We start from the raw sequence: 71,642 nt of genomic DNA on the forward strand, positions 1-71,642 counted from the left end.
CCATAACCGGGCATTCTCAACAGGAGAGATCCCCAACACCGCAACTGTATGCGGAAATAATGCAACAGTGCATTAACAAACAGTACTGCGTTTTTATCGAAAAAAAATCACATTGCAACTACACGGCCGCCTGCAAAACTTTGCGGCCAAAACAGGCATCAGCCGATGCACTGACGTCAACCTTGTAGAACTTGGTAAATGCATGGACAGACGACCAGGTTGCCGCCTTACACACCTGAGTGACCGACGCTTGGTGTCGGAAGGCCCAAGAAGTTCCGATTGCCCTCGTAGAGTGGCCCGTGACCAGAAAGGGGGCACCTGCCCCATCAAGGCGTAGGCTTGTACTACAATCTGTCTGATCCACCTAGAAATGGTGGCCGACGAGACCGCCATACCCTTCTTTGGACCAGACACAGAAACAAACAGCGAGTCTGACTTTCGAAAGGGAGCTGTGGCAGACAAATACACCTTTAGACGCCCTAACCACGTCAAGAGTGTGAAGGGCCACCTCTTTGGGGTGCTTCGGCTTAGGACATAATCATGATAATACAATGTCCTCATTGATATGAAAAGCAGAGACCACCTTCGGTAGAAAGGACGGTTGCGGACGCAACACCACCTTATCCCTGTGGATGACCAGATAAGGCGACTTTCAGGACAAGACCGCCAATTCTGAAACCCTCCTGGCCAATGTAATGGCCACAAGGAAAACCACTTCTTGTGAAAGGGTCAACAAGGGAACCTCCCTGATATTCTCAAACGGCGGCTTTTGAAGCACCGACAATACCAGGTTCAAATCCCACGTAGGTAACAGTGGACGCACTGGAGGGACTACATGTCGCACCCCTAAACAAAAGTACTCACTAAGGAATGAGACGGCAGGGGTCGCTGAAAAAAAAAAAAAAAAAGACAGCCATAGCTGAAATTTGCCCCTTAGGCCGCGTACACACGGGCGGACTGTTCGCCCAACCTTGTCCGCTGAACAGTGTTTGGGCGGACAGTCCGCTCGTGTGTGGGCTTTCAGCGGACAGTTTTAGCGGACAGTTGGACGGACAAAGTCTTTCGGAAATTCCGAAAAACTGTCCGCTGAAACTGTGTTTGAGCGAACAGTCCGCCCGTGTGTGGGCTTGTCCGCTGTACTTTCGAAATGAGCGGACTGTTCCCGCTCGGAAAGTCCGCCCATTTCGAGCGCGTGTACAGGTAGGCGGGGCCCGCAAAGGAGACGTCGCGGGCTCCGCCGCCTGGAATGGGCTTAAAGGGGAACCCCAACGCCGAAAAAAATCGGCGTGGGGGTTCCCCCCAAGTCCACACCAGACCCTTGTCCGAGCACGCTACCCGGCCGGCCAGGAAAGGGGGGCGAGCGAGCGAGCGCGCCCCCCCTCCTGAGCCGTACCAGGCCGCGTGCCCTCAACATGGGGGGTGCCTTGGGGAAGGGGGGGCCGCGCGGCCCCCCCACCCCAAAGCACCTTGTCCCCATGTTGATGAGGACAAGGGCCTCTTCCCGACAACCCTGGCCGTTGGTTGTCGGGGTCTGCGGGCGGGGGGCTTATCGGAATCCGGGAGCCCCCTTTAAGAAGGGGGCCCCCGGATACCGGCCCCCCACCCTATGTGAATGAGTATGGGGTACAATGTACCCCTACCCATTCACCTGTGAACTAAAGTACAATAAAAAAACACAACACAGAGAAAAAATATTTTATTGCACAGCTCCGGGGGTCTTCTCGCCGGACTCCTCCGCTATGTGTGTGTAGCTCTTTTGCTAGCGGAGGAGTCCGGCTTTCTTCCTCCCCGCCGCCGGCCTCTTCTCCCGACTTCGGGGGTCTTGTCCCCCTCTTCGGTTCTTCTGCCGGGCCACCGCGCCTGGTCCGGTGGCCCGGTCTTCTGTCGCCGTCTTCCGTTCTTCTGTCGCCGCCTTCGGTTCTTCTGCCGGGCCACCGCGCCTTCTTGTAGCTCTTTTACAGGCGGTGGCCCGGTCTTCTGTCGCCGCCGCCGCCGCCGCCGCCGCCGCCTTCCGTTCTTGTTCTTCTTCTTGTTCTTCTTCTTCTTCTCCTGGAGATGTTGACTCGACGATCTCTCCGGCCGGAATGCCAGAGCCGCGCTGTGCGGTCACTTATATAGTGACAATGGGGCGGTGTCACATGGTATATGTCACATGGGTTGGTCACATGGGTTGATGTCACATGGGGACTATGACATCGTAAGGGGGCGGGGTCACCATGTGACCAACCCATGTGACATATACCATGTGACACCGCCCCATTGTCACTATATAAGTGACCGCACAGCGCGGCTCTGGCATTCCGGCCGGAGAGATCGTCGAGTCAACATCTCCAGGAGAAGAAGAAGAAGAACAAGAACGGAAGGCGGCGGCGGCGACGACAGCGGCGACAGAAGACCGGGCCACCGCCTGTAAAAGAGCTACAAGAAGGCGCGGTGGCCCGGCAGAAGAACCGAAGGCGGCGACAGAAGAACGGAAGACGGCGACAGAAGACCGGGCCACCGGACCAGGCGCGGTGGCCCGGCAGAAGAACCGAAGAGGGGGACAAGACCCCCGAAGTCGGGAGAAGAGGCCGGCGGCGGGGAGGAAGAAAGCCGGACTCCTCCGCTAGCAAAAGAGCTACACACACATAGCGGAGGAGTCCGGCGAGAAGACCCCCGGAGCTGTGCAATAAAATATTTTTTCTCTGTGTTGTGTTTTTTATTGTACTTTAGTTCACAGGTGAATGGGTAGGGGTACATTGTACCCCATACTCATTCACATAGGGTGGGGGGCCGGTATCCGGGGGCCCCCTTCTTAAAGGGGGCTCCCGGATTCCGATAAGCCCCCCGCCCGCAGACCCCGACAACCAACGGCCAGGGTTGTCGGGAAGAGGCCCTTGTCCTCATCAACATGGGGACAAGGTGCTTTGGGGTGGGGGGGGCCGCGCGGCCCCCCCTTCCCCAAGGCACCCCCCATGTTGAGGGCACGCGGCCTGGTACGGCTCAGGAGGGGGGGCGCGCTCGCTCGCTCGCCCCCCTTTCCTGGCCGGCCGGGTAGCGTGCTCGGACAAGGGTCTGGTGTGGACTTGGGGGGAACCCCCACGCCGATTTTTTTCGGCGTTGGGGTTCCCCTTTAAGCCCATTCCAGGCGGCGGAGCCCGCGACGTCTCCTTCGCGGGCCCCGCCTACCTGTACACGCGCTCGAAATGGGCGGATTTGCCTCCGCCTTACGTGGGCGAGTCCGTTCATTTCAAAAGTTGAGCGAACTGTTTGCCCAACCTTGTTCGTCAAACAGTCCGCTCGTGTGTGGGCAAGTCCGCTCATGCAAATTTTGAGCGGACTGTTTGATGAAACTGTTTGCCGAACAAGGTTGGGCGAACAGTCCGCCCGTGTGTACGCGGCCTTAATGGTGCTCAACGCCAACTTCTGGTCTACACCTTGCTGAAGAAACAGCAGGATTCTGGATATAGAAAAGGAGCGCGGATGCCACCCTTTCTCCTCACACATGGAGATATAGGCCTTCCAGGTACGATGGTATATCTTCCGAGATTTCCGCGCCCTCAACATCGTTGGAATCACTTAGTCCAACAGACCCCGGTTCCTCAACACCTGGCTCTCAATAGTCATGGCGTTAAAGCCAGCGATGGTAAAGCAGATTGGGCCTATAGATAGAAGGTCCCCTCGCAGCGGCAGTGGCCAGGGAGCGTCTGCCACCAGACGCACCAGGTCTGTGTACCAGGGCCGCTGAGGCCAATCTGGGGCCACCAGGATTACTGGGATCCCCTTGGCGCAGCAGACGTGGCAACAGTTCTAGCGGAGGGAAGGCGTAGATCAGCTGGTACTGATCCCACGGATCTCTTGTCCTGGACACAAATCTCGGCACCTTCCGATTGAGGCGGGAGGCCAATAGATCCACATTTGGTGTGCCCCATTTCAGACACAACAGCCTGCATATCTCCGGATGCAATGCCCATTCCCCTGGGTCCAGCATCTGTAGACTCAGATAGTCTGCCTGCCAATTTTCCACCCCCGGGATGTAAATGGCCGACAGGGCCGGAATGTGTCACTCTGCCCACCACAGTATGTGAGTGACATCCCGAGCAGCGGCTGAGCTTCTTGTTCCCCCTTGGTGATTTATGTATGCCACAGCCGTGGCGTTGTCTGACTGAATCCTGGTCAGATGCCCTTGAAGACACATCGACCATGAATGGAGACACAGCCTGATCGCTCTCAATTTGAGCATATTGATCGGCAACTCAGAGCTCTCCCCAGAGGACGGGGGCTGGGGCCTATTACGTGCACCTTTTCTTCCACGCACCGCCTCTATTTTAGCAACAAAAGAGTTAAGGACCGTAGTCAGGGTGTCCATGGGCACAGCGATATCCGCAGGTGACCCGGTTGCAATAGCCTGGATTTCGGGACCCAAAAGGGGCCGATACGTCAGCAGAGGGATCCACTGGCTCCTGGATCTGCAGGGTATCATGCACAGCTGTGATAAGTGCTCCAAAAAGCGATTTGTCACGCCCGGACCCAGACGGAATCATCCTCACTGTCCGAACGGTCCTGGTCAGCCACATCTGATAGGTCAGAGCAGGGGTCACCAGCCGCAGCAGGACCTGAGTCTGCATCAGAGCTCTCCCCAGAGGACAGGGGGGGGGGGGGGCAGGGGCCTCTTACCTGCACCTTTCCTTCCAGGTGCCGCCTCTATCTTAGCAAATTAGGAGTCAAGCACCGCCGTCAGGGTGTCCATGCGCACCGTGCTAACCGCAGGTGACCCGGTTGCTATAGCCTGGATTTCGGGGGAAGAAACACCAGTTTCTGAAGCCATGCTGACCCTAGCCTGTCTTAGGACAGTGAAGGTCCTACCCTCCTGCTGCTGCCGCCGCGTGGGGGGGTACTTAGCGCTATACTCACCAACCTGGGGCGTTCTGTGAATGCCACTAGCAGTGCCTGTAGTCCCTAGGAGGTTCCCAGTTGCAGAGAGGAGAAAACTGTGTCAGCAGCAGCTGCTATAAACAGCGGTGAAACATTCTGCAGAGCTAGCTTCAGTGCTCAGCAAAGAGCCATCCAGCGTCTTGTACACACAGTGGACACAGGAAACAGCAAGTGAGAGCACATGTAATGCTGCCACAAGAGAACAGCGGTGAAAAAAGCGCTCAGGCTTCAAAAAATGGCCGCCAATGCAACCAATAGATCTTAAAGAAGATGGCTGCTGAACCTCACCAGGGGAATACAGGCTTTCCCACATCCAGGATGGCCACCGGACAGCTCCATGCGGTGACAGAACAAAAAATAGAAAAGTGCTGCCTGCCTACAGCCAGAGCAACCTCCACAAACACTTTTGGGAACCCCCAGACCGGGACCAGGACCAACGCCAGCCACACAGAGGCCCCACAGGTGAGAAAACAGCGAACCCACACAACACCCCGCCTGCAGCCACCCCCCTCAGAGGGGGGAAGGAGGGGTGATAGGGACTTGGGAGAGAAGATAGGGAGGTGAGGTGGCACCCGAATCGACCCCCCAGGGAATGCCCAGCCACTCACCCCACCGAGGCAGGGAGAGCCGTACTTACCAGTCCTGAAGAGCTGGGAGACATTCCATCACAGACCTACTCCTGCGCAGTTACAGGGTAGCTGTTGGCCCGGTATACTATGATCCAGACAGCAGTAGCCCGGTCATATGTATACCCCGGAGCATTGAAGCTCACGACCACCTCTGGAGCTGAGGCATGTCGTGGCCTCCCGAGCCTTAGCTGCGGCCTGCTCACGCTCAATGGCCAGACTGGGGAGACTAGAAGGATATCATTAACCACTTGAGATCCGCGCTATAGCCAAATGACGGCTACAGTGCGGATCTCCTTTTCCGGGACGACGTCAATAGACGTAGTCCCGTGTACGAGCGGCCTGCGCGCTCTGTGATCGGCGAGTCCATGAGACTCGCCTGATCACCGATCCGTGCAAGGGGTCGATCCCGACCCCTTATCACGTGATCAGCTGTCAGCCAATGACAGCTGATCATGTGATATAACGGAGTCGGTAATCGGCTATTATTCCTCCTCGCGCTGACAGCGCGAGGAGAAAAAAAAAAGCCGATCACCGGCGGCCGTGATCGGGACATTAGTCCCGATCACGGCCAGCCCTGCTAGTGCCCACCTGCCCCTTGCAGTGCCACATTTAATAAAAGTAAGTGCCCCCCGTCAGTGCCACCCAGCAGTGCCCATAGTGCCACCCAGCAGTGCCCACAATCTGCCTCAAAGGTGCTGCACCCCAGTGCCACATATCCGTGCCCATCAGTGTCATCTACCAGTGCCCAGCAGTGCCGCCCATCAGTGCCCAGCAGTGCCACCTATCAGAGCCACCTATCAGTGCCACCTATCAGTGCCCATCAGTCCCATCTATCAGTGGTACCTATCAGTGCCCATCCGTGCCACCTTATCTGTGCCCATCTTTGCCCATCAGTGCCACCTTATCTGTGCCCATCAGTGCCGCCTTAACTATGCCTATCAGTGCCCACCAGTGCAGCCTATCAGTGCCCACCAATGCAGCCTATCAGTGCCCACCAATGCAGCCCATCAGTGCCGCCTATCAGTGCCGCCTAATCAGCGCACTTCAATGAAGGAGAAAAATGACCCATTTGCAAAATTTTATAACAAACTATTAAAACATGATTTTTTTTTTTTTTGCATCTTTTTTTTGTTTGTTTAGCAAAAAATAAAACTCAGAGCTGTAACTAAATACCACCAAAAGAAAGCTCTATTTGTGGGAAAAAAATTATAAAAATTTCATTTGGGTACAGTGTTGTATGCCCGCGCAATTGTCATTCAAAGTGCATCAGCGCTGAAAGCTGAAAATTGGTCTGGGACTGAGGGGGGTTTAAGTGCACAGTAAGCAAGTGGTTAAAGCGGGAGTCCGCCGGGACTCCGTGTTTTTTTTTTTTTTTTTAAAAGCCAGCAGCTACAAATACTGCAGCTGCTGACTTTTAAAATAGTGACACTTACCTGTCCAGCGCGCCCGCGATGTCGGCACCCGAAGCCGATCTCTCGATCGTCTCTCGGGTGCTGCCACCGCCATCTTGGGTATGGGAATCAGGAAGTGGAGCCTTTCGGCTTCATTTCCCGGTTGCCTACTGCGCATTCGCGAGCCGCGCTGCGCAATGAGGATGGACCCGCTGCCTCTGGGATCTGTGTGTTTCCCAGCAGGCAGCGGGGGACTTTCGGAAAGGGACGTAATCTACGCCCCTTTCCGCAGAGCTCTATCCAGGAAGTGGGTGCAGATACCTGTGCAGAGGATTCCAATCAGCGGAAGGTCCACTTTAGGGTGGACCCCCGCTTTAACCAGCCTGTCACCTAGCTGGCAGTTGATAGAAGATCCCAGGATCTTTCATCTTGCACAAAAAACATTAAACCTGCAGCAAAAACATGGACCGAGAGGCCCGCGGGGTTTCCTAGCTCATTCTCCTTACTAGGCAAAATAAAAACTGAAGCTGCTGGGAGCAGTGAGGAGGGTTGATAGCACAGGGTCTGCCCCCCTAGGGTGGGATTAAAAGTTCTGTGTATGTGTAACAATTTTGCCTAGTTCTCCTAATGGCAGGCTATACAACCCATTTAGTTACAGAGAGGAGCTGTGTCGGTCGGTGAATATAAGAGAAATAAGCAATGCTAAAGCAAAAAAACGCTATTACAAAAATGTAAAAAAAAAAAAAAAAAACACCAGTAGCTTTGCAGTGAGTCTTTTAAAATTATTTTAACGTCCAGCATACATGGAGCCTTAGGGAAGCCAGCAGCTATGATCTACCCATATTAATCGGCAGCAAACATCAGGATTTCGGCCAGCAACAGAGGATATGGTACTTGACCAAACGTAAGGGAGAGCTCCCCTAGAGCTTCAGTGCCCACGAAGTTGTCATTTATTTTTCCAATGCTACTTAGGAATTCTTTTAACCACTCCTGTCCCATAAGGATTTACCCCCTAATGACTAGACCATTTTTTTGCAATATGGCACTGCGTCATTTTACTGGCAATTGCAGTCATGTGACGCTGTACACAAACAAAATCGATGTCCTTCCCCCCCACAAATACCTTTCTTTTGGTGGTATTTGATCATCTCTGGGATTTTAAATTTTTGCACTATAAATAAAAAAAAGGCTGACAATTGTGAAAAAAATAAATCACAATTTTTTTTTTTAACCACTTAATAACCGCCCTATAGCCGAATGACGGCTACAGGGCGGTTTCTTAACTCTAGGAGGCCATCATATGACGTCCTCCCAGAATTCCGCTCTCACGCGCCCCCTGGGGCGCGCACTCGAGAGCATCCGTGACCGCCGGGTCTCATAGCGGCCGTTTACCACGTGATCGCTCCGTCAAATGACGGAGTGATCACTTGTAAACAAACCGGCGTCATGTTATGACGCCGGTTCCTCCCTCCCCCTCTCTGTACCAATCGGAACAGCGGAGGGGGAAGAGATCGGTGTCAGGAGCGATGTGGGCTGCATCTGCAGTGCCCACATCGCTGCTCACTGAAAATTAACCCCTCAATTCCCTGCAAATACTCTGCAATACACTGCCATTACTCTGCAATACCCTGCCATTACTCTGCAATACCCTGCATTACTCTGCAATACCCTGCATTACTCTGCAATACCCTGCATTACTCTGCAATACCCTGCATTACTCTGCAATACTCTGCAATACTCTGCAATACCCTGCAATACTCTGCAACACCCGTCAATACCCTGCAACGCTCTGCAACACCCGTCAATACCCTGCAATGCTCTGCAACACCCACCAATACCCTGCAACACTCTGCAATGCTCTGCAACACCCTCCAATATCCTGCAATGCTCTGCAACGCAATACTCTGCAACGCCATACTCTGAGATACCCAGCCATAGTCGGTGATACCCTGCAATACCCAGCCATAGACACCCCCCCCTCCCGCCGCCCTCCGGTGCTTCTACCGACTCGCCAATACGATCAAATCCAGAATCTTTTTTTTTTTTCAGGCTTCCCAGCTTAGAGGTGAGATGCGGGGTCTTATTGACCCCATATCTCACTGTAAAGAGGACCTGTCATGGCATATTCCTATTACAAGGGATGTTTACATTCCTTGTAATAGGAGTAAAAGTGATCAAAAAATTTATTTTTTGGGAAAAAAATGTCAAACTAAAATAAATAAAGTAAAATGAACAATAAATTATTTTTTTTTTTTTAAAGCGCCCCTGTCCCCATGTGCTCGCATGCAGAAGCGAACGCATACATAAGTCCCACCCACATATGAAAACGGTGTTCAAACCACACATGTGAGGTATCGCTGCGAACGTTAGAGCGAGAGCAATAATTCTAGCCCTAGACCTCCTCTGTAACTCAAAACATATAACCAGTAAAAAGGAAAAAAAAATCGTCGCCTATGGGGATTTTTAAGTAGCGACATTTGGCGCCATTCCACGAGCCTGTGCAATTTTGAAGAGTGACATGTTAGGTATTGATTTACTCGGTGTAACTTCATCTTTCACATTATGCAAAAATTGGGCTAACGATACCGTGTTTTTTGTTTTTTTTAAGCACAAAACAGTTTTTTTCCAAAAAAAAGCATTCGAAAAATTGCTGCGCAAATACCTTGCGAGATAAAAAGTTGCAAAGACCACCATTGTATTCTCCAGGGTGTTTGCTAAAAAAACATATATAATGTTTTGGGATTCAATGTAATTTTCTAGCAAATAAATGATGATTTTTACATGTAGGAGAGAAATGTCAGAATTGTCCTGGGTGCTCCAGAACGCCTGATGGCGCTCCATGCATGTTGGGCCTCTGTATGTGGCCACACTGTGTAAAAGTCTCACACATGTGGTATCACCATACTCGGGAGTAATAGCAGAATGTGTTTGGGGTGTAATTTGTGGTATGCATATGCTGTGTGTGAGAAATAAACTGATAATATGACAATTTTGTGAAAAAAAAAAAAAGTAAAAAAAATCTTGATTTTGCAAAGAACTGTGGGAAAAAATGACAACTTCAAAAAACTCATCATGCCTCTTACTAAATACCTTGGAATGTCTTCTTTCCAAAAAAGGGTCATTTGGGGGGTATTTGTACTTTTCTGGCATGTTAGGGTCTCAAGAATTGAAATAGGCCGTCAGTACTTCAGGTGTGATCAATTTTCAGATATTGGCACCATAGCTTGTGGACTCTATAACTTTCACAAAGACCAAATAATATCCACCAATTTGTACTTATTTTTACCAAAGATATGTAGTGGTATAAATTTTGGCCAAAATTTATGAAGAAAAAATTACTAATACATTTTATAACAGAAATGAAGAAAAATTCATTTTTTTACAGAATTTTCTGTATTTTTTCTTTTATAGCACAAAAAATAAAAAACCCAGCGGTGATTAAATACCACCAAAAGAAAGCTCCATTTGTGTGAAAAAAGGACAAAAATTTCATATAGGTCCAGTGTTGCATGACTGAGTAATTGTCATTCAAAATGTGAGAGCACCGAAAGCTGAAAATTGGTCTGGTTATTAAGGGTGTTTAAGTGTCCAGTGGTCAAGTGGTTAATAAACAAATTTCTTTATAAGTTGTTAGGCCAATATGTATTCTATGGCATTTTTATCATAATTTTTATTTTTTTACTAGTGGTGATCAGTGATTTTTAGCTGGACTGCAACATTGCAGCGGACACTTTTTTGGGACAGTGACATCAGGCCTCATGCACACTGGACATTTTTACAACTGCTGTTTTTGCCTTCAGATGTTTTTTTTTTCTTCTAGTCAAACTCCCCATCATGTTATCCTATGTGTCCATGCACACATAGGCTAACAGCCAAAAAACAGCCCCACCCAAAAACTGCTGAAAAAAACCCCCCAAACTAGTGGGTTCTGAAAGGAGTTTTTCAGCTGTAAAAAATCCACACACTGCAAAAGCTACTGGCATTTTTATAACATTATTTGAACATCCAGTGTGCAGGAGGCCCGACAGCGATCAGAGCTAAAAAAAAAAAAAAAAAAAAAAGCCACTGATCACTGTATAAATGGCACGGAAGGGGTTAACACTATGGGGGGGGGGGGGGGGGGATCAAGGAGCTGTGTTCATCTGTGTAGGAGTGTGCTGATGGAGTAGAGATCGCTGTTCCTGATCACTAGGAACAGACAATCTCCCTCTACTCCTGTCAGAACAGGGTTGTTTGAACGGGAATCTGCCCACGTAAACAGACTCTGAGGAGCGGTCGTGCCAGGGACCAACTTACAGCTGCAGTGATTCGTGCAGCGGAGCCAACCTGCCTATACTGCAGCAGCTGGTCGGCAATCGGTTAGGCTGGATTCACACCTATGCATTTTTAGTGCTTTTTGCACAACAGAACGTGTTCCATAGGAAACCATGTTGAATGGACTGTAGTACAAATCTGGAAAATGCATAGTTGTGAATCCAGCCTTAAAAAGTGTTGCTGCACTGGAGCTGGTATCCAGACAGTGGCCCCTTAGGCAGTTCCTTTTACTCCCTTCGCCCCCCTTTCAGACTGGGGCGGGAGCCGCGCTCTTTTAACCTCCACTAGCGGCGCTTTGCCGGCGGTATAGCCACGCTGCCCCATTGATTTCAATGAGTAGGAGCGGTGAATACACCGCTCCTAAGATGCTGCTAGCAGGACTTTTTCACCGTCCTGCTAGCGCACCGCTCCAGTGTGAAAGCCCTCCTGCTTTCACACTGAAGTGAAAGGGGACGTTTTTTCCAGGCGCTGTAGCACCTGAAAAATAGGATTTTTGTACTCACCATAAAATCCTTTTCTCTGTAATTCACCGACCGACACAGCTCCTCTCTGTAACTAAATGGGTTTGTTAGCCTGCCACTAGGAGAACTAGGCAAAATTGTAACACAATACACCGAATTGTCAGTACCGTCCAGGGGGACGGACCCTGTGCTAACAAACCTCCCTGCTGCCCCAGCAGTCTCAGTACGTCAACAAGCAGTATAACGCAAAGGAAAAGGAGGGGTGGGTGCTGTGTCGGTCGGTGAATTACAGAGAAAAGGATTTTACGGTGAGTACAAAAATCCTATTTTCTCTTATATTCACAACAGTGCATTAACAAACAGTACTGCGTTTTTATCGAAAAACCAGGAAAACAAATCACATTGCAACTACACGGCCGCCTGCAAAACTTTGCGGCCAAAACAGGCATCAGCCGATGCACTGACGTCAACCTTGTAGAACTTGGTAAATGCATGGACAGACGACCAGGTTGCCGCCTTACACACCTGAGTGACCGACGCTTGGTGTCGGAAGGCCCAAGAAGTTCCGATTGCCCTCGTAGAGTGGCCCGTGACCGGAAAGGGGGCACCTGCCCCTTCAAGGCGTAGGCTTGTACTACAATCTGTCTGATCCACCTAGAAATGGTGGCCGACGAGACCGCCATACCCTTCTTTGGACCAGACACCGAAACAAACAGCGAGTCTGACTTTCGAAAGGGAGCTGTGGCAGACAAATACACCTTTAGACGCCCTAACCACATCAAGAGTGTGAAGGGCCACCTCTTTGGGGTGCTTCGGCTTAGGACATAATCATGATAATACAATGTCCTCATTGATATGAAAAGCAGAGACCACCTTCGGTAGAAAGGACGGTTGCGGACGCAACACCACCTTATCCCTGTGGATGACCAGATAAGGCGACTTTCAGGACAAGACCGCCAATTCCGAAACCCTCCTGGCCGATGTAATGTAAAACCACTTTTTGTGAAAGGGTCAACAAGGGAACCTCCCTGATATTCTCAAATGGCGGCTTTTGAAGCACCGACAATACCAGGTTCAAATCCCACGTAGGTAACAGTGGACGCACTGGAGGGACTACATGTCGCACCCCTGAACAAAAGTACTCACTAAGGAATGAGACGGCAGGGGTCGCTGAAAAAAAAAAAAAAAAAAAAAAAGACAGCCATAGCTGAAATTTGCCCCTTAATGGTGCTCAACGCAAACTTCTGGTCTACACCTTGCTGAAGAAACATCAGGATTCTGGATATAGAAAAGGAGCGCGGATGCCACCCTTTCTCCTCACACATGGAGATATAGGCCTTCCCGGTACGATGGTATATCTTCCGAGATTTCCGCGCCCAACATCGTTGGAATCACTAAGTCCAACAGACCCCGGTTCCTCAACACCTGGCTCTCAATAGTCATGGCGTTAAAGCCAGCGACGGTAAAGCAGATTGGGCCTATAGATAGAAGGTCCCCTCGCAGCGGCAGTCGCCAGGGAGCGTCTGCCACCAGACGCACCAGGTCTGTGTACCAGGGCCGCTGAGGGCAATCTGGGGCCACCAGAATTACTGGGATCCCCTTGGCGCAGCAGACGTGGCAACAGTTTTAGCGGAGGGAAGGCGTAGATCAGCTGGTACTGATCCCACGGATCTCTTGTCCTGGACACGAATCTCGGCACCTTCCGATTGAGGCGGGAGGCCAATAGATCCACATCTGGTGTGCCCCATTTCAGACACAACAGCCTGCATATCTCCGGATGCAATGCCCATTCCCCTGGGTCCAGCATCTGTAGACTCAGATAGTCTGCCTGCCAATTTTCCACCCCCGGGATGTAAATGGCCGACAGGGCCGGAATGTGTCACTCTGCCCACCAAAGTATGTGAGCGACATCCCGAGCAGCGGCTGAGCTTCTTGTTCCCCCTTGGTGATTTATGTATGCCACAGCCGTAGCGTTGTCTGACTGAATCCTGGTCAGATGCCCTTGAAGACACATCGACCATGAATGGAGACACAGCCTGATCGCTCTCAATTTGAGCATATTGATCGGCAACTCGGATACTTCTGTCGACCAGAGGCCCTGTGCCGACTGAACCACCATTAGTCCACCCCAGCCGGATAGACTGGCGTCCGTAGTGATCACCGTCCACTTCAGAGGAAGGAATGATTTTCCGGACTGAATCACCGGGGACCTCAACCACCAGATGAGAGTCCCTGACTGGCTGGCTCACCTGGATCTGCCGATCCAGGGACAACGTAGATTTGTCCCATTTTGTCAAAATCTCCTTCTGCAGTACTGTTCTGTGGAACTGGGCATAAGGTACTGCCTCGAAGGGGGCTACCATGAGCCCCAGTACTCGCATTCAAAAGCAGAGCGACAACCCCTTGCCGCTCATCAGTAGTTTGACCGCAGATCTGAGTCTGCAATTTGTCTGAAGGGAGAAAAACCCTTGCTTCCCAGGAGCCCAATAGTAAACCTAGGTACTCCAGATTCTGGGTCGGTACAACTACCGACTTCTTTAGGTTCAACAGCCACCCAAATTCTCCCAGAGTCTGCATGGTGATCGCCACATCCTCCTCTAATCCTGAGGTGGAAGATGCCCTCAGGAGGAGATCGTCCAGGTAACCCACGATTGGGATCCCATGTTATCGCAGCAACGCCAATAATGGAGCCAGTACCTTGGTAAAGACTCAGGGGGCTGATGCCAGGCCAAAAGGAAGTGCCACACATTGGTAGTGGGCTTCCCCGACTGCCAAACGCAGAATTTTTTGATGCCGAAGGCATATGGGTATGTGCAAGTAGGCATCCTGAATGTCCAAGGACGCCAGGGAGTCCCCTTGATGGAGTGCCACAACTACTGAGCGAACTGATTCCATTCTCAACCTCTGCACTTTTACAGTGATTGAGGGCTTTTAAGTCCAAGATCGGACGTACCCCTTCCTTCTTTGGAACCACAAACAGATTTGAGTAGAACCCCTGGAAGCGTTCCAATTCCGGAACTGGTACAATCACCCCCTGATTCAGCAAGTCCCTTACCGCCCCTAACAGGGCCTCCCAGCGAACCGGGGACACGGGTATGCTGGAGGGGAAGAATCTGTTTGGCGGCCAAGAGAGAAACTCTATCTTGTAGCCCATGGAAATCAGATCGCAGACCCATTGGATGGATAACCAGGAGGTCCACCGGGCTGCAAACTCCCGAAGACGACTCCCCCACCCGGGACATGGGTGGGGGCAAACCTTCATGCGGTAGCACTTTTGTTCGCAGGTTTGTTAGCCTTGCGGTTCCAGGGACGCTTTTGACCGTCCGTGGATGTCCTGTTGGGCTGGGAATGTTTTGTCGAAGCACCCGGTTGGATGAAAAAGCCGCTTGTGAGTGAAAAAATAGGGCCCTTGCCTGCGGCATGGCTCCTTAGCCTTCCTGGCCTGTGGGAGTAGTGTACTCTTAGCACCCGTGGCATTTTTGATAATGTCATCCAACGAAGCTCCGGTCGATAAGGAAGGGAAGATCCGTCAGGGCTTTCTTGGATGCCTGGTCAGCAGACCAGCATTTTAGCCAAATCAGGCACCTCAGAATCACAGCTGACACTGAAGCCCTGGATAACAGAGGGAGAGTATCCAGGGCCGCATCACAAACGTACTTAAGGCCTTGCACCAGTTGGTCTGCTAGTTCCACACAGAGAGGGGAGGCCTGTTGCTCTCCCAATTCGCGGTGCAAAAGCTTTGCCCACTCAGTCAGTGTCTGCGACACCAGTGCAGATGCCAGTACTGGTCGCATGGCTGACCCCACAACCATAAACAAGGAACGAGCCACCGCTTCGGCCTTCCTATCCGTGGGATCCTTGAATGCAAGAGTCCCCTCAACCGGGATCGTGGTTACTTTATTTAACCTAGATACTGGGGGGTCCACGACTGGAGGAGCCGACCATTTCTTGAGAAGGCTTTCCTCAAAGGGGTAACGCACCGCCATGTTTTTGGGGACCGAAAAGGTCCGTTGCGGGCAACCCCATTCCCTGTAGATGAACTTCACAAAATAAGCCAAATACGGGAACACCTTAGGTGAACGTGCTGGCTTGCGGGACCCAAAAGGGACCGATACATCAGCAGAGGGATCCGCTGGCTCCTGGATCTTCAGGGTATCACGCAGAGCTGTGATAAGTGCTCCAGCAAGCGCTTTGTCGCGCCCGGACCCGGAGTCATCCTCGCTGTCCTAATGGTCCTGGTCAGCCTCGTCTAATAGGTCAGAGCAGGGGTCACCAGCCGCAGCAGGGCCCGAGTCTGCATCAGAGCTCTCCCCAGAGGACGGGGGCAGGGGCCTATTACGTGCACCTTTCCTTCCACGCACCGCCTCTATTTTAGCAACAAAAGAGTTAAGGACCGTAGTCAGGGTGTCCATGGGCACAGCGATATCCGCAGGTGACCCGGTTGCAATAGCCTGGATTTCGGGGGAAGAAACACCAGTTTCTGAAGCCATGCTGACCCTACCCTGTCTGCCACCTGCAAGGGGACTTAGGACAGTGAAGGTCCCTCCCTCCTGTTGCCGCCGCCTGGGGGGTCCCTAGTGCCAGACTCACCACCCTGGGGGGTTCCGTGATGGTTACTAGCTGTGCCTGTAGTCCCCAGGAGGTTACCCACGTGAAGAGTGAAGAAACTGTAGGCCGCAGCTGTAGAAAATAGTGGTGAAACGATCTGCAGAGCTTGCACCAGCGTTCAGGAAAAGGCCATCCAGCGTCCTGTATACACAGTGGACACAGAAAACAGCATGTGAGAGCACATGTTATGCTGTCAGAAGAGAACTGCGGTGAAAAGCGATCGGGCTTCAAAAAAAATGGCCGCCAATGCCAATAGGAAAATCCCATAGAACATGGCACCTGAGGCTCACAAGGGGAACCTGCTCCGTCCTCAGTCAAAATGGGCGCCGGACAGCACCATGCAGTGACAAGAAAAATCATAGAACATCGCTGCCTTCAACCAGCAAGAATACCTCCACAGACACCTTTTGGGACCCCCCACACCGGGACCAGGACCATCACTAGCCGTACAGACCCCCTACAGGTGAGAGACCCAGCGAACCCCATACACACACCGCCCGCAGCACATGCAGCCCCCCCTCGAGGGGGGGGAGATAGGGACGTGGGAGAGGAGGTGAGGTGGCCCCCAAATTGACCTCCCAGGGAATGCCCCACTGCTCAGCCCCCGAAGGAGGGAGAGCCATACTTACCAGTCCTGAAGATCTGGGAGACATTCCGTCACAGACCCACTACTGCGCAGCTACAGGGTGGCTGCTGGCCCGGTATACTGTGATCCAGACATCAGTAGCCCGGTCATATGTATACCCTGGAGCATTGAAGCTCACCGACCACCTCTGGAGCTGAGGTATGTCGTGGCCTGCCGAGCCTTATCTGCGACCTGCACATGCTCGATGGTTGGACTGGGGGGACTACAAGGATAACTTAACCAGCCTGTCACCCAGCCTGCAGTTGATAGAAGATCCCAGGAACTTTCATCTTGCGCAAAAGCATAAAAAAAAAAAATGGACCAAAGGGCCCGCAGGGTTCCTAGGTCATTCTCCTTCACTAGGCAAAATAAAACTGAGACTGCAGGGAGGGTTGTTAGCACAGGGTCCGCCCCCCTGGGCTGTACTGACAGTTCTGTGTATTGTTACATTTTTACCTAGTTCTCCTAGTGGCAGGCTAACGAACCCATTTAGTTACAGAGAGGAGCTGTGTCGGCCGGTGAATATAAGAGAAACCGCCTCGGTGTGAAAGGGGCCTTTGTCCTACAGGGAGAGGGCACAAGGGAAGTCACACACCCAAAACCAAACCTTGGTTATTTGTACCGGTGATGTTATTACTTATGACTGCTAAAACATTTTTTTTTTAAATCACAGACCCTAGGGCAGGCATGTCCAAAGTGTGTTCCAGTTTAATACAGCACCCCTGGTGATTTGGAAGTGGAGTGGGTGGGACAAGTGCCAAATTTCATACAGGAGAATCTCCTGTTTACTTGGCAGCTTCTGTAATAGGAAGTCCCACCTCCTAGGCTGCCATATGACAACTGTTCTAAGCCCATTATAGGAGGCTGGAATTTCTCCTGTATGTAATCTGTCAGTGCTTGAGAATACTTGTTGGGCAGTGTATAAGTGCTCAGACAAAAACGCACTTAAACCAAATTGTAATGGTCCAAAGAATGTCAGGCAAAATGATCTGCCCTCACACATGTTCACTTCATCAAATCTGGCCCTCTTTGAAAATTTGACACCCCTGCCCTAGGGAATAAAATGTATGTGCAAAGACGGATCTTGCAACAATTGTAAAAAAATAAAAATTTGGGGGGGGGGACCCACACACCTTAAGCACCAGGCCTATCTTTCAAACTTGTTTACAAGTTAAAATCAGGTGGGTTGTTTGGTAGAAATAATACATATAAAATTTGAAAGTTTTATTTTTAGACACCCTAGAAAATAAAATGGCAGTCGTTGCAATACTATGTCACACCGTATTTGCAGAGCAGTCTTACAAATTTTTTGGGGATTGAATTAAACATTTAAAAGTTGCCCAATTTTATTATATTGTGAAAGATGTTGTTACGCTGAATAAATGGATACCATGTCATGCGTCAAAATTGCACCTGCTCATGGAGTGGCGACAAACACTTAAAAATCTCCATAGGCAATGTTAAAATATTTCTACAGGTTACCAATTTGTTCGTTGGAGTGAGCAAGAAATATAGCAAAAATGTCACTATCGTGGAGATCCCACACTTTTAGTTTGAACACTGTTTACCTATATGGGCATAAATTGCATATGCTTTCGCTTATGGGCATAAGCACAGCCTTGTAATAAAAGTGGTCCAATTTTTTTTTTTTTAAAGGAATGTAAACATCCCTTGTAATGGAAAAGGGGGGGGGGGGGGATTGGAGCATGACAGGACCTCTATAATGAGAGATCTGGGGGCCAGAAAGACCTCACATTTACACTTGACTTTTTTTTTAAGAAAAAAAATTCAAAAGTCCCTGTAAGGCCATTGGGTGCAAGTGACGCTTGACATTGCTTCCGTCAGTCGAGTGGGCACCTTCATTCCCTTGCTTGACTTAGTACCTCCAAGGGGAAAGGATCAGATAGTCTCGGTTGCTACTGACTGCAGCAGCAAGCCAGGGAGATGACCACCAAGAGATCTTGTGGCAAATCCGCTGCAGAGACCTCTCATCTAAAAGCAGACAGACTGCCCTCTTGGAAAATAATGGAGTTATGGTAGCTGCCATAACAATGGTATTCAATGTAAACGTACCAATGTTTAACAGCAGGTGGTCCCGGATGTTAAATATAAGATAACTAAATTTTTTTGGGAGTGAAGGACTTATGCTGAGTAAATACCCAACATGCCACATTTTTAAAAATTATGCATGCTCATGGAATTGCAATAAGTTACAGTTCTTTAACAACCGGCCCATAACCGAATGACGGCTACAGGGCGGTTGTTTAACTCTGAGAGGCCGTCATATGACGTCCCCCCAGAATTCCACTCTTGCGCACTCGAGAGCATCTGTGACCGCCGGGTCCATCACGGTAAATGGCTGCTCACCACGTGATCGCTCTGTCATTTGACAGAGCAATCAGTTGTAAACAAACCGGTGTCTTGTTATGACATCGCTTCCTCCCTCCCTGTACCGATTGGTACAGCGGAGGGGGAAGAAATCAGTGTCAGCAGTGCTGCTCACCGAAAATTAACCCTACCAATACTCTGCCTTTTTTTATTTCAGGCTTCCCAGCCTAGGAGAGATGTGGGGTCTTATTGAACCCATATCTCACTGTAAAGAGGACCTTTCATGCCATATTCCTATTACAAGGGATGTTTACATTCCTTGTAATAGGAATAAAAGTGATCAAAAAAATTATTTTAGGGAAAAAAATGTCAAACTAGAATGAAAAAAAAAAAAAATGAAAGCGCCCATGTCTCCATGCGCAAGTAGAAGCGAACACATACGTAAGTCACGCCCACATATAAAAACTGTTCAAACCACACGCGAGTTATCACTGTGAACGTTAGAGCGAGAGAAATAAATTTTGGCCTTGACCTCCTCTAACTCAAAAATCCCCACAGGCGACACTTTAAATTTTAATGGTTACATGTTTTAACCCCTTAAGGACCTCCACATGTAGATATACGTCAGCAGAATGGCATGTACAGGCACAAGCACGTACCCGTACGTGCTTGCCTTCCAGCGGGTGGAGGCTCTGATCGGACCCCCTCCAGCTGGCTGCAGCGGTCCGTTTCACTTCAGGAGCGATCCAGGATGAGGGGATGGCCGTTGGGTTTCTGGCCATCCCCTGTCGCTCGCTCCTGGCGAATGAGAAGCTTCCCCTGCCTGTGTAGTGTAAACACAGGCAGGGAGGAAGTGATGTCACTCTCCTCGGGCAGTCTTTTTGACCGGACTGCGAGGAGAGGACATAGTAAGTGCACCAATCACTACACTGACCCATAGGTACACATAGGAACAAATCGCCCCCCTCCCAGTCATTGCAGTGATCATTTATTTACTGATCACTGCATTTAGTGTCAGTTGTGACAGTATAGTGTCAGGGCAGTTAGTGTTAGGTCCAGAGTAGCCCCCCCATAAAGGTTTAACCCCGATTACCCCTAGAGTTAACCCTTTCACCCCCTTTTGCCAGTGTCACTAAGCAATCATTTTTCTGATCACTGCATTAGTGTCACTGGTGCCGCTAGGTAGCTAGTTACTTTTTTAGGTTCATCGCCAGGTTTTTATAGCATTAGGTACCCCCATATACAACCTAATAAAGGTTTTAACCCCCTGATTGCCCCTAGAGTTAACCCTTTCACCAGCGATCACCGTTTAAGTGTCACTGGTGACGCTGGATAGCCAGTTAGTTATTTAGGTTCCCCGTCAGGTTTTCATATAGCGTCAGGGACCCCCATATACTACCTAATAAAGATTTTAATCCCGATTGCCCCTAGTTAACCCTTTCACCAGTGATCACAGTGTTACGGGTGACTGGTTAGTTTGGTTTTTATAGCATCAGGGCACCCACCATTTATTACCCAATAAAGGTTTAACCCCCTGATCCAAAAGGCATCGTTAGCGGGATCAGCCCAGATACCTGCTAGCACCTGCGTTTTGCCCCTTCGCCCAGCCCACCCAAGTCCAGTATCGATCAGTCACTTACAAAACACATAACTGCAGCGTACGCAGTCAGGCCTGATCCCTGCGATTGCTAACATATTCCATGGACTCAACATGCCTCTCAGTAAATAGCTTGGGGTGTCTACTTTCCAAAATGAGGTCATTTGGGGGGGGTTTGTGCTATTTTGGCATTTTATGGCCTTCGAAACCGATAGGTAGCAAGGAGTGAAATCAAAAATTTGCACCCTTAGAAATCCTGAAGGCAGTGATTGGTTTTCAGGGTGCTGTACGCAGCTAGGCTCCCAAAAAGTCCCACATGTGGTATCCCCGTACTCAGAAGCAGCAGAAAATATTTTGGGATGCAATTCCACATATAACTACGGCATGTGTGAGCAATATATCATTTAGTTTTTTGTGTCATTATTCAATCACTTGGGACAAAAAAATAAAATAAAAATCAATAGGCTCAACATGCCCCTCAGCAATTTCCTTGGGGTGTCTACTTTGCAAAAAAAAAAAAAAGGGGTCATGAGGGCATTTTAGCACCTCAAGAAAGGAGATAGGCAGTCATAAATTAAAAGCTGTGTAAATTAAAGAAAATGTACTCATTTGTAGACGCTATAACTTTTGCGCAAACCAATAAATATATGCTTTACTCTTTTTTTTATTTAAGACATGTGGCTGAATACATTTTGGCCTAAATGCATGACTAAAATTTAGTTTGATTTTTCTTATAACAAAAAGTAGAAAATAGCTTTTTTTTAATTCAGTCTTTCCTTTTATGTTGTAAAAAATAAAAATCAGAGGCAATCAAACAACATCAAAAGAAAGCTCTATTTGTGGGAAGAAAAAGGACGCAAATTTTGTTTGGGTACAACATTGCATGACCGCGCAATTACCAGTTAAAGCAGTGCGAAATTGTAAAAAGACCTTTGGTCCTTAAGCCCCGGACCAATTGTCAGCCCAAGTGGTTAACTAGTGACTTGGCGCCATGCCACAAGCGTGTGCAATTTTGAAGCGTGACATGTTATTTACTTGGCGTAACTTCATCTTTCACATTATGCAAAGACATTGGGCCAACTACTGTTTTTTTAGCACAACATTTTTCCAAAAAAGCGTTTGAAAATTTGCTGCGCAAATACTGTGCATGATAAAAAAAAAGTTGCAACGATCACCATTGTAATCTCTAGGACAGGGGTCTCAAACTAGCGGCCCTCCAGCTGTTGCAAAACTACAAGTCCCATGAGGCATTGCAAGGCTGACAGTTACAAGCATGACTCCCACAGACAAAGGCATGATGGGACTTGTAGTTTCACAAGAGCTGGAGGGCCACCAGTTTGAGACCCCTGCTCTAGGGTCTTTGCTTAAAAAAAAAAAAACAACGTTTTGGGGTTCCATGTAATTTTCTAGCAAATGATGATTTTTTACATGTAGGAGAGAAATGTCAGAATTGCCTGGGTGCTCCAGAACGCCTGATGGTGCTCCCTGCATGTTGGGCCTCTGTATGTGGCCATGCTGTGTAAAAGTCTCACATGTGGTATAGCCATACTCTGGAGAAATAGCTGAATGTGTTTTTGGGTGTAATTTGTGGTATGCATATGCTGTGTGTGAGAACATTAAAAAATTTTATGGGGAAAACAAACACTTGATTTTGCAAATTGTAGGAAAAAGACAATTTCAAAAAAACTCATGCCTCTTACTAAATACCTTGGAATGTCATGTCTTTCCAAAAAAGGAAATTTGTACTTTTATGGCATGTTAGGGTCTCAAGAAATGATAGGCCATCAGTACTTCAGGTGTTATTAATTTTAAGATATTGGCACCCTAGCGTGTGGACTCTGGTAAATTACAAATGTATATTTGGTCTTTGTGATAAGATATGTAGTTTAAATTTTGGCCAAAATTTAAGAAAAGATTACTAACCTGCTAAATTCAACAAGAAAAATTTTACAGCATTTTTGGTCTTATAGCACAAAAAAAATAAACCCAGCGGTGATTAAATACCACCAAAAGAAAGCTCTATGTGTGAAAAAAAAAAAAAAAAAAAAAAAAAAAAAAAAAGACAAAACTCATTCAAAATGTGCGCACCAAAAGCTGAAAATTGGTCTGGTTAAGGTTGTTTAAGTGCCCAGTGATTAAATATCTATTGGGGACCAAATTAGCAGGCTGCCTGTTAAGATTTAGAGGTCTTCATGTGTGGTGCAAATGACATTTATATGTGACCGACACCAGCTAACAGTAAAGTCGTTTCAGCTGTGCACTAGACCCAAAGCAGATGAACTGAAAGCCACCATCAAGGCAACCTGGGATTTCATACAACCTTAGTAGTGCCATGGGCTGATCACCTCCATGCCACACTAACTTTCTGTGATATTAAATTGTGTTCACTAGCTGCAAGTCCTAAACAAAATATTACTTTATTGTATACATTCAAAAATTGTATGTTTTAAGTAGATGCATTATAGAAGATGCACTTGTATGTGTATTTTGGTCTTGAAGGTTAGGGCCAGTTCACACTGCAGGCGAGGCGAGACCGACTTGCCTCGCCGCGACCTCAGCGGCAACTTGCAGATGACTTCTGTATAGAAGTCAATGCAAGTCGCCCCGAGGTCACCCAGAAGTAGTTCAGGAACCTTTTTTCTGAGTCGGAGCGACTCGAGTCGCTCCTCTCAGAACGGTTCCATTGTACAGAACGGGGGCGACTTGTCACACTGCGGCGAGGCGCGTCGCATCGCCTGCAGTGTGAACCGGCTCTTAATATTTAAGCAGTTGTCATTTTACCTTTTTAACAAGCCAGCCCAAAGTTGAGAATTTAATGCATTCAGCCCTGCACATAATTCAGAGTATCATTGAGAGAGATTAGCAAAAGCTGACACACTGGGTCAAATGGCCCACATTAGGGCTTCCAGCGCACTCACCAAAATATCACTGATCTGGATCTTTGACATTTCAGTACATATGTGCCTAAAGCACTAACAAAAAGCACACACAAGTGATGTATTCAATTTTTTTATTGTAATAAAAAAACTCTTCTTTCCACACCTAGAAAAAAAAAAAAAAAAAAAAAAAAAAAAAAAGTTAGGCCAGCATCTAATTTACATGTTAAATTTTCATCTTTCGTTAAGTTCCTCCAATGCAGATTAAAGTCAGTTTTTTTTAAGAATATCTAAAAATCCCACTTCATATGTTGTGGTTTACTAGTCATTGGTTGGCTGCATTCGTTTTGAACCCTTTTTTGCCCAAAACTTGCCTACCAAGAGTGGCTACATCCCAATATTGTTCTCCAAGAAAGGAAAGTTTAAGACCACTGCCTGTGCGTCAGTCATTCAGCATCATAGCCAAATCATTTTTGGCTACAGAACCCCCTTGCTCAAGGCATTCAGTCCAGCCAAACTGGGAACACAGTGGTTGTAAACCCTTGACCATTTTTACATCCAAAAAGTGTTTAAGGAGATATCCCCTGTATTTGCATGCCGTTGCTTCAGTTAGCGTGGGAGCTGCTGTAACGGCAGTCTAATGCATGGGAGTGACATCACAGCCCACGATACCCAGAACTCATGCCAGAAGTGATGTCACCAACTGGAGTGGTTGAGGACCACTGTGGGGGCTTTGATCCAAGCAATACATAAGCCAGTATGCTATGCATACTAGCTCATGACTTTGTCTTGCAGGTTTTTGGGGTTTACAACCACTTTAAGACAGCAGCACAAGTTGAGACCCCCCCTCCCCCCATTACTATGGGTTTTTCTGTAGTTGAAAACAAATTCCAGTGTTTCACATAATTTGATCCAACCAATTAGCAGTCAGGTGATCACTCGGCTCTGTGAGGGCCCGTTCACATGATTAGAAATTGTGAGCAAAAATTGGATTCCAAATCACACTGCAATGCTGGCAAAATGAAAAATGACACTTGACCATGCGTGCTGCAATGTCGCCTAAATGCAGTGCAGCTTTGCTGCAATAAATCATGCTGCAGCTTACTTTTGAGCAACAAGCTAGCCGTTTGCTGCAATTACCAAGGCATAACCACACTGAGACCCCTTTCACACCACACATAGCATGGGTGGTAAAACGCTGCTATTTTTAGCGGCATTTTACCGCCGGATTTGTGTTGCATTTCAGCCCCTAGCGGGGTGCTTTTACCCCCACTAGCAGCCAAGAAAGGGTTAAACCCGCTGGCAATACACCACAATAGCGGCGTTTTGCTAGAGGTATTACAGCGCTGCCCCATTGATTTCAATGGGGAGCAGTGGAGGAGCGATAAACACACCACTTTAAAGAAGATGCTGGCAGGAATTTTCAGACGTCCTGCCAGCACACCGCTGTAGTGTGAAAGCCTGAGGGCTTTCACACTACAGACGATGGTGCAGTTTTTAGGGTGGATTGCAGGCATGCTTTCTAATGCTATAGTGCCTGCAAAACGCCCTGGTGTGAAAGGGGTGTTAGTTGTCATTGAATTGCACCAGAGTGCCAATTTTATTCAACACATTTGAAATGCCCACAAATTGCTAGATGTGAAGGGAGCCTAAAAAGCTGGCGTTTGAATGTGACTTGGGGTTGGTAAAATGTTCTCCATGCTGCAAGATCTGTATGACACTGCAGTTTTCAAAGAGGGGGTGTGAACAAAACTGCCTATATAGTAGCATGACAAAGCCAACTTACCTATGATTCTATTTATAGAAGTCCCACAATACTGTACAAACAGCAATCCATCAGCACCAGAAAGCTTAGCTGTTATGGTCATCCTGAAACAAGGAGAACACAAGTTTAAAATGGATGCCACTTTGTTTAAAAATGAGATGTCTAAGGGTGGGGCTTTTTAAGTCTGGTTTGCAGCTGTAAGGCATTTGTTTTATTTGAAGTAAAGCCCCAGGTAAACTGAAAATTGCCAATACATTAACTCTCACCTGCCAAAAGCAATTATACAAGCGGACTTTATAGATTACACACCTTATGACAATCCAAAGCCAGGAAGATCACCACCCCACTGAGGCAGAGGTGACATGGGAAGCTGCATTACTAACCCAACGGTCACCTACCTGGCTTTGCAGCGTGGCATACTGTGCAAGTCACGATAGCTTGGAATAAGTGGCAGGCAAAAGCATTATAAATCCTTTGGCAGGTAGAACATTAACATATGTAGCTTGCGTGGGGACATGGGGAAAAGCAACTACATGGAGTACTGGTAGCACCTGAAAATACCCAGCAGGTTGTGGACAGATTCTGGGGAAATGCTATAGAACCAGACTGCTGAATAACCAAAGAATGCTTGCCAATTATATTGTATGAGCACACCAGTACCAAGATCAGTGAGCAATCTAACTTTATCAGGCACAACATGAGCTTGGAGGAAAAGGGATGTGGACATGAGCAAAAGAGTTACCTCAAACTACCGCACTAATTCCGAAAATGAACTAGCCATGAGCAGCTTTCGTCAGGCTCCACAGGATGCACAACACTGGACTTCTCCAAGGAAAATGCAGCTTCTGTACTTAGAGGATTCTCAGAAGGTAACAGTATTGTACTAACATTGCTTTCACTAGCTACAGTTAGGAATCTATGCTGTTTTATATATGGCACAACTATACTATATTGCAGACTTACAACAGAAGCTAAGTATTGAGTGCAGGCTAGCCAGTTGGACAAGACAAGTGGCATAACTTGGCAGACCCAATCTCATGTCAGCTGAATTAGAAATAGGGGCTGCCATTTATGATCTACTTTATAGGCTCAGAGTTCACATGTGGTGCAGAAAAAATGAGCGTTTCTGGCATTTCACTCTGTATGCAATCTGCCCACTGGCATCAATGTTGACACTGCAAAATGCATTGCAACTGAAAGTTAGATTACATTGGTGGAACACCCATACAACCCAATTTAGGTGCATCAAACACAATAGTCCCAAAGTGCACTGCAAATAATCCCATGATTTGAATAGGAAGGCAGTGAGATTTCCATTTGAATCACATTTGGTGTCCCACAAGACAAAATGTGAACCCAGCCTACAATTGCCATCTGCTTCATCAAGTTGATCCAGTTTCAACACTTGAAGTCATGAAATTCAAAGTATGAAAATTAAGGCTTGTCTGCACTGGTTTAATGTTAATTCTAAATAGAATTTAATTATTGATGATCAGCAACTAGCATCTTCAGACGTAAGAAATGGCAGCCTACATATCCCTTTCAACACAGGATTTAAGGTGCTGTAAACTTTCTGCAGAAAAACCCAATTCACAAAAATAAAAAAAAAAAGTGTACATGTTTACTGTAGGCATGCAAAATGCCAAACCTATTCCACATGTCTATGGTGGAGTGTGGGAAAGTATTAGATCCATCAAGTTTTTGTTGCCGTTAAGATTTACTCACTTCCAGAGGTCGTTACAGGAAGTATTATGTAATGTCTAAAACCTGACCGAATTTAAATCTTGCCCACTACCAAAAGTGTCCCAAACCTGTATCAGCTTCACAAGTTTCCTATTTAAAGGGGCTGTCACAAAAGCAGACTGCCATGGGTCTGATGCTTTGCAGACACTGCAATTTGCCATTAAGAGCAGTCAACAGGATTAGCTTAATTTCTCTTATAGGTATACATTAACCCATTACTTTAAAATGGGTGAAAATTTGTTCATCTTTGGTAATGATAGAAAAAAAAAAAAAACAATTTTCACTGGGCAACCAGCATGTATGTTGGTCTGTTCAAGGTTTTGTGATACCTTGTGACTAGCAGGATCTTTGTTTACACATACAACTGCTCAAGGGAGGGGACACTTGCAAATCTGTTTAGGATACTATTCAGCCTGCAGAAGCAGTCAAGTGCAGGGCTAGTAACCAGACACCACACTGATTTTACTTGTATTAATCTTAAAATTTAAGCACCATTTTAAAAGTTTAATCACTTGCTTTATGACAGGATTCTTTAAGGAAAAACCCTGAAACAAAACCTTCAGTCTAAAAATATGCAAAAGCTTGCACATGTCAATCTTGTGTACTACTGTCCATTAAACAGTTCCAGAATAAAAGCCAAACTAAAATTTGAAGCAGTTCCCTAGATATTTGAAACACTGAAAACCAATAGGAGCAAGTTTGCAAATAATTTCCCCTCATCTCCAATATGTGGAAAACACTGCCATACTTCTAGGTTTAAAATGCTGCATAAAAAACCTGCAATAGAACCCCTTTTTTTTTAGATCCTTTTCTAAAGCTAGTTATTGTGTTACTGTTTGCCATGCAGTTCCTTACAAGCACTTTTGGGTAAGTTGACTAAAGCCAATCTGCCCACCACCCCCCCGTGAAGTATGTGAAGTCCCACTTTAGTGTTGTGCAGAAGGTAATTTCAGGAGCACGTTTCTTTCAGACTGTCTTTTAATAGGCTTCGTGAAGCCAAAAAGAAAGTAAATACAATTCTGTAACCACTTCAGTACAGTATTCAAATGAAATATTTGTATAAAAAAAGGACAATACAAACAAACATTTTAAGAACGTCTTGTGACAGATCCATTTGTTCACTTTAGTTATATCAAGGTGGTACAGCTGTCATTTGCAGTGCGCCCAGGCTCTGCACATCACAAAGAAAAAAAAAAAAAGTAGTAAGTATTTTTAAACAATAAGAGCTCAAAATAAGCTCACGGTTTCAATCCCATGACTATTTACATAACAGCAAGAGATCTAGTAAGACCACGCTGTAGTAGGAGACATACCCATTTACAGGGATGCGAATGCAGAAGCATCACCCCATTTGCTGAGCAAAGCCATTTCCTGCAGCATGAATCTGCTCATTTACAAATAAGAGCTTCACGTATCGGCAGCCTCAGAACAGCAGTATGAAACAAAAAGTAAAAGCAAGCATGCCCAAAGGATAACGCCCTCTGAACAGCTGCTCACATTCTACCAGTGAGGCTGTCAAGATTAACCAAATTTATATAAAAAAAGTGAACACAAGTTGACATACTACACATTATTGATTCAGCGAAGCTCCAAAAATCTTTATAAATACAGCCATTGGAAGGACGATCTTGAGTCAGGAAGGTATTTTACTCGTTTGAGGCTGAGGACAAGAAGCAGGCACAGTTGTAAAGACACTTGAAGCAGTTGTCAGATCCCAGCATTTTACCCCTACACTAAAGCCCAACCCACATAGCCCCACTGCTAATGATTGTAGAGCCTTTTAAGCCTCGACAAAAATTTTTATAGACATGCATTTGTTGGGCTGCTGGCTATTTACAAGCAAACCCATCCAGATACCACTAGAGTAAAACAACCCCCCCCCCCCCAAAAAAACCTCACATCACACCCCTCTGCCACAACTTACCATAGTTGCTGTCATAACTGTCTCTGTAGGAGCTTCCTCCTGAGCGATCCCCATAACCTCCTTGACTCCTGCCACTAAATAAATAAATATATATAATTGTAAAAACACATTTTATTTTGCCCAATAGGGGAGGAAAAAAAAATAAATAAAAATGTACTTCACAATTCAGAAAAAAAATAAAATTACCTGCCATAATAATCCCGGGATCCACCACCATAGCCACCCCTGGTGTCAAATCGGCTGCTTCCATAACCACGGTCACCTCCACCTTAATCACAAAAATATGTTAGCTTTCATGTAGCAGCAGAAAGTCAAACTGAAAATAAAATGGCACACATTCAACACACCCACTCCCTCAGACACTTGTAAGGGGCCCAAGCACTGAAGCCAGGCTACTAAATGAGAAAACCTGGCTCATATCTGAAATACATTTGGTGTTGTATTACAATTACATGTGTCTAAGGAAAAGTAATCTACACAAGACATGCAAGTCTTACTTTGTTTTCAGACCAAAATGACCAACACTGCATTAGGTAATTTGTTAGCCTGAATATAGCAGCCACCATACCCAAGGAAAAGCAAGCCATGTTGTATCAGTCGTTTAGATTTCCTATAGTAGGAGATCATATTCAAACCTCAAAAAAAAAAAAAAAAAAAAAAAAGCACATTTGGCTGTACCTCTCCTGGGGATTACAGGAGTAAAGTTTTGTATGCCTGTGATGTTTTCAGCCGAGTCCCCAGGCACCACATCAGCAAGCCACTGCCCTTCTCCCCAGCTCAGTGCTTTAACAAGAGTTGTCTGCAGCTGCCGATTGGCAGTGTCTGCTCAGTTCTTAGTGTAGGAGCACCAGATGAATCAGACCCGATTATGCATCCACCTAGCCAAGACCCCCCCCCCCCCCACACTTAACCACTTTCAGCCCTTAGAACTGCTTCCAACAGATATAGGCATGTCCTACCAGGACCATGGCTGCAGACATGATCCTGATATCACTTTTCAGCTTTCAACAGGCTAGGAAAAGTGAGTCAAGCAGTCTTAGGGTCTAGTTTACACTTTAATGCTCTGAATGCCAGTATAGAGGAGCACCCCCCCCCCAGGCTCTGAAGTGATCAGGGTTTTAGACTCCACTCTTTTAAGAGAGCATGTCACAGCCCCAGCTATCACAAAGGAGGTTATTCATCCCTTATGACGGCAATAGAGTTGGAAAGGGGAATAAAGTGAAGCCCCCCCACCCCACTGTAAATAGTGAATGCCCCACACTTGAGGTATTAGTCGATCAAATTTTAGAACCCAAGCTCACATTTAGGGCTGAAACAATTATGAAATCAATAGGATTACCATTTTCATAGTTGGCCAGTAACATAATGGGGTTAAAAAAAAAAAAAAAAATCTAAAAAGCCCTTTATAGTACAAAAGCAAATAATCGCTACAGTTCTACAGTAAAATGAACCCCTTACAGTAGTGATCAGTTTTTTCTACTATAAAGGGCTTGTTTTAGTTTACCCCATTATGTTACTAAACATCTTAGACCCGGTTCACATCCATGCGTTTTATGGTGCTTTTTGCAGAAATGCACTACAGTTCGCATCTATGGGACATGTTCACATCTGAAAGGGTCAGGGACTTTTAATGCACAATAGTGCTTTATTGGTTAAATATACTTCAATGGAGAAGCTGAAGAAAAGCTTGTAATGCGTTTTTGCAGCAGTTTTTTAATCTGCGCAAAAAGTGCAAATTGCAGTAAAATCACATGTGCAAAAAAAGATCAAAAGCAAACTGCATTAGATGTGTACCGAGCCTTATGCTGGCCATACGGATCAATTTTCAGGTGAAAAATCTTTGTACATTTGCTGAAAGAAAGAATTGTTTGAAATTTCACTTGTTTTTAAAATGAATAATTTCTGAATGAAAACCATACACTGTCAGGAAACTTCTTAGTCAAAGGAATTTTCAATTTCCAAATTTTCCCCATCACTGGTTGAAAATTACCATCAATTTGACACATTTTTGTTAAGGTTACTAACCGATTATGAAAATAGTTAGTCGCAGCCCTACTCACATTAGTATACAAAGCATAATACAATAGCCCTTTCACACTCAGCCATGTTTTCTGTAAAGCACTGCTAGTTTTAGCTGCACTTCAAGGGTTAAGGTTGCCCAAAGAGCACCACTGCCCAAGCACTTCGGCAGTGGTGCCCATTTCAATGGTCAGGGGCAGTGTAGTGTATACACCCACTGCTCCCAATATGCCACTTGCAGGACTTTTATCAAAAACATCCTGCAAGCTCCAACACTTTACTCCAGTGTGAAAGCGCTCAGGCCTTCACACTGGAGGGGAGGAATTTTAGCCCTTAAGCACCTGAAACCACATAGTGTCAAAGGGGGTCTTACAGTAACATTTCATGTACGGTAAAATCCATGTTGACAACATTTGTGTGGCATGTACCTTGACATTTTTCTAATCCTAATGCCATCTTAAAGTGGATGTAGTAAAACCACATATACCCAGTGAAGTGAACAGCCTCAGATGTTACACAGGGATGAAACAATTCTCCCCTACACAAGTTTCATGTATATCTGCTGTTTTACACTTTATATACTGTTCAGAAAATGAACTTTGTTAGACTTTTCCTGTTCCAGCAAGGGGAAGAGTCTTGCCATACACGGAGACAAGTGATTAGAGGAAAGACTAGCAGAGCTGTGATTTGAAGTGACCAGCTTTCAACCAACTTATAGCACCCACCCCGACAATTCAGGCTATTTTTTGATCAGTTTATAGAACTTGTCAGGAGCAAGCAGAGGAAAGCCATTGGCCTTAGTAGAGACATAACACTGCAGATGTTTCCAGCTCAAGTTTCATGAATCAGGTATACATCACATCCTCTTTAAAGTGAAAGTAAACCAGATTTATGAAATTAGAACTGGAAAAATCTGCAATGTTTTCTCATCTCTCTCCAAAGCAACAAGTCCCATGGCTTTCCGCTTCATAGCTCTGCTATCAGACCGATAACTTGGCTGACAAGTTCTCCCAAGACATGAGCCAGACCTTTGTTGTGGGAGGTTGCTATAGATTAGCTGATTCACAGGAAAGCTCTGCAAGTCCTTGCCTATATAACTTGGGGGGGGGGGGGGGGGGGAGAATGTGTGTCCCTTTACTCCAAGCTACACAGCAGAATGAGGAATTAAAAATCTTACACGATGTAAATTCAAGGGGAAGACAGTAGACACATTTAAAACTTCTGTAGGGAGATTGGTTTCAGCCCTGTGTACTGAGGCTGTTCACTTCACTGGGTATACATCCACCTTAAGGCCAAACATTTCTAACTACCATAAAACATACCACGGCTGCTACCTCCACGGAAGAAACCTCTTCCTCCTCCAGATGAGCCGCCTCTGTAGCCTCCTCTCCTGTCACTTGGGGACTTTCCAGCCTGATCAACTCTAATCTGACGTCCATCCACAGACTAAAACCAAATAAAATATTTGCATTAAAGAAAAGCACACTTCAGTGATTATGAAGGCTACAAGTACAATAAGGTGTAGGAAAGGGAGAGAAAAAAAACTGCAGAATACTTTACACATTAACCCTTAAATGGTTGTTCAGTATATGCAGCTCTCAATTTGCATATAACACTGATGAAATATAAATTCAAGTAGAAAACATGCCTTTTTAAACAAGGGTATACACACACAATCTTCCTAAAAGCATCGGTGGGCTACACAGCATAGATACTTGATTCCAAATAGGAAGGGAAAAAAAAAAAAAAAAAAAAAAAAAAACCCCAACCCTTAAATGAGAGCAATAATATACATATTCACCCCCCCCCCCCCCACAGCCCAAATCCTATAATGTCTGCTCTTGATTTAAGCATGGCAACCCAATAGATTTGATGTTGTAAAAGAAAAAATCTCACCATTCCATTCATTGCTTGCATGGCATCTTTTGCATCATCTGGATTCTCAAAAGTGACAAATCCAAAGCCACGTGATCTCTTGGTCTCCCGATCCTTCACCACAACCACTAAAAATAAAAAGAACACAGAAGTCATTAGAGATCAGCCACTTAATACTTAACTTATTTCAAGCACATCTTCCTACAAACTCACCCTCAGAGACTTGTCCGTATTTACAGAACACGTGTTCTAGACTCTGCTCATTGGTATCAAAGCTCAGTCCTCCGACAAACAGCTTTCCTTCGTCAGACGACATGATGAGATCTGCGGAAACAAAATGGAGCCGGCCAGTCACTACAACGTGTTCGTCCACAAAATGGCCGCCGAGCAACCTACGTCATTCGTCTGCACGACTCCTGCCCCAATTCCAGTCACCACACGCTAGGAATTGGAACCCGGGAAGGCGGTAGGGAGGGGCAGCTAGGATAGCGTGGCTTCGGAGTCTAGTCATTCCCTTCAGGCGCTCCACTCCCCGTCTACACAAAGGCGACGCATCATGCACTACATTAGGAGGTGACCGGTAACCGCAAAACTGGTTACCGTATAAAACACACTCACAGGCCGAAACCGCAAAATAACCGTCTTTTCCCATCTATCCAACAAAGCCTCCCGCCATTACACATTACCTTATTGATGTACAGAACACAAAGAGAACAGCAATGCAGAGTGCGCAATGACCGCTGGGCTCTTCGTTATATAGAGCAGTGTAGCCTCGCCCACTCTATGAATAATTCATCGCCACGGTGGACTGTACCATCTACTTCCGCCTCCTCATTGTTCTCTACATATTGTATCGACAGAAACCAGGGTGGCGAAAGCAAATACCTTATATAATTTCTTTGATTATTTATTCATTCATTATTATAGATTGTCGAATAAATACTGTTATCCGCTATAGTTTAAGCATTAAATCCCCCCCTTTGAAAATACATGGTCTCTGCTAGTACCGAGGCGCCATTGTAGCGCGGGCGGATGCGTACTATCATTGGCTGTACGGGGATGGTGAGGGCGGGAGAGAGTTATTGCATTGCCATTGGGTGTACATAACTGGTGAGGGCGGGAAATCGTATTGTACTGTCTGCCATTGGTTGTATATGACTAGCGATAGAACGATTTTACTCAGTGTACGGGCACATAAAGAAAACGAGGAGGTGGCGCGGGCGCCATTTTGTGTCTTGAGGGAAGCTTTGTTACGCTGTTTTTTTTTATTTTGTAGTCCCTGCTCGGTTAAGCATAGTCTTTTCACGTATGCAGTTTTTCTTGTTTTAACAATATAAAACAAAACAACGAATTTTGCCGGCTACACTGTAACCCTGGTGGGCAAACAAGATGGTACCGTGGGGAAAGCGGTTGCTTGTAACGTTTTCTTTTTGTGATACGCTAATTGTAAAGTGTTGGATTAATAATAAGGGGTTACAAAGTGGCCGCACGGTATATCCTGTTCAGCTGTAAAGAGCGGTGCTGCCTCAGACTGACCGGTCTGGTGTTATTACAGCAAGGCTGGGCCAAGCACGATAGAGCTCAGTGGCTTTGTGTACTGTACTGCCTCACGTGCTTCTAGTCAGCACAAAATGTCGCCATTTAACAGACATTGCACAATAGCTTTACCGAGAAACACACTCCAGGTCTATAGCTAACAACCCCCTACAAGAATGGATAATGCAATATAAACGCCATATTAGCTGTATATTCTTTTTACGATTTGAGAAAGCTAAAATAACACAAAATTGGAGGAAATATTCCCAGCAGACATTACTGGAACCTTTGTGATCCAGATACCACTGACAATACAGCCAGGTTTCCAGCTTACTCTGGTTGGTTGTGTGTGCAACTACGATTTTTACGAGCCCTGGTTCACACTGATGCGACACATTGCATAGCAAACGAACGGCATCAGTTCTAGTTTAACAACACCCCAAAACAGTTTGCAAAACACAGTTGTAAACACCCATGCAATTCAGGTGCCGGTGGGAAAAAGGGGTCCTGCTCCATTTTGGTGTGGATGCGATTTCAGCCATACAAAATGCATGGCTCAAATTGCACCTCACAGACATCGCACGTGATGTGCACACAGGAATGCGACGCAAATCACATGCAGTGTTCTCCATGCACCAGTGTGAACCCAGGCTAATGCGATGCGGGAAAAGCACAGGATTTTCTGCGTTTCCCTGCATCGCGCTGTATGGTGGTTGCCGGATCATTACAACCTCCCCCCCAGCTAGCGGGGAGGGCGCCATGCGTTCCAAGCACACACGCACGGTTCCAACAGTCCACAAGCAAAACCCCCCAGATGGGAGGCTCTAACTAGCACCGATGACGCCATCTGATGGGCCCCATGCATCAGGTGGAGATCATCCGGCCACACAGCAGAGACACTCCCCAATCCCCAAGCAAAGGCAAAATAACCACGGCCCTTTGTAGGGAAAATGGTGTGACATGCAGTGATAGATAAGGAGGAACACATTGATGTGCAGATACAGAGGCATATAAAAAAAAAATCAGATGGCGTCATCGGTGCTGGTTAGAGCCTCCCATCTGGACTGGTGGAGCCACACATGTGCGCTGGTGGGCGTAGAACGCATGGCGCCCTCCTCGCAAGCTATTCAGTCCCCAGGCAGGCTACGTTTACAGAGCTTTGCCTTGGCGGACACACTTGGAACATCAGTAGAAACCACTTCTATTTGCCAAAAGGTAATTACAATTACCATTTGGGCTCATTCAAAAGGGTGATCAGTTGCATCCTCTGTACAGAGTCGCTGGCAGTGTTAATTCAGTGTTGACAAATTGAAATAAACAAGTTCGTTTTGTTTTGCAGCTTGGGCACTCAGACTCAAAAAAGTTTGCCATCACTAGGCTAAAGTGGTATAAAGTTCACTTTTGAACTTGTACCTACAGGCAAGCCTATAATAAGGCTTACCTGTATGTACAGTAAATCTCTCCTAAACCTGCACTGTTTAGGAGCTATTCACACAGCATGCAGCCAGCGACGTCATCGGCGCATACACCCTGAATGGACGGCATACCCATGCCATACCTTTGAGGTCGGGTCTTCCGCACACATGTGCAGGAGTGACGTCATAATAGCAGCAGCCATTCATACAGTGAAGATGGAAGCGCTGTGCTGGAGGGCTCCCTGTCCAGGTAAGTCTGTCATAATGTGCTAGTATGCGGTGCATACTAGTACATTATGACTTACACCTGCATGGGGGCCCAAATTGTTTTTTCTCTGGTAGTTTACTACCACTGCGGCACTAGAGCAAGTTGCTTTTTTTGGCCAAAAATGATTGAAAGGATAAGTTCAGGTAAAAAAATGTGTATTTACAATTTTTTTTAGGAGCCTGGAGAGCATTGCACCCAGGGCTGGTGCAAGAATTTTTGACACCCTAGGTGAAACCTAATTTTCCTGCTCCCTTGGCTCTACCCCTGACTCCACCCCCTTTGCCCTGCCTATGTATACCCCACCTTTTGACTGCTACCATTTTGGGGTGTGGAGTGAGTCACTGGCCAGCTGTATGATACGCATTAGGTGTACATAGAGGCTCGAAGGTGGCGGGGGTGTCATCGGCACAGCGACCCTGACTGATGTGCGCTCTAGGCCAGCGCCTACCTTGCCTATAGGTAGCACCTGCCCTGTACAGGGGATATGTACACAGATAATCAAGGCACTGATTATCAGTGGAGGCCAATCGGTGCTGCCTATCAGTACCCATGGGCACTGAGTGCCACCTATCAGTGCCGCCTCATCAGTGTAGTCTGTTGGTGCTATCTCATCAGTGCCCATCAATGCAGCCTATTAGTGCCCATCAGTGGGAAACCCCTCATATTGGGCACAGCAGTTGTACAAACTAGGGAACTCGGCACAGGGATGTTGGGATCTCCTCATAATGGGCAGAGCAGTTGTTAACACCTGTGCAGGGATGTTGGGAACACCTTATAATGGTTACAATTGGTATATAGAGCCAGGAACTCAACTCAGGGATGGTGGGAACCCCTCATAATGGGCACAGCAGGTGTACAGTCCTAGGAACTCAGCACAGGGATGGTGGGAACCCCCTCATACAGACCCCTGGACAGGAGGGGGTAGCATTTACTAGAACTGATTGGCTGTATTTTCTTCCTGCAGCCGCTGTCTACTGGTGGAAGGGAGAGGAGGAGAAGACAGCTTTCAGATGTTGCAAGCGGAGGAAGCTACAGCCCAGTTCTATTATATGCTGCACCTCCAGACTGCACTAGTATCAGCACTAACCATAGCTCCCAACTGTTCCTGATTTTGAGGGACTGTCCCTGATTTGGACCAATGTCCCTCTGTGTCTCTTTCCTCCTGATCTGTCCCTCATTTTGGTCTGATCCATATAGTTGTATATAAAATGGACTTTTTATCTTTCAAGTAGTGTTTCCCCAGTGCTAAACCTTTCATCCCATTTCTAAATTGCTGCATTTGTAAATTTTAAAAGCCAATATAAAGGAATAGTAGTGGTAAAAAAAAGCACTTGTAGATTTAATTAACCTTTTTTTTTTGTTAAGGGGGTGTGTCCTATGCCCTTCATACAGTGGTGTGAAAAAGTGTTTGCCCCCTTCCTCATTTCCTGTTCCTTTGCATGTTTGTCACACTTAAGTGTTTCGGAACATCAAACCAATTTAAACAATAGTCAAGGACAACACAAGTAAACACAAAATGCAATTTGTAAATGAAGGTGTTTATTATTAAAGGTGAAAAAAAATCCAAACCATCATGGCCCTGTGTGAAAAAGTGATTGCCCCCTAAACCTAATAACTGGTTGGGCCACCCTTAGCAGCAACAACTGCAACCAAGCGTTTGCGATAACGTGCAATGAGGCTTTTACAGCGTCCTGGAGGAATTTTGGCCCACTCATCTTTGCAGAATTGTCCTAATTCAGTTACATTAGAGGGTTTTCGAGCATGAACAGCCTTTTTAAGGTCATACCACAACATCTCAATAGGATTCAGGTCAGGACTTTGGCTAGGCCACTCCAAAGTCTTCATTTTGTTTTTCTTCAGCCATTCGGTGGTGGACTTGCTGGTGTGTTTAGGATCATTGTCCTGCTGCAGAACCCAAGTTCGTTTCAGCTTGAGTACACGAACAGATGGTCGGACATTCTCCTTCAGGATCTCTTGGTAGACAGCAGAATTCATAGTTCCTTTTATCACGGCAAGTCTTCCAGGTCCTGAAGCAGCAAAACAGCCCCAGACCACCACACTACCACCACCATATTTTACTGTTGGTATAATGTTCTTTTTCTGAAATGCAGTGTTCCTTCTACGCCGGATATACTTGGACACACACCTTCCAAAGAGTTCCACTTTTGTCTCATCGGTCCACAGAATGTTGTCCCAAAAGTCTTGGGGATCATCAAGATGTGTTGTGGAGAAATTGAGACGAGCTTTGATGTTCTTTTTGCTCAGCAGTGGTTTTCTCCTTGGAACTCTGCCATGCAGGCCATTTTTGCCCAGTCTTTTCCTGATGGTGGAAGCATGAACGCTGACCTTAACTGAGGCAAGTGAGGCCTGCAGTTCCTTGGACGTTGTTGTGGGGTCTTTTGTGACCTCTTGGATGAGTCGTCGCTGCACTCTTGGGGTAATTTTGGGCGGCCGGCCACTCCTGGGAAGGTTCACCACTGTTCCATGTCTTCGCCATTTGTGGATAATGGCTCTCACTGTGGTTCGCTGGATTCCCAAAGCTTTGGAAATGGCTTTATAACCCTTTCCAGACTGATAGATCTCAATTACTTTCTTTCTCAATTGTTCCTGAATTTCTTTGGGTCTCGGCATGATGTGTAGCTTTTAAGGATCTTCTGGTGGACCTTACTGTGTCAAGCAGCTCCTATTTAAGTGATGCCTTGATTGTGAACAGGTGTGGCAATAATCAGGCCTGGGTGTGGCTAGAGAAATTGAACTCAGGTGTGGACAACCACAGTTATAGTATGTTTTAACAAGGGGGGGCAATCACTTTTTCACACAGGGCCATGATGGTTTGGATTTTTTTTCACCTTTAATAATAAACACCTTCATTTACAAATTGCATTTTGTGTTTACTTGTGTTGTCCTTGACTATTGTTTAAATTGGTTTGATGTTCCGAAACACTTAAGTGTGACAAACATGCAAAGGAACAGGAAATGAGGAAGGGGGCAAACACTTTTTCACACCACTGTACATTTGCTAGTAGGTGTCCCTCATTCCTATCTCAAAATGTTGGGAGGTATGGCAGTAACCAGAAGAATACATAGGGACTAGTGGGTAGCAGCCTGATCTGTAGGTAGCGTTTTCAAGAAACATAAAGAGAGCCGACACAATGACGACCCTGTGTTCTATCAGAAAGTGCAACTGATGGCCATCTTGGTACACCCGCAATCGTCCACACTAAGCCTACAGTCTGAAATTGCAAAGCGGACATCTTTTTACACCCACCGAAGTCTTGCATTTCACAATTATGTTTACCAGTAAACCGAGTTTATATCGTGAAATACAGGATTTTAAAATCTGTCAAGCTGTTTTGATGTTAAATCTTAAAAGCAGTGGTGTTCTGTCAGATTAGCAAACCTGTGAGATCAGGTGGCTTGCCAATGCTTTTAAAATTCAACATCAAAACAGTGTCATGGATTTCATAATACTGTATTTCACTATATAGGCTCAGTTTACTGGTAAAAATATGTGTTAAATGCAAGACTTCAGTGGGTGTAAAAAGATGTCCACTTGCCTCCTTCTGACTTGTAGGCTTAGTGCAGGAAAGTGCGGGGTGTACCAAGATGGCCGCAACAGAACGTTACTTCCGTTGCATTTTCTGATGAGTAGCTGCTTTCTGACAGGACACCCTGCACATCATTGTTATCAATAATAGTATGTGTACCAGGACTCAGATCACTCACCCACACCCTCTGCTTCCAACCTGCCCCGCTGTGACCTGTGCAATGTGACTGGGGAAGAGGGTGGGACATTCCAGGGAGCTCTGGGTTACTAGGAGGAAGTGCTGCATCGAACGCTGGTGTCGCCCTGTTCTAAAAGTTGCAGAAAGTGGAAGGAACTGTTTATTCTGTAATTTAATTTGGGGGGGGGGGGGGTACGTACAGAGCACAGTGCAGCAGAGCAGTCAGTGAGGTGCATGTGTTGAAATATAAAGGCTCGGGGGTCAGTGGTGTGTGTTTTCCTCCACTTTCCTCCACTGGTGTGTGTTTTCCTCCACACTGCGGCTCCCCAGCTAGGACTTTACCAGTGTGTGTGTCAGTGCCAAGGACGAATGTCAGGTGCTGAGTGGAAGACACTTCCAGGCCATGCTGGTCTGTGTATTGTTGGTAGGAGGGGAGTGCAGATTGCTCCTATACACATGTAGTGCGGAGGGGCTCTACCAAAAATCTACTGCTTGCCCCAGTAACTGAGTCATGCCGTCTCTGCACCCCCCCTTGTGTTTGTTTGTCCTGTCATGCTGAGACACCCAGCTCTACTCACAAGGCTGTTGTCATCTCCACACTAGGGAGCTGTGTACACAGCGGCCACGGTTGCGCCCTAGGTGGCAGTGTGTCCTAGGAGGCTGAATTGTTCGCCTAGCGGTAGCACTGGCCCTGATTGCACCAGGTATCAGCAGATTGGCGGTGCCATGCAGGTCTCCTGCAGACTGTCAGTGTAAACTGTTTGCCCCGTACATCACACACCAGCCAGTTTCACGCTGATAGGACAGGAAGACTTAATGAACTACTGCAGCGCTCAACAGCACCGTGGTAGTTAACTGAGAACTTCAAACCGACAGCTGCAAAGGATGCAAGCACTTGTAGTTCATTCATACACAGAGCTCTGTGAATGAATGACGCAGCCCTGTGGGGAACATCCCCGTACTGCTGTTACAGGGAGAGAGAGCAGCGGGGGAGCAGCTGCAGCAGAGGGATCATGTAACCTGTTCCCAAAGGTGACCCCTGGAGCATTAGGCCTTGTAGACAAAAAATCAAAGGCCTTGTAGACAAAAAATCAAAGGCCTGAAATCAAAGGCCTTGTAGACAAAAAAGATGTAATTTTTTTCTGTCACACCATATTTGCACAACTATTTATCAAACGCATATTTCTCTTATATTCACCGACCGACACGGCTCCTCTCTGTAACTAAATGGGTTGTATAGCCTGCCATTAGGAGAAACTAGGCAAAATTCTTACACAATACACAGAACTTTAATCCCGCCCCAGGGGGGCGGACCCCGTGCTATCAACCCTTCTCCTGCTGCTAGCAGCTTCAGTTTTTATTTTGCCTAGCAAGGAGAATGACCTAGGAAACCCTGCGGACCTCTCGGTCCATATTTTTACTGCAGGTTTGCTGCTTTTTGCGCAAGATGAGAGATCCTGAGATCTTCTATCAACTGCCGGCTGGGTGACAGGCTGATTAATGATATCCTTGTAGTCTCCCCAGTCCGGCCATCAAGCATGAGCAGGCCGCAGCTACGGCTCGGCAGGCCACGACATACCTCATGTTCTAGAGGTGGTCGGTGAGCTTCAATTCTCCGGGGTATACATATGACCGGGCTACTGATGTCTGGATCACAGTATACCGAGGCCAGAAGCTACCCTGTAACTGCGCAGGTGTAGGTCTGTGATGGAATGTCTCCCAGCTCTTCAGGACTGGTAAGTAAGTACCACTCTCCCTGCTTCGGTGGGGTGAGCAGCTGGGCATTCCCTCGGGAGTCTATTCGGGGGCCTCCTCACCTTCTTATTCTCTCTCCCAAGTCCCTATCACCCTTCCTTCCCCCCTCTGAGGGGGGTGTCTGCATGCGCTGCGGGAGGTGTATGTGTGTTTGTGTGTGGGTCGCTGTTTTCTCACCTGTGGGGGCTCTGTGCGGCTGGCGTTTGTCCTGGTCCAGGTCTGGGGATCCCAAAAAGCAGTTTTTGTGGAGGTTATCTGTCTGTTAGCAGGCAGCTCGTTTTTATTTTTTCTCTGTTCACTGCATGGCGCCATTCCGGCGGCCATCTTGGATTTGGGAAAGCTATAGATTCAGCAGCCATTTTCCTTGATTACATTGGCGGCCATTTTATTAAAGCCTGAATATTTCCTCACCGCTGTCCTCTTGTGACAGCATGACATGTGCTTTCACTTGTTGCTTCCTGTGTCCACTGTGTGTGTAGGACACTGGATGGTTCTGTGCTGAACGCTGAAGCTGTTCTGCAGATCGTTTCACCGCTGTTGGAGCTGCTGCTGCTGCTGACACAGTTTTTTCTCCTCTGCTACTGGGAACCTCCTAGGGATTACAGGCGCACTATGTAGCTATCACAGAACGCCGCTGGGTGATGAGTCTAGTGATAAGTTGCCCCCCACCCCCCCACGCGGCGGCAGCAGGAGGGTGGGACCTTCACTGTCCTAAGTCCCCTTGCAGGTGTCAGACAGGCTAGGGTCAGCATGGCTTCAGAAACTGGTGTTTCTTCCCCCGAAATCCAGGCTATAGCAACCAGGTCACCTGCAGTTAGCGCGGTTTGCATGGACACCCTGACGGCGGTCCTTGACACCTATGTTGCTAAGATAGAGGCGGCACGTGGCAGGAAAGGTGCATGTAAGAGGCCCCTGCCCCCCGTCGTCTGGGGAGAGCTCTGATGCAGACTCATGCCCTGCTGCGGCTGGAGACCCCTGCTCTGACCTATCAGATGTGGCTGACCAGGACAGTGAGGAGGATTCCCCGGACGCGACAAGGCGCTTGTTGGAGCACTTATCACAGCTGTGCGTGATACCCTGAAGATTCAGGAGCCAGCGGATTCCTCTGCTGATGTTCCGGTCCCTTTTGGGTCCTGCAAGCCAGCACGTTCACCTAAGGTGCTCCCGTATTTGACTTATTTTGACAAATTCATCTATAGGGAATGGGGTTGCCCGCAACTGACTTTTTTGGTCCCCTAAAATTTGGCAGTGCGTTACCCCTTTAAGGAAAGCCTTCTCAAAAAGTAGTCGGCTCCTCCGGTCGTGGACCCCCCAGTATCTAGGTTAAATAAAGTAACCACGATCCCAGTTGAGGGGACTCCTGCATTCAAGGATCCCACGGACAGGAAGACCGAGGCAGTGGCTCATTCCTTGTTTACGGTTGTGGGGTCAGCCGTGTGACCTGTACTGGCATCCGGACTGGTGTTGCAGACACTGACTGAGTGGGCAAAACTTTTGCACCGTGAATTGGGAGAGCAGAATGCCTCCCCTGTTTGTGTAGAGCTAGCAGACCAACTAGTGCATGGCCTTAAGTACGTTTGTAACGCCGCCCTGGATACTCTCCCCCTGTTGTACAGGGCTTCAGTTTCAGCTGAGGCGCCTCATTTGGCTGAAATTCTGGTCTGCTGACCAGGCATCGAAGAAAGCCTTGACGGATCTTCCCTCCCTTGGCGACAGGCTCTTTGGAGCCTCATTGGATGGCATTATTAAGAATGCCACGGGTGGTAAGAGTACTCTACTCCCACAGGCCAGGAAGTCTAAGGAGCCACGCCGCAAGCAAGGGCCCTCTTTTTCCGCTCACAAGCGGCTTTTTTGTCCGCCCGGTGCTTCGGCGAAACGCCTCCAGCCCGTCAGGACGCCCACAGACGGTCAAAAGCGTCCCTGGAACCACAAGCCTAACAAGCCTGCGAACATAAGTGCTACCGCATGAAGGTTTGCCCCCACCCATGTCCCGGGTGGGGAGTCGCCTTTGGGAGTTTGCAGCCTGGTGGACCTCCCGGTTATCCGACCAATGGGTCTGCGATCTGATTTCCATGGGCTACAAGATAGAGTTTCTCTCTTGGCAGCCAAACAGATTCTTCGCCTCCAGCATACCCGTGTCCCCGATTCGCTGGGAGGCCCTGCTAGGGGTGGTGAGGGATTTGCTGTGTCAGTGGGGGATCGTACCAGTTCCAAAATCGTAACGCTTCCAGGGGATCTACTCAAATCTGTTTGTAGTTCCGAAGAAGGAAGGGTACGTCCAATCTTGGACTTGAAGGCCCTCAATCACTTTATGAAAGTGCAGAGGTTCAGAATGGAATCAGTTTGCTCAGTAGTCGCTGCACTCCATCAAGGGGACTTCCTGGCATCTTTAGACATCCAGGATGCGTACCTGCACATACCCATATGCCTTCAGCATAAAAAATTCCTGCGTTTGGCAGTTGGGGAAGCCCACTACCAGTTTGTGGCTCTTCCCTTTGGCCTGGCATCAGCCCTCCAAGTCTTTACCAAAGTACTGGCTCCAGTATTGCCGTTGCTGAGACAAAGCGGGATCGCGAACGTGGGTTACCTAGACAATCTCCTCCTGCGAGCTTCTTCTGCCTCAGAATTACTGGAGGATGCAGCAATCACCTTGCAGATCCTGCAAGATTTTGGGTGGCTGTTGAACCTAAAGAAGTTGGTGGTGGTACTGACTCAGCGTCTGGAGTACCTGGGATTACTGTTGGACTCCAGGGAAGTGAGGGTTTTTCTCCCCTCAGACTAATTGAGGACTCTCAGATCGGCGGCAAATCTACTGATGAGCAGCAAGTGGTCGTCGCTCCGCTTTTGTATGCGAGTGCTGGGGCTCATGTTGGCCTCCTTCAAGGTGGCACCTTATGCCGAGTTCCACACGAGAGTCCTGCAGAAGGAGATTCTGACGAAGTGGGACAAATCTCCGTTGTCTCTGGATCGGCAGATCCAGGTGAGCCAACCAGTCAGGGACTCCCTGATCTGGTGGTTGAGGTCCCCGGTGGTTCAGTTCGAGAAATCGTTCCTTCCTCTGACATGGACGGTGATCACTAAGGACACCAGTCTGTCCGGCTGGGGTGGAGTGATGGGGATTCAGTCGGCTCAGGCCCTCTGGTCGACGGAGGAATCCAAGTTGGCAATCAATCTGCTCGAATTGAGAGCGATCAGGCTGTGCCTCCACACATGGTCGATGAGTCTTCAAGGGCGTCCGACCAGAATACAGTCAGACAACGCCACGGCTGTGGCATACATAAATCACCAAGGAGGAACAAGAAGCTCAGCCGCTGCTCGGGAGGTCGCTCACATACTTCGGTGGGCAGAGCGACATGTACCGGCCCTATCGGACATTTACATCCCAGGGATGGAAAATTGGCAGGCGGACTATCTGAGTCGACAGATGCTGGCCCCAGGAGAGTGGACATTGCATCCAGAGGCGTTCAGGCTGCTGTGCCTGAGGTGGGGCACACCAGATATGGATCTACTGGCCTCCCGTCTCAATCGGAAGGTACCGAGATCCGTGAGCAGACGCGTCAAACGCGCTGGTGGCTCAGTGTGATCAGTACCACCTGCTTCGCAGAGTGGAAGGCGAGGGGATTCCAGTAATCCTGATTGCCCCAGATTGGCCTCAGCGGGCCTGGTACGCAGACCTGGTGTGCCTGGTGGCAGACGCTCCCTTGGGACTGCCGCTGCGAGAGGACCTCCTATCTCAAGGTCCAATCTCTCACCCTGCTTTACCAACGCTGGCTTTAATGGCATGGCTGTTGAAAGCCAGGTATTGAGGAACCGAGGTCTGTCGGACTCGGTGATTCCTAATGTTGAGGGCATGGAAATCTTTTACTTGGAAGGCCTATATCTCCATGTGTGAGGAGAAAGGGTGGCATCCGCGCTCTTTCTCTATATCCAGGATCCTGCTGTTTCTTCAGCAAGGTGAAGACCAGAGGTTGGCGTTGAGCACCATCAAGGGGAAAATTTCAGCTCTGGCTGTCTTTTTCCAGCGACCCCTAGCGTCTCTCTCATTAGTGAGTACCTTTGTTCAGGGGGTGTGACATGTAGTCCCTCCGGTGCGTCTTTCGTTACCTCCATGGGATTTGAACCTGGTGTTGTGGGCACTTCAGAAGCCACCGTTTGAGAATATGAGGGAGATTCCTCTGTTGACCCTTTCTCAGAAGGTGGTCTTTCTAGTGGCCATCACATCAGCCAGGAGGGTTTCGGAACTGGCGGCCTTGTCCTGCAAGTCGCCTTATCTTGTCATCCATAGGGATAAGGTGGTGTTGCGTCCGCAACCGTCTTTTCTACCGAAGGTGGTTTTGGCTTTTCATATCAATGAGGACATTGTATTGCCATCGTTGTGTCCTAAGCCAAAGCACCCCAAGGAGGTGGCCCTTCACGCGCTCGATGTGGTTAGAGCTCTGAAGGTGTACTTGTCTGCCACGGCTCCCTTTTGGAAGTCAGACTCACTGTTTGTTTCGGTGGCTGGTCCTAAGAAGGGCATGGTGGTTTCGTCGACCACCATTTCCAGGTGGATCAGACAGATTATAGTCCAAGCCTACTCCTTGAAGGGGCAGGTGCCTCCCTTTCCAGTCACGGGCCACTCTACAAGAGCAATCGGAATGTCTTGGGCCTTCCGACACCAAGCGTCTGTCGCTCAGGTGTGTAAAGCGGTGACCTGGTCGTCTGTCCATACGTTTACCAAGTTCTACAAGGTAGACGTCAGTGCATCGGCTGATGTTGGTTTTGGCCACAAAGTTTTGCAGGCGGCCGTGAAGTTGCTATTGAGTTTTTCCTGTTTTTTCGATAAAAAACAGTACTGTTATGTTAATGCACTGTTGCATTACTTCCGCAATGTTGCGGTCTTGGGGATCACTCCTGTTGAGTATACCCGGTTATATGGTGAAGTTTTCCACAGACTGCTGTTTTTTTGTGGGTTTAGTTTCACTAGTTCCCACTTGCCATGGTGGATAAAGTTGCTATGCTGTTTTTTTCCCACCCCTCGTTTGGCACTGCTTGGGGACGTCCCATTTAGTTACAGAGAGGAGCTGTGTCGGTCGGTGAATATAAGAGAAAATAGGATTTTTGTACTCACCGTAAAATCCTTTTCTCTGTAATTCACCGACCGACACAGCACCCACCCCTCCTTTTTTCTACGTTATACTGCTTGTTGACGTACTGAAGCTGCTAGCAGCAGGAGGAGGGTTGATAGCACGGGGTCCACCCCCCTGGGACGGGATTAAAGTTCTGTGTATTGTGTAACAATTTTGCCTAGTTTCTCCTAATGGCAGACTATACAACCCATTTAGTTACAGAGAGGAGCTGTGTCGGTCGGTGAATTACAGAGATAAGGATTTTACGGTGAGTACAAAAATCCTATTTTTCAGGAAAAAAAAATTCAATAAATTTTAGTGCCAGTTCACACCATAGAAACTCAGTGCAGATGTGTTCTGAATGCTTTTCTGCATGCACGTTTTTAATGCGTTCCAGTGCATTTCCCCCCCTGCTTTTTCTTCACCTTAAATAAGGACGTGTGTTCCAGTGTATTTAGGTGCACCGGTGCATCATTTTTGATGCACTTTATCAGTGCAGTTAAAGAGGAAGTAAACCCTGATGAGTTTACTTCCTCTTTGATTCCCTGCAAAGGTAAAGCATAATGGACTATTATGCATCGCATAGTAGTCCATTATGTGCCACTTACCTGACACAGGAGCCAGCGAAGTCACCGTTGTCCCCTGTAGTCTGGAGCATCCATCTTCTCGGTGGGTCTCGCTGCTCCACCACTGTCATTCGACAAAGCCGCAATGACGTCACTCCCGCGCATGCGCACGGGAGCCATCACTCGCGGCATATCGCCGTTGACAGCGGCGTGCTCAGTGCGCCTGCACGCCGCTGTCTACGGCACATGCGCCGCAGACAGTGGTGCCTGTGTTTTGACAAATATCTCCTAAACCGTGTAGGTTTAGGAGATATTTCTAGGACCTACAGGTAAGCCTTAATCTAGGCTTACCTGTAGGTCAAAGTGGTTTGTAAGGGTTTACAACCACTTTAAGTGCAGAAAAATGCAGCATGTTCTACTTTTTTTCCTGGAATGCACTGAAACTGACATCACTAGTGTGAACTATGACATTGAAAACCATATACTGTATTTATTGGCGTATAACACTCACTTTTTCACCAGGAAAATCGGGTGCAAATAGCATGTGCGTGTTATACGCCAATAGCTGCCTTATTTAAAATGTACATTTTTTCCCTGAAACTTCCCTCTTAAAATGAATGTGCGTGTTATACGCCTGTGCGTGTTATACACCGATAAATACGGTAACCTACTTTCCTGACAGACTCCATGGCAGCAACGTGTGGGTTAAGACCCGCCTCCACTACCCTATAAGACACTACTCCCATAAATCTTTGCTCCCTGCCCATGGCCGTGTTCTTTTTTTGTCCTCCTCCGTAGGACCCATTACGGTCTTTCTACCTGAAGATTGCTCCCACACGGTTCCATTATTGGTTTGGCCGAATAGCGACTGTGGACGAGATTGTCGCATGACTCCGCTAAGCCCTAGCTACTAGCGGGGTATGGAGTGGGCATTGGATATAAGCGCTGGAGGAAGCCAGGAACCTAGCCATTGGCAGGCGGGCTGCGCATTTGGTCGGACAGCCCAGCTAAATAGCAGGTGACCTATTTTGCCCTGAGAAGTCCGGTGTGTTTTTCCTTACCTTTGGCCTGGAGACAATCGTGTGGGAGCGGTAAGATTGTTCCTCTTTTTCATGGCAGCAGTTTGTGTTTGTTCCTTGCTTGTTACCTTCCTTTCCGTTCATTTTTCCTGTGTCTATGTTTATAGTTGCAGGCATGACGGCTGGGTTACCCTGCGTTCCAGCCGCCGCTTACTTCCTGTTTTTTTCGTTAGTACGATCGTTCTGTGCAGGCGTGAGTGCGGCACAGGAACGAGGCTTGGTTCGCGCATGCGCGATAGCGTCAAAATGACACTATTCGCGCATGCGCAGTAGCGCCGAGCACGGCGCTGTGATAAGGTCACTAAGGCGCCTTATTTAAACATGGGAAATAGCCTGCAGGCTCTGGGAATGCTTGCAGGCTATTACGCGACTTCCCCTTGTCCAGGATTTTTTCTGTGGAGGTAGGTGTGTGTGTGTGTGTGTGTGTGTGTGTGTGTGTGTGTGTGTGTGTGTGTGTGTGTGTGTGTGTGTGTGTGTGTGCTGCTCTCAGCCTTACATGTATATCTTTGCAGCAATTATGGAAACCTCTAGAGATATGGACTCACCTCCGCCTGTATGTGGCCAGCCCTCTCATAATAGGTACTGTCTGGGGGGGGGGAGTGGGGGGGGGGGTCCGGTATTAGTCAGTCTGTTATCTTTCCTTATCTGTATGTCTCTTCTATCTCTGTCTTAGCCCATCTAGATCAGAACAGCAACGCACAGAGGAAGCGATTCTTCAAAGTCTTACCACCGGCATTCGTATTCTAAATCCAAACATCACGGCTCACCCTTAAGATCTGGGAGCTGTAGTGAGGATCGAACTCGCTCCTCCAAAGGCTCATTCCAGCCGTTCAGTTATCAGTACCTGCTGGGGATGCAGGTTGCAAGTTCCTAATGGGAAATCCCTGTGTGACCTCTGCTTTTCCAAAGCCTCTAGTGAGAGAGGGGGTACGGACCAGCAACTAAGATCACTTGTGGAAAAGGTGGTGAAAGAATCCCTCAAAGGGATTGGGGCCAGTCAGACCCCTGTGACTCAGTCAGAGTCACCTCAGTCACCAGTGAGGGAGTCGCATGTTCAAGAGATCTGGGAGTCCTCTCTACCAAGCCACCCTTCAGCTGCTGCATCAGACAGTGAATCTGAGGAAGATAGTCCCTGTGTGGGGTTTGACTTTGCCTTACTCTCCCCCTTGGTGATGGCTATCAAAGAGGCTTTGAACTTGGAAGATGAGGTGGCTAATCCTTCCAAGCAAAGGAAGTATTTTAAGCAACTTAAAAAGGAGCGTCTCAACTTTCCATTCCTGTCTGAACTTGGTGAGGTCATTACGGATGAATGGAGTAAAGTTGAGAAAAAGAATAGTATGCTTTCAAAAGTCTTAAAGTTATATCCCTTTAAGGTATGTAGAATCAGCTCCACTAGTGGATGCAGCGGTGATGAGACTAGTAAAGCATGTGACTCTGCCACTGGAAGATACAGTTTCATTCAAGGATGCCTTAGATAGATGGATTCAGGGCTGGTGCAAGGATTTTTGACACCCTAGGCAAAATCTTATTTTGCCGCCCCCCCCCCCCCCCCCCACTTTGCCCCTGTAACACATGTGACTTTAAACATACACTGACCTACCTGACACATATACTTACCTACCTGATCAGGGTCAGTGATAGCCTATTTTGTGCCCTAGGCAAGACCAGCTAATTGGGGGGAGGGGAGAGAGGGGGCAGGAGGCAGGGCTGAGAGAGAGGGAGGCTGTGAGAGAAGGGGGGTAGGAGGGAGGCTGTGAGAGAAGGGGGGTTGAGAGAGTGGGGGCTAAGAGAGGAAGGGCTGGCTAATGGAGGGAAGGCTAAAGAAGGGGGCTGAGAGTGATAAGTGGGCTGAGAGGGAGGGGAGTTAAGAGAGTGGGAGCTGAGAGAATATGGAGGTCTGAGAGAGAAGAGATGGGGCTTGGAGAAAGGGGGGCTGAGAGAATAGGGTGGGCTGAGAGAGGGGGCTGAGAGAAAAGGGAGGGCTAGGAGAGAAGGAAGGGGGCTTAGAGAGAGGGGGCTGAGATGGGGGTGGCTGAGAGAAAGAGGGGGGCTGAGAGTATAGGGATGGCTAAGAGAGGGGGATGGCTGAGAGAGAAGGGGGGGTGATCGAGGGAGGAGGGCTGAGGAGGGCTGAGAGAGAAGGGAGGGGGGCTTGGAGAGAGGGGGGTGGAGAGAGAAGAGGGGGAGGGCTGGGAGAGAAGAGGGGGAGGGCTGAGAGAGAAAGGGGCTGAGGGCTTGGAGAGAGGGGGAGCTGAGAGAAAAGGGAGGGGGATTGAGAGAGGGGGAGGGCTGAAAGAGAGGGGGCTTGGAGAGAGAAGGGAGGGGGGCGGAGAGAGAAGGGAGGGGCAAAGAGAGAAGGGAGGGGGCAAAGAGAGAAGGGAGGGGGCGCGGAGAGAGAAGGGGGGGCGGAGAGAGAAGGGGGGGCTTGGAGAGAGAAGGGGGCTGAGAGAGAGAGGGGGGCTGAGAGAGAAGGGAGGGGAATTGAGAGAGGGGGAGGGCTGAGAGAGGGGGAGGGCTGAGAGAGAGGGGAGCTGGGAGAGAGGGGAGGGGGCTTGGAGAATGGGGGAGCTGAGAGAAAAGGGAGGGGGGCTGAGAGAGAGGGGGGAGGGCTGAGAGAGGGGGGAGGGCTGAGAGAAGGGGAGGGCTGAGTGAAGGGGGAGGGCTGAGAGAAGGGGGAGGGGGCTTAGAGAGAGGGGGGAGCTGAGAGAGAAGGGGGGAGGGCTGAGAGAGAAGGGGGAGGGGATTTAGAGAGAGGGGGAGCTGAGAGAGAAGTGGGAGGGCTGAGAGAGGGGGGAGGGCTGAGAGAGAAGGGGGGAGGGCTGAGAGAGAGGGGGAGCTGAGAGAGAAGGGGGAGGGCTGAGAGAGAGGGGGAGGGCTGAGAGAGAGGGGGAGGGCTGAGAGAGAAGGGGAGGGCTGAGAGAGAGAAGGGGGAGGGCTGAGAGAGGGGGGGCTTGGAGAGAGGGGGAGCTGAGAGAGAGGGGGGAGGGCTGAGAGAGGGGGGGAGGGGGCTGAGAGAGGGGGGAGGGGGCTGAGAGAGAAGGGGGGGCTGAGAGAGAAGGGAGGGGGGCTGAGATAGTGAGGGGATGTTGGGGCGAGATGAGAGACCCCTAGCCCTGCTCCTGCAGTCCCACCTCTGTCCCAGTCTCTGTCTGCAGGTGTGTATGAGGACAGTACCTTCCATACCATGATGCCAGTCTCCTGCTTTGATCCGTCCATTTCCAGCGGCTCCCGCAGCAGCCTGCGCCTCCTGCCCGTCCTCTGTGACAGCTCTGTGCCCCCAGCGAGCGGTGAGCCTGTCCTCCAGATTCGTGCGTACGGCGTGCCTCACATCAGAGTGTGGAGAGGAACTTTGAGCAGTCCATGCTCTGGAAGCATAGGGTACGCTGCTCCTGGGGGAGGCGGGGTCAGGGGGTGAGGTCAAAGAGGAGGCGGTGCCACGGTGGAGCTCTTCTCCCGAGTCCCGGGCTTATCTGCCCTCGGCCAGCCCCTTGCTTTTCACTGGCATGAGCGATGGATGCCCGGCCGCCCACACCTCCCCAACTTCACACGTGACGTCAGAGAGCGCCCTGGGGTTTGCTGGACATATGACATGGCTCTGTGGAGGACAGTGCGGAAATAAAATAGCCAGCGGCCGGCGCCCTAGGCGGTTGCCTAATCCGCCTAGTGGTAGCGCCGGCCCTGGACGGATTGATTCTGATTTAAAGAGAATCTACATCACTGCTGGTATGGCATGCAAGCCAGCGTTGGCTTTAGCAGCAATGTCCAAGGCCATGGAAGTATGGACGGACGGTGTGGATGATACCCACAGGAACATTTTGGATGAAGTCGCAAAAAACTCTCCTATCCAGGAGTTACGGCTTGCATCGGCTTTTCTGGGGGAGGCTTCGATTGACATCATCCGCTTAGTGTCTCGGGTTATGCTTTCAGCTGTCACCGCCAAACGGACTCTTTGGCTCCATCCCTGGCTGGCTGATCCAGCGTCAAAACAGGTGTGGTGCCGTATCCCTTTTGAGGGTTCTTTCCTTTTTGGTAATAAATTGGATAATGCCATAACCCGGGCCACTGGCGGAAAGTCGGGGTTTCTTCCTCAGGATAGACGTTTAAAAAGCCAGAGAAGTTTTTTTCCTAAGAAGCAATATCAAGAGCAGGCCAGGGAGGCCCGTAGCTATAGACCTGGTCGGGAATATTCCAGGTCATGGAAGTCAAGGCAGTCTTCCTTTAAGAAATCCGCCAAGAGCAGTGCGACAGAAGAGTGGGAACCAGCTAAATCTTTTTGAGATTGGGCCCACTCAGATAGGCCAGGTGGGGGCTCGTCTTCTACGTTTTCGGCATGTCTGGGTGGCCTCAATCCAGGACTTCTGGACCGTCAGAATGGTCTCTTCAGGCCATTCTTGGACCTTCAGCAGGTCCCCAAGACTCAGGTATGTTCCCACCTCCCTTCCGGCCTCAGAAGAAAAAAGTCAGATCCTGTTGGCCTACGTGAAATCTTTATTGGCTCAAGGCGCTGCCGTTCCCATGCCAGACGATCAATGAGGGAGAGGAATTTATTCTCCTCTTTTTATGGTCCAAAAGAAAAACGGATCTTGGAGGCCAGTCATAGACCTTACACATCTGAATCGTTTTATCAAAAGGGAGAGGTTCAAGATGGAAACGTTGTCAACAATACAACAGTCAGTCCAGTCAGGCGATTGGATGATTTCAATAGATCTAAAGGATGCTTATTTTCATGTCCCTGTGGCAGAAGATTTTCAACAGTTTCTGCGATTTTCCGTGGGAAAACTACATCTTCAGTTCGTATGTCTCCCGTTCGGGCTTTCAACATCCCCCCGAGTTTTCTCAAAGGTGTTGTTAGCTGTAGTGCCTCTATTGAGAACCAAAGGAATTCGTATTCACCACTATTTGGACGATCTTCTGCTGCTAGCCCAGGACAGAGACCGTCTGTTATTACACAAGGGTCAGGTTATCTACACTCTTCAAGAATTCGGTTGGATCCTGAATCTAGAGAAGAGTCAGTTAATCCCTTCTCAGTCTCTTGTATTCCTAGGAGCACTCTTCAACACAGTAAAGGGTACCATCTCATTACCCGAAGTGAAGGTGTCAGTAATACGGGACAGAATTCTCCAGGCTCTTCAGTGTCTGAGGATTATCGGCACTATGGTGGCCACGATTCCAATGGTGAAGTGGGCCTAATGGCTAGGCGACAAAACTCAGCTTATCCGGATCACATCCTCAATGAGAAACTCTCTGCCCTGGTGGCTTCAGAAGGAGAATCTGTTCAATTGTCATTCCATTCTCCCCATCTCATGGATAGCAATAACTTCGGATGCCAGCAACAGGGGCTGGGGCGCCCACTGTTTGACGAAAGTAGCGCAAGGCACCTGGGACTTCCCTTCCAGGAGGATGGTGTCTAACATTCTAGAATTAAGGGCAGCCTTCCAGGCGCTCCTAGCTTTTCGTCATCTGATCTCAGGAACCTCGGTTCTACTCAGACTAGACAACATGACGGCAGTGGCATATATAAGGAGACAAGGAGGTACTCAGAGTCTGTCCCTACTTCAGGAGGTAGAGCCAATTATGTCTTGGGCTCAGAAGAACCTGGTCAACATTACAGCAACTTATGTTCCAGGGACGCAAAACGTTCAGGCGGACTTCCTGTCTCGAGTCAGTCTGGACAACAACGAATGGTCCTTTCACGAGGAAGTTTTCAGTTGGATTCTAACGTTGGGGTTCTCCCCAGAGGTCGACCTGTTTCCTTTCCTCCAACTCCTATTATTCTACAGTTCCTGCGGAGACTCAAATCAGAAGCAGTAGAAGTGATAGCTGTAGTTCCTTATTGGCCCAACAGGCCATGGTTTCCACTACTAATGCTCCTCAGTGTCAGAGACCCGATTCCCTTACCCCTCAGACCCGATCTTCTATCCCAGGGCTCGAAGCTACATCCCTGTCCGGCCCATCTATATCTGAGGGTCTGGTTTTTGAGAGGGGAAGGTTAGAGTCTCTGGGTTGCCCCAAGGAGGTCACTCCTACTCTCATGAGTGCAAGGAGGAAAAGTACCAACCAGGTGTATGAGAGGATTTGGTCTAGATTCACAAGACACATGTCCTCCAGGTTTTGCTTTGACAGTAATCTGACGGTTCAGGATGTTTTGGGTTTCTTACAGTCCGGATTAGACATCTCCTTATCTGTCAGCGCTCTTCTTGTACAAATCTCGGCAATTTAGGCTTTTTCTGGAGTTTCTTGGGCTAAACATCCCTTGGTTCAGCAATTTTTTAAAGGAGCAATTAGACTTAGACCACAGAGGAAACCTAGATTCCCCAAGTGGGATTTACCGCTGGTTCTTGACTTCTTCTCACAACTGGACAGACCACTTTCAATCAAAGAATTGTCTCTAATGACACCTTTTTTGGTAGCCATATCTTAGGCAAAGAGAGTCTCTGAGATACAGTCTCTAGGGTCAACGGAACCTTTCCTCACGTTCTTCCCTGACAGAGTGGTCCTAGTGCCAATGCTGGGGTCGAATCTCAAGGTTACTTCAGTCTTCCACGAAAATCAGGATATTACTCTTCCTACCTTTAATTCTGCTGGGAGTCAGGATCTTCATCCTCTCGACATGGGAGTTTTTCTGAAACGATACTTGGAGGCGACAGCTTTTTTCCGGCAATCGGATTATCTTTTTGTTCTTTTCCACGGTAAAAGCAAAGGCCTTAGGGCTTTGGTTAGATCCATCTCCACGTGGGTGGTTCAGGCGATACAGTGGGCTTATAAAGAGAAGGGCTTGGCTCCTCCTGAGGCGGTTACAGCACATTCCACGAGAAGTCTCTCTACTTCCTCACGTCATGTGGCTCCTGAGGTTATCTGCAAAGCTGCTTCTTGGTCATCCATTCATACATTTATAGCTCATTATTGTGTTGAACCTGCCAGTTTATCTTCCGTTGATTTTGGTTTAAAGGTGCTGTCGGCCGACAATGTTAAATAAATTTTTGTTCAGCATTTTTGCCCACCCAAATGTGTTTGGCAAGTTATTTCCCACACGTTGCTGCCATGGAGTCTGTCAGGAAAATTGAAAATACCTATCAAAATACTTACCGTAATTTTCCTTTCCTGATGGACTCCATGGCAGCAGGAGTTCCCTCCCAAAATGGCTGGAGTAGGCTAGTTACCGAACACGGCCATGGGCAGGGAGCAAAGATTTATGGGAGTAGTGTCTTATAGGGTAGTGGAGGCGGGACTTAACCCACACGTTGCTGCCATGGAGTCCATCAGGAAAGGAAAATTACGGTAAGTATTTTGATAGGAAATTTCCATTATTCATGCATTTTTGATAACAGAAAAAAGCGCACTAGACTGCATGTGGTGTGAACTGCCCATTAGTGCATAGAAACACAATATAATACACCAATATTTTGGTAAAATACAGTATCTCAAAGTGAGTACACCCCTCACATTTTTGTAAATATTTTATTATATCTTTTCATGTAACAACACTAAAGAAATGACACTTTGCTGCAATGTAAAGTATTGAGTGTACAGCTTGTATAACAGTGTAAATTTGCTGTCCCCTCAAAATAACAACACGCATGGGCTGATTTACAAAATGTTTGCGCCATCAGTAGAGGCGCATGACAAGGCGCAAGGTACAATTTCATATTTACAAAACATTTGCGGACATCGAGTTCGCGGGACCCGTGATCCTACTCACAGAGCTGCGGGCTGTCGAACATGTGATGGCACGGCGGAAAATTCAAAGGAACGTAAAGGTATGCACATTTGCGCAGCCCTGCCATTCTGCCGACGTACATGGGCGTGCGCCGTTCGGGAACAGGTTAATATTTGCACACAGGTCATGTTTGCATGTTATGTTGCCAACATGTGATGTGCACCTTGTTAATATTATGTAAAAAGTCTCTTGCTCTTCTATCTTACTCTTCTAGCACCTCCTAACAGGGCATTTAACCTTCCCCTCTAAGGGATATGATTTCCTTGGGCTAGCTTTTGCTTTTAAAGGGGAACTCCACACTACATTCTCCAATGCTCTTGTCCCCCCCTCTTATTCATATGATTTCCATGGGCTAGCTTTTGCTTTTAACCACTTCCCACCCGGCCATTGCACATATACTGCCGGGTGGGAGCCGTCTACTTCTGATAGGACGTTCAGGAACGTCCTTCAGAAGGAGCGGGATCGCGCGCGCGCGTGCCCGCGCAGCGGCGCGATCCCGATGTGCTCGTGTCACCCGGACACGGCGCATCTCAGATCGGCAGGAGGGCTCTGTGATTGGCCCTCCTGATCACATGACTGCCGTGTCCAATCACGGCCGTCATGTGATGTAAACAAACAGCCGGTTGCTAGGCAATCGGCCCCTCCTCTCCTCACACAGAAGTCATCGCTGAGGAGAGGAGAGCAGATCGCTGCAGCCGGCTGATGATCAGTGAGTATGAGCTGTTTTTACAGCTTTTTACTCACTGATCACCAGTCTAGTGTAAACACACAACACACCACACAGTATAAACACAGTCCCCACATATGTCCCCAAAACACACATGTCCCCAAAACATACATGTCCCAAAATAATAAAAACACATGTCCCTAATAATAAAAACATGTCCCCCACATATGTCCCACTAAAATCACATGTCCCAATGATTATCTGCACACATATGTACGTAATCACCTGCACACATATGTACATGATCATTTGCATACATATGTCCGTGATCACACAAACCAATTATTATACACTTAACGGAATTTTTTTTACCAAAAACATGTAGCAGAATACATTTTGGCTTAAATTTATGACAAAATTCGATTTTATTGGATTTCTTTTAAAATAGAAAAAAGAAAATATTGTTTTTTTTCCAAATTTCCGCTTTTTTTGCGCTTATATCGCAAAAAATTTAAAAAACGGAGTCGTGAATAAATACCACCAAAATAAAGCTCTATTTGTGCGAACAAAATGATAAAAATGTCATTTGGGTACAGTGTAGCATGACCGCGCAATTGTCACTGAAAGCGCTAGAGCGATGAAAGCTGAAAATTGGGCTGGGAAGGAAGGGGGCGAAAGTGCCCTGTATTGAAGTGGTTAAAGGAGAACTCCATACTCTACTCTATTTTCAAAAGACTGTGAGCTGCCTTCACCAATCCAAAGCACATCAAACTTTATTGTGATAAAAAAAAAACAAAGCACTTCCTTTTTCAGAGCATACAACAGGGCCAGCTAGGAAAGGTGCGAGAAGAGCAATTGCCTAACCCCCTCCTGAACCATACAAAGCCACATGCACTCAACATAGCTGGCTGAATTTGGGGCATGTTGGGCTCAGCCCAATACCAATCACAAAGCACCTTGTACCACTAGTTTAAAGGGGCTGTCCACGTTCCGAGTCCCCTGTCTGCAGCCTCTCACATCCCCAGCCTAGGGTTGTGTGTAAGAGGCCCTTGTCCCCCTGAATATGGGAAAGGTGGTTGACTTTTGGGGTTCCCGAGCCCCCCTGGGGTGGCTGGCCATGTGTTTGGCAAGGGGTTTGTTAGAGTGTGGGAGGGGCACAATAATTATTGATTTTGAGATGGTATTTTTCATGTGGGGGTTCTCATTTTAAGCTTTTACAGCCCCAAATGGCCTTGTATGTATTGGGGGGCAGGCTATTTTTGGTTTTGTGTTAAAATCATGCAGCTACAATGTCAATTTGTACGTTTTCTCTAGTGTGGCAATGGGGTGGTTAGTATGCCAGTAACTTGCGAGATTAGGGAAAAGACCAAGTTCCAGAAACGAAGGGATTTATATGTCCACAGTATATGCAATACATTTTTAACACTGACACCAACACAGAGGGGACGTGCCAGAATACCATTTAGATTCATTTATAGGGTGTGAGATAATTTCAATAAAGGATTTTTAGAGCATTATCCCAATGATTTATGCAATGGGATACACTTATGTTATTAGCTAAAGCATGTTGCCACTCCTAATGAGAAGCATGTGGAAAAAATCCCTTTCCCAGCTGAATATCTGTGGCAATTTTGTGAAAGGTTCTGACTGTTGGAGGTAGTCGTAAAACCAGGAGATGCCCTCGCTGTTGGGGTTCTGCTGATTTATGTATTGCCAGAGTTTGAAATCTATGTCCATGCTTAACGAAGCTTCTAGGTAGGGGTGCCATGGATCAAAAAACTCATTCCTCGGATCAGAGTCACGGATTGTATCATTTTTCGGATCAGCAAATAATTGAATTTGCAAAAAAATGTGAGATTCCACCACCATATAGTCCCCACTGTAATATCCACAATCTCCCCCACTGTAATATCCACAATCTCCCCCACTGTAATATTGGCTGAGTATGGCTGGGTATCTCAAAGTATTGCAGTGTATGGCTGGGTATCGCAGAGTATAGCTGGGTATGGCAGAGTATGGCTGGGTATGGCTGGGTTATGGCAGAGTTTTGGCTGGGTTATGGCAGAGTATTGGCAGGGTATTGCTGGGTATTGGTAGAGTATTGCTTGGCATTGGCAGGGTATTGCTGGGCATTGGCAGGGTATTGCTGGGTATTGGCAGAGTATTGCTGGGTATTGCAGAGTATTGGCAGGTTATTGCAGAGTATTGGCTGGGTATGGAGGAATGGATGTCACAGAGAAGCACTGTGGGCACTACAGATCCAGCCCACAGTGCTGCTGACACCGATTCTCTCCCCTCCACTGTACAGATCAGCACAGAGAGGGGAGGGAGGAACCGGCGTCATGACATGGTTTGTTTACAAGTGATTGCTCTGTCATTTGTTGGAGCAATCACTTTGTAAATGGCCTGGGTGTAGAAAGATGGCCGCCGCTTTGGAGCTAGGTCGAAGCCATGGCCTTTCCTAAGGCTGAGACCGGGGAGCGGATCGTGGCGTGTGCCGATCCGAGCAGGGTGACCACGGTGACGGTGACAATCCGTTGCCCCCCTAGTTCTAGGTGATGAAAATTGCATAGTTGTAGGTTGGAGTAGGCAAGGGTACCTAGTGTTTGCTCTGTAAGATCTTTATAGGTGGTAAGTTCCTTGCTCAGCCACGGTAAAACATTTACTGAGGGTAAGAGATGCTCATAAGCTCTCAAGGGAATATCTAAGGTTACTCGTGGGTGTTTAGGGTATGATTTAATAGAAATTTACGTGCTTCCACAGAAGCAGAAATAGAGTGGAGATGAATATTAGAGCTAGGAATGGAAATAGCTCCTGAAAGCAATAATGATTGTAGGTCATGATCTGGGATCATACTCCTTCTATATTCACCCATTGTTTATCTGAAAGCTGAAACCAGGCTTTGAATTGATCTGGCAGGGCAGAATAGTAATTGCGGAGCATTGGAAGTCCCACTACACCTCTGGATTTGTGCATGCCTAAAATTTAGTACGCTATGCAAGGCTTTTTTCCTTTCCATATAAAACGCTGAATGGTTGCATCCATGACACAGAAAAAGTTTCTTTGGGCTTGTATAGGAATTGTGAGAAAACAATACAACAGTTTGGGTAGGGTTAGCGGCTGTTCTTCCCTATGTGGGAGAAATCTTTTTTTTTTTAACTGACACTTTATTGAGTTTAACATTTTCCAATACAAGATCAAGGAGAAAGAGAAAAAGGAACAAATAACAGTACAAGGGTGTCACATATAAAATCTCACAGCATGGTTTGTGGTGGACAACCAAGAATTCGCCAACACATCATCTCGCTTGTAAAGAGATGCCCCCTAGGCTACAGGCTCCTATGGAGTGCAAGATGGGAACCTAGGAAAAACATTACACATCCCAATGGGCATATTAAAGGCGAGAGTTAAAGTCAATATACATCCATACTTCCAAACCTTGTTTTGGTTACGTGACTGTGATGAACTGGGGGGGGGGGGGGGGTAAAGAGAAGTAGGTAGAATAGGTAGGGACGAGAGAACTAGTTCAAACAAAAGCAAGGAAGAAGAAAAGGATAGGTGAGAGAAAAAGGGGAAGAGAGAAAAGGACGCCTACCCGACCCTGAGCCTCTGCGCCGCCCATGGGGGGGGGGGAGGGGGGGCAAGAGCCACCCTAGGTCAACTGGGTTTGGGAGCCTCCATCCTATCCCATAGTTCCCATATCCTGTTGTGTTTATCAAGAGTATTATTCTGGGAGGCTGTGAAATACTCCATTTGTTTGACGTCACTTATCCTAGTACAGTGATGGCGAACCTTGGCACCCCAGATGTTTTGGAGCTACATTTCCCATGATGCTCCTGCACTCTGCAGTGTAGGCGAGCATCATGGGAAATGTAGTTCCAAAACATCTGGGGTGCCAAGGTTTGCCATCACTGTCCTAGTATGTAGTTCAGCCAGTGAGGGGGGTTCCCTCTTTTTCCATTTCAAGGCAATTAAACATCGCCCAGCCATCAGGATCTGGGCTAGGAGTTTTTTTGGAGGATTTTGAAAATGAGGTAGGAGGGAGGCCCCGTAGGAACATTTTGGGGTCAAGTGGCACTCGCACATCAAAAACAGCTTGTAGGAGGGACCCCAGAAAGGGATGATTTGCAGATAAGTCCAGTAGATGTGGTATAGCGTGCCCACCTCTCTGCGACATCGCTAACAGCGGGGATCGACTGAAGGGTATATAGAGTGGAGCAGGTCAGGGGTTGGTACCAAAGAAGTAGAATCTTATATTGATTCTCTTTGTACAGGGTGCATATGGAGCTCTTAGGGGCCCGTGACCAAATGAGCTGCCATGTTTTTTTTTTTTGTCTTTTACCAAGATTTGGTAGGTGCGCAATATTATACCTCTAGGGGATGATCCTTCCAAACATATTTTCTCGAACTCGGTTAAAGGGGAAAATTGAAGGTTCGGCATAAAGGTTTGTGCGAAGTGCCTGATCTGTAGGTAGCTAAAAAAAAGCTTGTTTGGGCAGGTCAAAAGTGTCTTACTCTGGTCCTAGTGTCTACCAGTTGACCATACCTAAACAGGGCCCTATTGATCCAGTGTTGAGTCATCTGTGATGTCAGGGTGTCTGGAGCATTATGTGTAAACAGAAAAGTGACCAGGGATGCAGTGGAGGTGAGTGGGTATGCTGATTCAGCATGCCTTCATAACATGCATGTAAGAGCCGTTGGCCCCAACAGCTGTGATCCTCCGAGGTTTATATCAGTACTCCATAACATGGAGTTTGGGTGGGTAGGGGCTAGCCATAGCTTTTCAATTTGGGTCCACCGGATGTATGCGTGAGGTGTGCACCAAGAGGCGATTGGGCGTAGTTGGGCTGCCAAATAGTATTTTGCTATGTTGGGAAAGGCGTGGCCTCCCTGGCTCGGGGGGGGGGGGGGGGCATATAGAATAGATCTACCGATCCGATGCTTCTTATAGTTCCAGAAGAACTTTATCAGGTCTCCTGGAAGTGTCCTAAGGTGTGCCGCTGGGATTGGGATGGGAAGTGTTTCGTAAAGATACCGGAGTTTGGGTAGGATCGCCATCTTAATGGTCGCTAAGCGACCAAAGAGGGACAGTTTTAGGGTTTTCCATTTTGTGAGGGATGCCCTTATATCTGAGTAAAGCTGTGGGAAATTAGCCTTATATAAAGTTTCAAAGGTAGGGGTAAGGTGGACCCCTAGGTATTTCAAAGTTCAAAGAGGACGTTTTCCATGTGTATTTGAATGATTGGCAAAGGGCCGACTGTGTCTGCGGGGCCATATTGAGAGGGAGAGCTTCAGTCTTGGAGCTGTTAATTTTGTAGCCTGAGAGGGCAAGGTGGACCCCTAGGTAGGACCCCTAGGGGTAAGGTGGACCCCTAGGTATTTCAAAGAGGACGTTTTCCATGTGTATTTGAATGATTGGCAAAGGGCCGACTGTGTCTGCGGGGCCATATTGAGAGGGAGAGCTTCAGTCTTGGAGCTGTTAATTTTGTAGCCTGAGAGGGCACTATATCGGTCCAATTCCACATGCAGGTTCGGCAGGGAGATTTGCGGCTGCGTCAGTGTTAACAGAACATCGTCCGCAAATAGAGATATCTTAAAGTCCCTTGAATGAACTGGCATGCCATGTATATTTGGGTTCGGCCTTATGTGAGCAGCGAGGGGTTCTATGCATAGGACGTAGAGGAGGGAGGATAGGGGACAGCCCTGCTGAGTCCCGTTAGTTATAGGTAGTGTGGGAGAAAAGGCAAATTGAGTCCTAACTAGGGTCAGGGGGGATGAATATAGGTGGGTGATTGCTTGAAGAAAGGGACCTTTCACACCCGCCCTCCGAAGGGTAGCAAACAGGAAGGGAAAGTCTAGCCTATTGAAGGCTTTTTCTGCATCCAGACTTAAAAGCAGCACCTCTGTCTTGTTCCTGTTTGCTACCTCCACAAGGTCGATCATTCTCCTGGTGTTATCTCCCGCCAGTCTATAGGGGATGAACCCCACTTGATCTTTATGTATTAGTGAAGGCACAAAATTGTTTAACCTGTTCGCCAGTATCTTAGTAAAGATTTTCAGGTCTGTGTTCAGGAGAGCAATCGGCCTGTAGTTAGAGCACAGCGTGTGGTCTTTGCCTGGCTTGGGGATCATTGTTAGGAAAGAAGTTTGCATATCTCTCGGGATGGGTGTGTTGGACATAAAGGAGTTAAACAGTGGTGTGACCCTGGGGAGAAGGAGTGGCATAAAGGTTTTGTAATATAGGTATGGTAAGCCGTCTGGTCCTGGGGCTTTATTGCACGGGAGGGACTTGATTATATCCTCTACCTCTTCTTCCGAAATAGGGGAGTTAAGACTAGTTAGGGCAGAGGGGGAGAGGGCTGGAAGGTCACAATCTGCCAAGTAAGGGTCGATGGCTTGGGCTAATGTGGAGGGGGGAGGGTTATTTGGGACGCCTGAGTCATTATATAAAGTAGTGTAGTAATCATGAAAGAGTTGTGCAATTTTCGTTGGGTGGGATTGTAGTGAGCCGTTTGCATCTTTGATGTAAGTGGGTGAAGTGGCTGCTGCCCGTTCGTGGAGTTGTCTCGCTAAGAGGGTATGCGATTTGTTCGCTTTGTCGTAGAAGGGTTGGCGTAGACGAAGGAGGGCCTTCTCCATCTTCCCCACCTCTAGATCTCTTAAGCCCGCCCTAGTGCTCACCAATGCCCTGAGCGTTCGGAGGGTAGGAGAGGACAACAGGCGGACCTCCAGATGCCGGAGCCAACCTAGCAGGAGTTTTCTTGTTTTGTTGGCGTTGCACTTTAGGGCAGTGGAGAGCGCTATGCACTGGGCTCAGAACACCGCCTTGTGCACTTCCCATACGGAGGTGGGAGAGACCTCGAGGGAGCTGTTTTCGGCAAAGTAGAGCCTCAGAGTTTGCTCCAATTCCGTCTTGGAAGGAACATATTTAAGCAAAAATTCGTTGAGGTGCCAGTGGCAAACTCGAGAGGAACCAGGGGCGTGTTCTAGATGGATTTTATTTGGGGCATGATCGGACCACGAAATTGCTTGTATATCCGAGTCCGTGCAAGCACGCAAAGTCGGGGTATTAACAAAGAAGTGGTCTAAACGCGAGTGTGATTTATGTGGGTGGGAGTAGAAAGTAAATTGCTTGGTTGATGGGTACATGGCGCGCCAAGCATCAAATATATTTCCTAGTTAGCTGGTGGAATAGAGTGGATTTTCTATCTGCCGCCGGGGAAACTTTCCCAGGGTCGACGGACAGCCTATCCATACTTAGTAGTTCAGGTTAAAATCGCTTCCTATGACCAGATATTACATAAAGTTAGATTGGTGCCCTTCCAGGAGCCTTGAAGCATAAGGTAATGGCCTGACGGGTCGCATATTGGGTTTGTAATTGAAAGGGAGAACCTTGTTTAAACAGAATCGCTACGCCTGCTCTCTTGTGCAGGTTAGAGGCTATGTACGTTTGTGGATAGTGCTTATGAGCAAACGACATGGTACCTGTCTTAGCTAGGTGGGTCTCCTGCATAAAAATAATGTCCACCTTAGAGCGCCTAAATCCACGGTGGGCTAGGCTACGTTTAACGTTGGAATTCAAGCCTTTCACATTTAACAACAGTATGTCAATAATGGCGGGTACTGGGGTATGAAAAGGTTTTGCTTACCTGCCCCGCCCAGTGTAGATCGGGGGATCAGGGCGTCCAGGAAATTTAGGGACAGAAGATAGAGAAGAGAGGAAAGCCTAGACATTAAGGGGTAAAGAGAGCCAAAAACGGTGAACCAAACATATAGCTCATATTTGAGCACCATAAATTCAAATACTGATAACATCACACAATTTAACCCACCTAAGATAGGTGGTGTAGTGGGAGTCTCCGAAGGGCCTCTCCTGGCGTGTGCACTGGGGATATGCCTGCCAAAAGTCACCGTACTAAGCAAAATTATCATAGAGGAAGCCATTCGGGGGGCCCCTGGGGGGGTAGGATACATGACCAAGGGAGAGACACAGTGCTCCCTGGCCTGCCTGCATATGTTGCGAAGCTTCTATATATTGTATTAATAACCATAGTCTTAACTTATAACCGTTACAACAGTTTAACAAAACAACTTTTCACTGGGGGGACCAGTAGGGTTGTGCCCAAATGTCCCAGAGTGGGTCGCTCGTAGGTCCCCTAATCTGAACCCCCCAAGAGGGGTGCCGGGGGGGACCCCAAACACATCATCCTGAGACTGGTTACATTAATAATCAAAAGTTAAGAACTATAAACCGAGCTGGACCACGTTCTATCAATAATGCAATGCTCACACCAGAAACTTAGAGAAGTTGGGGGTGGAGAATCTCAAGTAGTGGCACTAGCAAGCCCCCTGATCCGATGTCCCCCCCCGAGAGGGGCACCGTAGAAGGGGGGCTTATTGCCAATCATAGTTCATCTGGTTGGGGGGATAAGTAGGGTCGGGATCCAAAGGTCCCAGAGAGGGTTGCTCGAAGGTCCCCCAATCCGACGCCCCCAAAGAAGGGCGCTGGGGGGGAACACCAACACTTCAACCCGAAACGGGTTACGTTAAGAATAAAAAGGTAGGAACCATAAACCAGGCTGGACCACATTCTATCAATAATGCAATATTCACACTAGAAACTTAGAAAAGTGTGGGATGGAGAATCTCAAGTAGTGATATTAGTGAGCCCCCTGATCTGATGCACCATCAAAGGGGGGCTCAGCACCAAGAAACCCAGTCATAGTTCATCTAGTGTCCAAGAGCTAGAAGTTTCCAGGTGGTCTACACCATGGGACTTCAGAAAAGCACAGTAAGGACCTGAGCTCAGTGCCTGCAGGGGGGGGGGGCGCCAGATGAATGGGATCCTGGGTCCAGGTGGTCAAGCGTGGTGGTGGGACTGGAAGGGGTTCCCAGCCTGGTGTAGGGGGGACAGGAATGTCCAGGTCCCTGCAAAAATATTGAAGTTCCTCCAGGAATCTGAGCATGGTGGATCTCCGGTCTTTCTTTGCCGTGAGGCTGAAGGGAAAGCCCCAATGGTACTGGAAGTCATGCTCTCTTAGTAGAGACAAGAGAGGATGTAGAGATCGTCTTTGCTGAAGTGTGATCCATGATAGGTCTGGGAAGAGTTGAATCGGGGCACCATCAAAGTCAATAGAGCGCATGTTGCAGGCTTTTCTCTTAATCTCTTCCTTGAGGGTGTAGTTGTGAACCTTGCATATCACGTCACGCGGTCTGGATCCAGTCCCCCGGGGACGGAGGGCTCGATGAGCCCGATCAAGCTTGACCTTTTGGTGCTCTGGACAGCCCAGAACATTGTTGAAAATGTCTTGGAGAGTAACAGGGAGGTCCTCATCCTGGGTCGCCTCTGGAAGGCCTCGGACCCTGATATTGTTGCGCCTTCCCCTGTTGTCCAGGTCTTCAAGGTGGCGGTGAAAATCACGGAGGGTGGTTGCTTGTGAGGTGAGTTGGGAGTGTATTTGGGAGATCTCAAGCTTGGTGTCCCCGCTCTCATCCTCCAGTGATAAGACCCTGGTAGATAGATGGTGTAAGTCCGTCCGTAGCATATTGATCTCTGATCTGCATGTCTCACGAACCTCCTAGATGAGCATACGAAAGTCCTGCTTAGTGCTCATGCAACGTACATAGTCCCTCCATGAAGTGCATGGTTCAGGGTCATTATGAAAGTCTAAAGCCGCGTACACACGGGCGGACTGTCTGGCCAACTAAGTCCGTCAGACAATCCGACGGACAGTCCGTCCTACTTTCAAATGAACGGACTTGACCACACACAATGAACAAACAGTCCGTTGAAAGCTTGCGCGATGACGTGTACAGCACGTACGACGGGACTAGAAATAGGACGTCCAATACACAGCAATGCAACCTTCCGCCGTGTAAATCCTTTCTGAGCATGCGCCATACTTAGTCCGTCCAACTAGCCTACTCACGAGCGGACTGTCCGCTGAAACCAAAGTTGGACGGACAATATTACGGAAATTCCGAAATACTTAGTCCGCCAGACTGCACGCTGAAAAAGTCCGCTGAAGCTCACACACGAGCGGACTGTCCGCTGAAATGTGTTTCGGCGGACTAAGTTGGACAGACAGTCCGCCCGTGTGTACGCGGCTTTAGTCTTTCTGTGTGCCCCACATCGAAACCGCTCCTGCCCCCTGCTCTCCATGGGCCCCAGAGGGTGAGTGGGTAAGGTGAGGAGGGTGCACTTGCACTCTCACGTGGGGACCCCGCATTTGGCCTGATAAGGGTTGAGGCTCAGGCTGCCCCATGGGCTGTGGGGGCCTGAGGTGTGCTGCAGCATGAGGTGATTCCCCTTGATTGGAGTCCGGTGGGGCCAGTCTCTTTTTGCTCCCCTGAGGTCTCTGGGGCAGAGAAACGGGGTCCCAGTCAGTTGCAGGAGAGTCCCACAGAGTGGATGGGTGGGATAGATGAGCAGACTGCACCGGTGTGGGTGACATGGGTGCCATAAGGGGGGGGTGGCTGGGACAGGGTGTGCGGAGGGTGTGCCGTGCCATTAGTCTGTGCTTCTGTCTGCAGAGGGATGGGGGGGCCCGCAGTGTTTTCTGCCTTCATATTGCTGCCCAAGCTGCCTCTGCAGCTCCTAGCTCCGTGGGAGGTGAGTGTGAGAGGGACGCCCATGGAGAGCGTGGCTTGTGCCATGAGGAATGAAGGCTGCATCTGGGATAGATTGTCGGTGCAGCAGCCGGTGAAGATGGGGGTGCTGTACTGAGAGCGGAGGGGAGCCCCGGAATGGCTACTCCCGCTAGGTTCCCTTCAGAGCCATACCTGCTGTTGTTCCCAGCTCCCGAAGGGATGGCAGCAAGAGAGAGGACTGGTGCAGTGTCCGCGGTGAGTGCGGCCGGCGCCATCTTGGCTGCATGCTGTCCCGCCAAGGCTTCCGGGCCGAAATACTCAGTAATCAGCGGTGGAGGAGCCAAAGAGGACCTGGTGCTGGGGCCCTGTGTACTCTGCTCCTTATGCCGCTTTGGTTTGCCCATTTTGTGCCAGTTGAGGGTGCAAATCGCTGTTGTGAAAGGCCAGACAGACGAGGAGCTTCAGTGATGTGTGTCTGGTCCCACTGCCATCCAAGACACGCCCCTGGGAGAAATCTTTTATGATTCCTTCAATAAAGCATCATAATTAGCCTCATAAGTCTGTGTTAAAGGGTAGGTGAGTACCTAAGTAAAGTACAAGAGTTTATTAGTCTCCCATTGATTTTTGATGGACATTTTCAGTTCCCGCAAAGCTTTTCCAGTTATACCTATCAGGAGAGCAGATGATTTGGAAACATTGAGTTTATAATAGATACACTGCTGAATTTATCCAAAACAGAGTCTACTGTTTTCTTATCGTACATCACGGGACACAGAGCCATAGTAGTTACTATGTGGGTTATAGGCCACCTTCAGACGATGTACACTGGCACTCCCTAAGACAAAAGGTGCACTCCCTATATAACCCCTCCCATTACTGGGAGTACCTCAGTTTTTTCACCAGTGTTTAAGGTGTTGGTCACGAGTAAAGATGTGCTGTGCTGAGCTCCACTGGAGCAATCCTTGCTGGGGCTAGCCATGCAGCTGGATCCATTCAAAGTGTCTTTTTGGCCAAATTGAATGGTACCCAGGCCTCCTATCTGAGGAAACGAGACCTTGCCCGTAACTTTTCTCTTTTTAGAGAGATGGACCCCAGGATCCAGTACTTTTTGGTATTGAGGCCATAAAGTTTTCCTGGTGGTGGTGCTATTACAGGTCCAGGATTGTGGGTTTCCTCAAGGATCCCAAGCTCCTGAAGGTTTAACGGAACCCATCGTGAAGAGTGAAGATTGGATATGTTGGTTTACCACAGAAAACCCTGCGGCTGGAAGTGTAAGGCCCCTTTCACACGGATGGCTGTTCTGCCGCAGTTTAGCATGTTTATTTTTTTCTGTGAAATTCAAGACTCCAGGCACAGCGATCAGCTGCATTTGTACAGTGCAATTACATGCGTTTACGTGCGTTTCTGTGCAGTTGCGTTCAGCTGCAGTTATCTAATATAGTCGTTCCCATAGCAACCCTTTTTTTTTATTTCTTTTTTTGGTCCCTTGAATCCCTTCTCACGCTGCTATCCGCAGTTGACACAAAAGACTGCGATTACCTGCGGTTATGTGCATATAGCTGCACTACATCGCACCTGGACGCATTCAATTCTATTTTTTCTATTCGCACCGAACCGCATGTAACAAAATCGCGGCTAAACGCTGTGTGTGAATGGGGCCATAGGAAAGCATTGTGTGCTTTTAGCTGCGGTAGAAAACTAGAAAATCCGACGCTAAAAGCACCATTCTATCCGTCCGTGTGAAAGGGGCCTAAGTTTTCCTATGAATGTCTCCTTTCATTTAGTAAATGTTGTCATGGCTATGTGTCACCACTGGGAGGGCTGTATAGAGCACTTACTGTCTCTTGCTTCTCAGAGAGCTCACGAGTGTTCAGGAAACAAGAGTTTTCTCTTCGGCCGGCAGCAGACCTCTAGTAAGTCTGGGGGGTTTTACCTCCCCACCAGGTGCCCCCATGTGCTGTTTTTTCTTCCCTTCTTTGGGAAGGAGCGACTTCCAGACCCCCCTTCGCCATTGCTGTCTCTCTCCCTGGTGATCCTGTAGGATCAGAACCCACGCTCATGCGGGAAAAATATTTTTTTAAAAGAAAGAGGAAGGGCCATAGACGAGGGGGGCGTGGCTTAGTGTGGCATTGGCATCCTCCAACATCCAGTGCGGGAAGGAGGGCACCATTGTTGCTGTTGCAAGCTGTGGAGGAACACGAGCAAAGGTGGCATGCAAGAGGTTTTGTTAACACATGCATTCCTTTTGACATATTTACTACTGCATTAGGCTGAGCATTATTAGCAGTAGCAGAGATGAACTATTGCTCAAGCAGTGGATGCATTCCTTCTGGTAATACCTCTGCTTTGTGCATTGGGCTATGGTCAGAAGGTAGGGTAAAAACATCTCAAAAAAGATGGTATCCTTCCCTGAGAGTAATATGGCTGGTCAGAGTGAGCCATCAGGAGGAGCAAGTGTTGCAGCCCCTGTGTATATTACTAAGGAGTTTTTTTTCTTCAATCATTTTACGTTTGGAGCAAAAAATGTATGCTTTAATCGCATCTCAGAGTGGCACTAAGCATAGCAGATCCCCGTCCATTGCTCAGGACCCTCATGCTGAGGAACAAGGGGCTAGAGATGACAGATTTCGCTTAAAGGACTAGAAAGAGGCCGATGTCACCTCTTCCAAAGAACCCAATATGGAATCAGGTTCACAGGAAATGTTGTTGGTACACTCTCTCACTGAATTGGTCCGCTCCACATTTTTACTGCCAATAACAGTCAGTCAATGAGCCCACTTCTGGTTTGGGTTCACTAAAGCCTCCCTAATCTGTTCATGATTTTACTATCCATTCATGGTTAAAAATGTCTTATGCATTCTGAGTGGGAGCACCCAGATTAAAAGTTTTTGCCTCCAAAAAAATGTTTCTATACTTTATCCTATGGAGAAAGAGTTCTATAAGAAATTGGGAATTCCAGCAATTGATGCTGCTATATCCTCTGTAAACAAAAACCTGACTTGTCCAGCAGACAATGCCCATATGTTAAAGTATCGAACAGATAGGAAGTTGGAATTCCTTTTAAAAAACAATATTTTGCTTGCAGGTTCAGTCGTTCAGCCTGCCCTGGCAGTGATCGGAGTATCTTAGTCCTTAAAGGACCAGTTTATAGAGGTACTCAAGGTTATTCCTGATCAGTAGGCCCAGAATTTGGCCAGGATATCAGAAGCGTTGTGTTTTACAGTAGACACTATAAAAGATTCTATTTTCCAGGCCTCACGGCTCATGCTAGGACTGGTACATGTGCGTAGAATAATATGGTTGAAAAATTGGTCAGCCGAAGCGCCATGCAAAAAGCTCTTGGCCAGTTTTCCATTTCATGGTGAACGGTTATTTGGAGACGATCTGGATAAATATATCCAAAGAATTTCTAATGGGAAAAGTTCCCTTTTACTGGTTATAAAGAAGTTTAAGCATTTTTCCTTTAAACATGCTTCTTCTCCAGTGCCAGGGGCATCAGCCTCCAAGCAGTCACGACGGCCTCCACCGTCAGGTTCAAGAGGTAAACCTCAGGGTCAGTCCCAGGGCCAAAAGAGGACCTGGGGAAGGAAACCTACAAAACAAAATACTAAAGCCTCCTTATGAAGGGACGACCCCGCTCGCTCGAGTGGGGGGGAGACTTATACAGTTTTCAAGGGTCTGGCAGGAACAATGTCAAGACAGATGGGTCAAAGATCAAACGTTCCCAGAGATCCAGTGAAAAAGAAGTCTCTCTTTCTAACTTTGGATCATCTCTTGTCTCAAAGAGGGATATCGGTGGTCCCCTTGGAGGAGCAAGGATTAGGGTTTTATTCAAACCTTTTCACGGTTCCAAAACCAAATGGGGATGTCAGACCCATTTTAGATCTCAAAGATCTAAACCAGTTTTTGAATATTCGTTCCTTTGGCATGGAGTCAATCCAATCAGTACTCTCCATCCTACAAGTGTCAGGGCTGGCTTAGCCCTTCCTCCTCTGGGCTGGCCGCTCAGCTGTCAGCTAATTGCCAGCTCTCTTCTCTCTCTTCAGTTACCAGCTGTTCCCGACGATGCTCGTCTGGCCTGCCTATATAAAGTCTCCAGCTCATTTCTCCTTTGCCTTCATGTTTGGTCACATCACAAGGAACCATC

General features: G+C 47.9%; 1 protein-coding gene across 6 annotated transcripts; it reads right to left on the reverse strand.

The window, feature by feature from the left end:
• Positions 1-23,863: 23,863 nt before the first annotated feature.
• On the reverse strand, positions 23,864-33,904 carry LOC143974533 (cold-inducible RNA-binding protein B-like). 6 transcript variants are annotated; one of them, XM_077476038.1, is made up of 8 exons: positions 33,756-33,904; positions 33,283-33,393; positions 33,091-33,197; positions 32,517-32,640; positions 29,366-29,443; positions 29,176-29,249; positions 25,530-25,612; positions 23,864-23,909 (listed from the first exon to the last, which is right to left on the reverse strand). In XM_077476038.1, exons 2-7 carry the CDS (start codon positions 33,383-33,385, stop codon positions 25,595-25,597), a joined length of 504 nt encoding a protein of 167 aa, XP_077332164.1. In that variant the 5' UTR covers positions 33,386-33,393; positions 33,756-33,904; the 3' UTR covers positions 23,864-23,909; positions 25,530-25,594. The 6 variants fall into 6 exon arrangements, with proteins under 6 accessions (XP_077332164.1, XP_077332166.1, XP_077332165.1 ...); XM_077476040.1 differs by having other exon boundaries at positions 29,362-29,443; positions 33,756-33,903; XM_077476039.1 differs by lacking the exons at positions 23,864-23,909; positions 25,530-25,612 and adding an exon at positions 28,212-28,911 and having other exon boundaries at positions 32,529-32,640; positions 33,756-33,903.
• Positions 33,905-71,642: the final 37,738 nt, after the last annotated feature.

This window comes from Lithobates pipiens, unplaced genomic scaffold (genome assembly GCF_037356315.1).
Source record: "Lithobates pipiens isolate NorthernLeopardFrog02 unplaced genomic scaffold, aLitPip1_a1.2 Scaffold_13, whole genome shotgun sequence".
NCBI classification, from domain to species: Eukaryota; Metazoa; Chordata; class Amphibia; order Anura; family Ranidae; genus Lithobates; species Lithobates pipiens.

Coding starts and splice junctions, on each gene's coding strand:
- LOC143974533 (XM_077476036.1), bottom strand. CDS start 33,385: ATGTCGTCTGACGAAGGAAAGCTGTTTGTCGGAGGACTGAGCTTTGAT. Junction 32,641..33,090: donor TGCAAGCAATGAATGGAATG/GTGAGATTTTTT, acceptor ATTTGGTTTTAG/TCTGTGGATGGACGTCAGAT. Junction 29,250..29,365: donor TGGATCCCGGGATTATTATG/GCAGGTAATTTT, acceptor TTATTTATTTAG/TGGCAGGAGTCAAGGAGGTT.